Source organism: Lolium perenne, chromosome 1 (assembly GCF_019359855.2).
Source record: "Lolium perenne isolate Kyuss_39 chromosome 1, Kyuss_2.0, whole genome shotgun sequence".
NCBI lineage: Eukaryota > Viridiplantae > Streptophyta > Magnoliopsida > Poales > Poaceae > Lolium > Lolium perenne.
The window spans coordinates 157,371,348-157,441,848 of NC_067244.2; the positions used below are offsets into that span (position 1 = coordinate 157,371,348).

Genomic DNA, 70,501 nt, shown 5'->3' on the forward strand with positions numbered 1-70,501 from the left:
CATTTTCAGAGAATCATGGTAACAAATTTTCAACGTGATGATGATTTGATGTTGCACTCGACCTTGAACAGAAGTACTACTACTGTCTTACAATTTCTTTATCATTATACTTTGCAAGATTTAGCAGATGCGCCAAATTCAGAGATAGATCATGATCATGGTAACAAATTTTCAACGTGATGATGATTTGATGTTGCACTCGAACTTGAACAGAAGTACTAGTACAGTCTCACAATTTTTATCATTATACTTTGCGAGATTTAGCGGATGCGCCAAATTCAGAGATAGATCGTGATCATGGTAACACACTTTTCAATGTAATGATGATTTGATGTTGCACTCGACCTTGAACATAAGTACTAGTACGGTCTCACAATTTTGTATCATTATACTTTGCAAGTTTTAGCGGATGCGCCCATTTTCAGAGGTAGATCATGATCATGGTAACAAATTTTCAACGTGATGATGATTTGATGTTGCACTCGAACTTGAACAGAAGTACTAGTATGGTCTCACAATTTTTATTATCATTATACTTTGAAAGATATAGCGGATGCGCCAATTTCAGAGATAGATCATGATCATGGTAACAAATTTTCAACGTGATGATGATTTGATGTTGCACTCGGCCTAGAATAGAAGTACTAGTACGGTCTCACAATTTTTTTTATCATTATACTTTGCAAGATATAGCGGATACGCTAATTTCAGAGATAGATCATGACCATGGTAGTGACCAATATTCAAGGTGACGATGATTTGATTTTGCACTCGGCCTTGAACAGAGGTACTAGTACGGTCTCACAATTTTTTATCATTATACTTGGACCTTAGCGAAATTCAAAATCTCATAGCGGCAAAACTTCCCGCCTACAAAATACAAAAATTTCACACGCTTCCAAATTCCCAATCTACCCCTGTGGAGATGACAGCAAAGTCGGTTGGTGGGGTCGCCGTCATTTTTTGGATCACCACCTCCCTAGCCCGGAAACCCTCCCAAAAAAAATTCATTTCCCTCAGACCACCCACCGGAACTTCCCAAGTCCCTCTCTCCCACCTCCACGACCACCGCACCGGAACATCCCCGCCGGACTTCCCTGGCCTACCCGAGCCCTCGCGATCCTCGTCATCCGGCTGCCTGCCGGAGCCGCTTCATCGACACCGTCATCAACCGGATCGGATCATCCCCGCCGAACCTCGAAACCATATGCTCATCTAGCAGTCTACCGCAGTCGCTTTAGCTGCGGTATCGTCCACCCCACCGGAGCTGCTTCGCCGGATCCGTCGTCCACCGCATCGGATCTTGCTCACCGACACCGCTGTGCACGAACCGGATCTGCTTCACCGGCGCCGTGCATGATCTAAACTCTTCTACTGTCGCTTTTCTATTGCTTGCCTGCAAGTTCTTGTTTAATCTTGGGGGAACCAGTTTGTGCTAACGACGCGCCGTTACGTTTTTGCAGATGAGATGAGTAATCATGAAGTGTAATGGCCTTCTCTCCAACCCCAAGTAGCACATGTAGCGTACTTCATCACCGGATCTATCAACCCCAGGAAGATCTGCTGTGACTCCCACAGAGTGCTTCTCCTAATGTAAGTCCCTTGTTTTAGCGCCATGTTCTGGGTTCAGATGCTTGTTTGTCTGAAGCTCTTTTAGTTCATTCCTAGCTATGACCGTAACATGTTGCTATTTTCTACTTCATTGCTAACTTTAAGCGATTGAACATTTTGGTTTGCATTCCCTGCTCTGTAGATGTAGCCATCATAACTTCTATCTTGCTCAGTCGTTGTTACAAAAATTATAGGTATTATAGTAACATCCTGCTATTATTTAGTTCATGGCCAATTTTAAGTAATTGCACATGTTGGTTCGCATTCCCTGCTCTATAGCTTTTGGCATCGTAACTTCTATATTTGGTTTACATTCCCTGCTCTGTAGATCTAGCCATCATAACTTTATCTTGCTCAGTCGTTGTTACAAAAATTATGGCCTGCTACTATGTTGTTTGTGCCAATTTTTTACTCCATGAACATGTTGGCTTGCATTCCCTGTACTACAGGTGATGCCATTTTTTGTATCTAGTTCATTGTAAGCTAACAAAGTAAGGACTTAGTTTGGCATGCTATCACTCTGCTATCTAGCCTGTAGTACAAATAAACTTGTCATACTACTAGATAATAATTTTGCGTGCCATCTTGTTCTTCAAAAGCTGCATTATTGACTTGTTTCTCGACTTGGCATGACGCTCACATATGGAAAGCTGAACATATTGGTTTGCATTCCCTCTTATACAAGTTCACAGGTGATCCCACTATATTCTGTATCTGGTCCATCCTAAGCTCCAGCATTAACTATCCTCTATGTGTTGCTCATTACAAGTTTATATCCCGAAACATCTTGATTTGCATCCCCTTCACTATAAGTTCAGGAGTATTATTTAGTTCACGGCCAAAATGAAGTAATTGCACTTGGCACATGTTGGTTCACATTCCCTCCTCTTTAGCTTTTGCCATCGTAACTTCTATTTTTGGTTTACATTCCCTGCTCTGTAGATGTAGCCATCATAACTTCATCTTGCTCGATCGTTGTTACAAAATTTATAGCCTGCTACTATGTTGTTCATGCCAATTTTGTACTCCCTGAACATGTTGGTTTGCATGGGACTCGACAGTAGTAAGTCTGCTGTTTCATTCTAACATGCTCCGTTATATTGGCTGTTGGTATGCGGCATGCACTCTTTGTTTGCTTATTGTGCGCATTACAATGATCTTGTTATAACGACGAAATGATGAGTTCCAAATTCTTTGGCAAACAATATTGTAGTGTCTTTGCCTTTCCATTGTTGTTGTCTTAACTTGTAATGTCTTTGTTTCGGATATAGGTGCTGCATGGACAACTTAAAAGATTGTCGGATCCCTTCATTGTATTGCTAGGTTTAATTACCATTCAATTTCTCTGGGTTACGTAATATTTTTTCAATGCCTTGCAGTGATGTAATATTTAGTTAGTTTTTATAGTTCTTTCGCGCATTTTTTCTTTGGTGCTTGTGGTAAGTGAGGCTATCCGAAATCAATGCTGCGTAAATATTCTCGATATCTAAATCATGAATTCCCATCCCTTAAACGGCCCAATTAAGCGAAATCACATATGTGCCGCCGCAAAATCCTAAAGCGCCTATTACGCGGCATATAAACACAACTAAACGGTGGCCCATTTACTTATTGGGCCAGCCCACTTGATTTCTTGTGGACCCCACACTTTTATTGGGCCGGCCCACTTGCTTTAAGGTGGACCCCACCCACTGGGGCCGGCCCACTAACTAGTTGGGCCAGCCCAATTGCTTTTGTGGTGGTCCCCACATACTAAACTGCCGGCCCTTTAAGACGAAAGTGGGACCCACCTGTGTTTTTGGCCCGGCCCACTAGCGTGTTGGGCCGGCCCACTTGCTATATGGTGGACCCGACATACTAAATGGGCCGGCCCTTTAACAGGAAAGTGGGACCCACCTGTGTTTTTGGCCCGGCCCACTAGCGTGTTGGGCCGGCCCACTTGCTATACGGTGGACCCCACATACTAAATGGGCCGGCCCTTTAACAGGAAAGTGGGACCCACCAGTGTTTTGGCCCGGCCCACTATCTTGTTGGGCCGGCCCACTTGCTATATGGTGGACCCCACATACTAAATGGACCAGCCCTTTAACTGGAAAGTGGGACCCACCTATGTTTTTGGCCCGGCCCACTATCTTGTTGGGCCGGCCCACTTGCTATATGGTGGACCCCACATACTAAATGGGCTGGCCCTTTAACAGGAAAGTGGGACCCACCGGTGCTTTTGGCCCGACCCACTGGCTTGTTGGGCCAGCCCATTTGATCAAATGTGGACCCCACGTACTAAATGGGCCTGCCCGATAGCAGGAAAGTGGGACCCACATGCTAATTGGGCCGGCCCAATAACTTCTTGGGCTGGCCCAGTTGCTTTAATGTGGACCCCACTTTGTAAATGGGCCGGCCCGATACCAGGAAAGTGGGTCCCACATGTCTTGTGGGCCGGCCCTTTTGCCTGTTGACCGGTCAATCGAGTGCATTCGGCCCGGCCCACATGCTTAGTGGGCCGGCCCATTAAAGTTTTGACCAGTCAACCTTAGAGGTTAGGCCCGGCCCACGTAACTAATGGACCAGCCCAGCTATATAGTTGACCGGTCAAACTAAGTCAGCTGGCCCGGCCCGCAAACTTAATGGGCCGGCCCGCTTAAGACGTGGCAGGCCTCGTGTGGGCCTACCATCTACCACGGGGTTTCAGCCGGTTAACGGGCTCCCGGAAACACTTGGGCAACGGTCCGATTTTCCGTGGCGGAAGGGCGCCCAAGCGCGACGGACCGAAAAAATCGTCGTAGGACTTTGCCTGACGCAGTTTCCACAACAGAACCCATATCGTCGGGTTAGGCCCATAGGCGACGAAAAATACCCCTTAGCGGACGATTTTGAGACGTTGTCTATCAGAACTTTTCTTGTAGTGTACAAGGGTAATTTTCCATTTACTCCACATGCTGTAAAGGTGCACATGCCACACACATATTATAAGTTGTGATAAAATAATTTTATTTGAAATCATATTGTTTAGCTAGTTTTCTTAGAAGCCACTTTAAATGTATATCCTGCCCAACCATGTGAGAAGTGAGTGTAACAAACGATCCACGGACATGTCTCCACATAAAAGTCTAAATCATATAAATATAATAAGTTACAAAAATACTTAAACTAGCAGCTAAGCAACATTGTATATTCTATTTATTCGCGGATGATGGTTCTATCTTGAAGGTCCACTTTTTTATGCGATCAATAAGGCTTCGTGCAATGGCTGGGATATTGCTTAAAGCTTCATTTGCTTCATACTTCAGGATGTGAACCAAAAATCGCTTCTTAATTGAAAACCGTCCTATGTGCATTATACAACATTGTTATAAAAAACATGTGCAAAGTGTATGCAAATGAACATGTGTAAATACTCACCGTGGGTACTGGAAAATATAGCAATTCATCGTACCATGAATGCATGAACTCAAAAACCAAATAACCCGACAGGCACTGCATGCATATAATGTTACATTGCGGGTTGAATAAATACGTTAAGATTGTAACACATTGTTAAGATTCTTACTCGTCTGAGTTTGTTGGAACTTTGGGAACCTTGCAACCCCATGTAGTATGTCATCCTTTGATGCAGGGTTTGCAACTTTGAGCGCAAGGTTAAAATTGTTGGCCACATTTTTAAGTATAGTCTTCCCCAAATATGGTATTGGAAGCGGGTCCAAAAAAGAGATAACTTTTTTGTTCCGATCCAAGACGAACAACTAGAATAACCCAACAATATCCCAAGGCAATAAAATCTGCACCAATACATTTAAAAATACAGTAATCATTATAACAGATAATTAACTCTTAAGAATGAAGGATTGAATTCTTACCATATTGCATTCGGATATATGATACTCATTGCTGTCAGGCCAGCTAAGAAATAATTTAGCCAACCTAGCAACGTCAAGATTGTCACTATGACTTGGATCTCGTGCATAGTGAGACATCAACTAAAATAATATTAAAAACATAAGTATATGCAACAAATGAGTCACATATAAATAGATTTAATATGTAGTTATAGTAACTTACACAGAACTTCAAATCCATGTAGTGGACTGGGACATCCCTAGCAAGCTGGATGTCGTGCGATGCTAGTACTCGTACAGCCATATTAAAGCAACTAACGTCCATATTTTCATTCATTTTTAGTATATTACTTATTTGTCTTAAATTAAGACTAATAGCGTAAGGGCTCGAACTTCTATTATATACGAGCTAAGTGTCTGCACGTTTCCACTGAATAATAAGAATGTGTGTAGTTCTCGACAACGTGGTGACAAATCTTCTGTTATATATCGCAACATGCAACTACTTCTTCACCCCTTCTAATGAATTTGCTGAAACAAATATACATATACATGCAAAAATATATACATACAGTCCATTATTTTCCGGTTAACACCAAAACTAATATCCCGTGAGTGCATTGATATCCACATATCAACAATCAATTTAGATTCAAAAAACATTCAATTTAACGGGAGAAAAACACGGGTGACGCGCCACAAGCATCACCATGCATGACCAGCTGTACCATACTATAGATAGAGAAAATATATCAACACTCAAATTTGACACTATCTGAATTGGACATTGGCATGCCCATCAGCCATATGGTGTTCCTCTCGCCTCTACTCGTTGTCCTGCCTCTGTACTGAAGTTATTGCAGTGGTCAGGACAAGTTAACTAAGCAAGCTTATGCCCATCCTGCACGGAAAGATCAATCTGTCTTATGGGAGCGCAAGCGGAAGCCGCGGGCTAGTATAGGTGAATCATTGGTAGGAACATGTGGATGCCAACATGAGATCGATAAAGAAACAGGGGATTTGGGAAGGAGCTCCGGCGGCTCTCAACTAGCAACTAAGGAAAAGTAGGAGAACACGTAGAAAATATTAGGGTTTGTATTATCCGTGCCTCCCATCCTCCCTCTCGTGCCCTTTTAGACAACAAGAGCAGGAGCACACTTACTTCAAAGATTATTATTACAACCAATACTTACGCTTAGCTCGCGAATTAAAGAAGTTCAAAAGTAAACATAATTCTTCACTGTTGGATGACGGAACCATAGTCTTGGCCATTGGATAACTGAAGGTGTTGCCTTGCCACTGGCTTCAGGGTTGTCGATCCTGACAATGACCCCCGTCCCCCCTTTAGGCAAGACCTCAGGGCTTGAATGAAGGGAACGTCTTCAGGACGAAGCACATGTCTTCCTAGGTTGCTTCATCCTCCATCATCCCCTCCTAGTGTATCAACCACTGAGCACTCCTACATCATAATCACCCGCGGTTCGTGGTACCTTCCGACGCTGCAACATGGTTACTGGGAAGAACTTGATCTTACCATCAGGAGTGACCAGTGGTAGTTTTGATGAAGGAACTGATTTTGTATCGATGTGCTTCTTCAAGTGACTGACATGGAAAACACCAGCAAGGTTCCAACTGGCAGTTGGAGCCCGTATGCACGTTTGCCCACCGTCTTAATGATGTTAAACGAACCATACCATCTGGATGCTAGTTTTAGTGGACTGCCTTGGCCCAGTATCGTTTCTCTCTGAGGCATCATTTTAAGGTACACCATATCACCCAGCTGAAGTGATCAGGGCGTTCTCTTTTGATCGGCATACTTTTTCATTATTCTCTATGACTTGGCAAGGTTGCAGGATATATTGATCATCTCTCTTTTTCCACCAGTTTTTCTTGAGCTTCTGGGGACAAGGTGGCAAGGGCAGGTAATTCAATGAGGAATGGAGGAGGGTACTCGTATAACGCTTCAAAAGGAGACATTTGAATGGCAGTGTGATAATTGTTGTTGTACCAAAGTTCAGCAGCAGGAAGACAATCATTCCACTTCTTAGGCTCTTGAAAGACCATGCACCTGAGGTATTGTTCCATGCACTGGTTTACCCTTTCTGTTTGATCGTCAGACTCTGGGTGGTAGGCAGTGGAGAAGTGAAGAGATATTTTCATTGCAGAGAAAATTCAGCCCACAATTTACTCAGAAATTTTTTGTCCATGTCACTAGTAATCACAGTAGGAGGACCATGCAACTTGATATTGTCAATGAAGAGTTTTGCAACCTTCCGAAAAGTATAAGGGTGAGCCAATAGTTTGTGAGTTTGTCCACAACTACAAGGATAACATCCTTGCCTTTAGATTTAGGTAGGCCCTCCACAAAATCCATGCTAATTTCTGACCACTTAGACTTGGGGAATAGAGAGTGGGTCAAGTAAGCTAGGGTATTGTATCTTCTCTGTCTTTGATATTTGACATATAGGGGTGCAATTTGTTGTGCCACATAGGTCTTCGGTTTTGGCCAGTGGAAGACTTACTTGAGCTTCTGGTAGGTAACTCTGGTTCCAGAGTGTCCTCCAAATGTTGAAGAGTGGAAAGAATAAAATATTCTTTATTTGAGGTATGTGACTTCACCTATATAAAGTATGCCTTTATACCTCAGTACCCCAGACTGAGTTGTATAGTGTGCATGACTTGTTGGATTCACAGTTATCTTTTGCAACAGCTTGGTGAAATCATTGTCACCCTAGTAGGATTCGGTAATATCTATTGACCAATAAGGAATGGCCATAGCAATTTCTTTACATGATGTTTGTTCTGGTTCTTGGTTCGTCTGTTTGTCCAATGGCTGGTATTTCCTAGGGCATCTGCCACTATGTTTTCACTGCCCTTCTCATACTGGATGGTAAAATCAAATTCCAAAAGCTTTAGCATTAGCTTGTGTTGAATACTTTCCAACAAATTTTGACTGGGTAGGTATTTTAGGCTGCTTTGGTTAGTCTTGATAATTAGTTTATTCCCCAAGAAGTAACGCCTCCATTTAAAAAAAACTTCAAGGATGACATGGCTTCTTTTTTCTACACTGATTATGCATCGTTATTGGGACCCAAAGCTTTACTGAAAGCTAAGGGTTTGGACTGCTGCATCAAGAAAACATTCACATGCATCTATCTCCTAGCTGAATGGGAGAGTGAAGTCTGGTAAAGCCAAGTGTGGTGGTTGTGACATAACTAATTTAAGTTTCTCAAATGCAGCTTGTTGTGCGGCTCCCCATTGAATGAGTTCTTCTTCGGGGATTTGTGAAGTGGTTTACATATCTGGGCATACTTAGGGATGAAGTGCCTATAGTAGCCGGTGAGACCTAAAAATCCCCTAAGTTGCTTGACAGAGTAAGGAGTCTTCCATTTGATAATGTCTTGTATCTTAGAAGGATCAGTAGCAACTCCTTGTCCAGATATAATATGGCCCAAGTATTCAACTTGTGGCTATTCAAACTGCCATTTGGATGGCTTGACCTTGAGGTTGTGTTGTCTAAAACCAGTCAAGACTATTTGCAAATGTTCTACTTGTTCCTCTTGTGTCTTGCCATAGACAAAAATATCGTCAAAGCAGACTAGAACAAATTTCCGCAGATATGCGTAAACATAGTGTTCATCAGTTCTTGGAAGGTGGTTGGAGCATTGCACAAGCCAAACCGCATTACCAGATTTTTGTAGTGGCCAAGGTGAGTGCAGAATGCCATCTTTTGTATGTCTTCTTCATGCATTCGTATTTGGTAATACCCCAATCGTAGATCAAATTTGAAGAATATTATAGCCCCTTCCAGCTCGTCCAGTAAATTTTCATTGACCGGTATAGTAAACTTGTTTTCTATTGTGTGTTCATTTAGAGCCCTAAAATCGACACATAACCTCCGGGACTTGTCCTTCTTCCTGACCAAGAGAATAGGAGATGAATATAGACTTTGATGATTCAAATTTATTTGTTCTGAAGCATGCCTCTTATGATTTGTTCCACGAGATTTTTCTGACTATGGGACATCATGTAGGAGTGGATGTTTGGAGGCTTGGTGCATGTAAGGAGTTGTATTTGGTAGTCAATATTCCTGGTTGGAGGTAAATTAGTAGGTGCTTCAAATATATCTCTGAATGTGTGCAATAAATTGTGTATTGCTTGTGACATTGGGAGCGGTGTCTGCTTATCGTCTGGTTCATTGTTAAATGTTGGTACAACAACATATAGCCAGAGGCCCCTTGTTTGATGAGCTTGTTGCATTTGTTTTAAGAAATGAGCATCTTATGTGATGGAAACATGTGGTCCTTAAGAGTCAACATTTTTCATTTGACCCTAATGGTTAACTAGCTGCTAATGAAGTCAAAGGTGATTGGGTTGTGTTTTTTAAACTAGTTGACTCCTAGTATAATATCGAACCCTTGCAGCTCTAGGATTTGCAATTGTAAGTGATGGATATCGATGATAAGGTTCAGCACCAACAACTCTGACTATTCTCTGTCTAGAATCTAGATGGTGTGAGGGGTATGTTATGTAACTTTGCAAAGGTTGGATCCATAAAGGTATTTGTATTCCATGTATCTGCAGGAGCTATAGCATTGGTTTTGTTGATACTGAGGAGAAGGGGGGTGGTAGAGTCTCTTGGGAAGCCATTGTATGCAACCAAAGATATGTTCATGAGGATCTCTTATGATCTATTGGTTGGCTGCAATGCCTCTTGAGGTGGAGTTGGTTCTGGTTCAACAATGATTGGTGTTGGTTGGATCGATAAAGGATCATGTATGTCATCCTCTTCATCATACTCTTGCATTCTATAACATTAAGAGCTCTTTGTATTTGTTGGCATCTGTGGCAAATGAAGAAATTTGCATTGTTATTGATGATAAGCTCTAGGAGCTGGTAGAGCTGGGTAGCTTTCTTGATATTCGACAAGTATGCTTTATCATATTGGTGTGCATACCAGTAAGCAGAGAGAAGAGTGTCTAGCTTTTGACATTGGAAAGTATGCTTGATGTTGTCCTTCAACCCACTGATAAACCTATCAACAAAGAAGTCTTCTGGTAGGCAACTTATCTCCCTTTTCATCTGACTCATCCATGTTTCAAACAGGTCAATGTATGCATTGAGGGAATTAACTTGTTTGCGTAATTGAAGTTGATCCATTGGATCATTAGAGGTACTTTGAAGGAAATGATCGATCAAGACTTGACTTAATTCAGGCCAAGGTAATGTCTACAGAGCAAGACCAGAGTTGTTGATCCAATTTTTTGCATGTCCTCTAATATGAGCTAAACCCCATTTCACTCTGTTTTCAACCGGAATGCTGACAAAGTCAAAGATGTCTTCACACTCTAATAACCATGCCCTTGGCGAGTCTCCTAGAAATAGCGGCAGCTCAACATTTGGAGTTCGCATATGCACTTCGGTGTTGTTGGCATGTTGGTACCGTTGTGCTTCGGTTGGGACATGTTGAGTTGTGTGGAGAGTTTGGGAAGCTTGGTAGGTTTGATGTTGTGGTTGGCTCTAGTGTGCTTGTTGTGTTTGGTTGTAGGTGGTCATTTATTGGGATTGTTGTTGGTTTGGTTAGGGGTGTTGATTGTAGAGTGAATTGTAATGGGGTTGGGTAAAGGGAGGGTGATATTGGTTTGAGTAAGGTGGGTTTTGGTTGTTTTGGTGATACTGTTGTTGTGGAGGGTAATGGGGGTTTTGTGGTGGTAGTGTGTGTGGGTTGTACTCGGGATTGTGGTTTGGGTTTTGCTGGTAGTACTAAGGTTGGGTGATGGGGTTCGTGATCTGGGCATACTGCTGGCGCGATAAGGAAGTTTTCATAGTGTACACAATAGGATCTAGCATGGTTACTATGGTAGTGTTGGGATTTTGTCGAACAGGTCGTGTGGATGGCGGAAGTGGCAGTTGGGTTGGTGTTAAGAAAGTGTCGTGCTTGTCCGATGCGGCGACGTGACAAATAAATTCAAGACTTGAGTTGTGTTTAGCGGGATTCATACCTTCCGTAGGGACGAGATGTGTGATGCTTGTCTACATCACTGCCATCATCGCTGCCATGTTCTCCATCTAGCTGGTGAGAGAACTGATGGCAGCCGTGGACTCCGCTTGGCATAGTCGAAGGTGGTGGCCGACCAATCGCGCGCCGCGCTCAACGCGTTGATGGGCTCGCTCCTCGGCATGTTGACGTCCATCGTCGAAGCAGAACGAATGACCGAGATCTCCTTGTTGCAGCGCTCGCGTGATGTCGATCGCGAGCAAGCTCTAGTTGACATGGTAGGCTGTCTAATAGGGGGTTTTTACACCAAATCAAGGGGGTCTAGAAACCTGGAGAGATGTTGTTGGGAGGGAGGGGGAGGTAGAAGTGCCGCCGGTGCGGTGCTTTGTGGCCAGAGAATCGACCTCTCTGATACAACCTTGTCAGGATCATGTGGATGCCGACATGAGATCGATAGAGAAAACAAGGGATTTGGGAAGGAGCTCTAGAGGCTCAGAGCTAACAATTAAGGAAATGTAGGACAAGACATATAAAATATTAGGGTTTGTATTATCGGTGCCTCCCATCCTCCCTCTCTTGCCATTTTATACAACAAGAGAAGGACCGCGCTTAGTTCAAAGATTCTTATTGCAACCATAATTACGCTTAGGGCGTGAATTAAAGTAGTTCAAAAGTAAACACAATTCATCACCATTGGATGGCGGAACGGTTGTCTTGGTCGTTGGATAATTGAAGGTGTTGCCTTGCCATTGGCTTCAGGGTTGTCGATCTTGACAATCATTTTATGGATCAAAGGCAAGGTGAACACAACCTTCTAGCCAATGCACATGTATGTGAGTGAGGTTGGGGCTACGGCTGGCATGCATGTAATGGATTGATCAACTAGCTAAATGCTATGAGCCTCCTGCCACCGACAGAGTGGCACATGGATACTAGCGCCTCAGCACACATGTCTTTAGATGCAGGTATCCTTAACTCTCTCACCTCACGTGCTCCTTTTCTCTGATGTCATTGTTGGTGATGGTTCCTTTCTTCCCGTCTCTGCCTCGGTCTCCACCTCTCTCCTCTTTTTTTTCGTAATCTTATTATTCACTTAGAATTTTTTCTTGTTACTCCTCGCGTTATTAAGAATCTAATCTTTGTTAGAAAATTCACTTGTGACAATTGTTACTCAGTCGAATTTAACCCTTTTGGTTTCTCTGTGAACGACCTTCATACCAATGATGTGATCCTTTGGTGAAATAGTATGGGTGATCTCTACCCCTACTCTCCCACTGGTGTCGCACTTCACGCCTTGACTCCCTCTACCGCTGGCGCCCCCGACCTCTAGCCCTATCAGCTCGGCCATCCTGGACATGACATGCTTTGCCGCCTCACCTCGTTGTTGCCGCTCCCATGTCATAAACAAATAAAAGGGTCTAGTCTTTGTCATGCATGTCAACTTGGTCGACATTTGTCTTCCTTCTTGAGACTCGTCAACTCATACTTTGCATTTTGTTGAACTTGTACACTATGATATGTGTACTTCTCCAGCTGAAAGCATGTCCCGTTATAAATATTTTTTCCGTCATACTTGATGATTTCACTCATTATTTGTGGACTTATATCGTCTTAGACGCAAATATTAATTTTACTCTCTCTTTGTTTCGTGAGTTTATTCATACGCAGTTTACGCTACCACTCCAACAGATTCAGTGTGAAAACGCCAGCAAGTTCAACAACCACACTATTCGTGATCATTCATCTACTTATGGCTTCCCAGAAAAACGTCAAGCCTAAGCATGCTATTCGCATTGTTAACACCATCACTTGCACGCTTTTTTCCATCCACCATGCAACACAAACTATCTCCTGGCTCCACCCAATGTATCTTCCTCGGTTACCCCTCTACTCATAAAGGTTACCGTTGCATGGACAACATGACTCGTTGAGTCATCATATCTTGGCATGTTGTTTTTTCAAGAAACTAATTTTCGTTCGCCAAAGTGTAACGAACACACTCCACAAATACAAGGGGAAAGGGGATTGGAGAGGGAAAAGGGGGCTCTGGAAGAGACGGAAGCAGTTTTGGACTAGGGAGATAGATTCGATTTACAACTCAATTCATCCTCGATGCCTCACCTGAGGACTTTGCGGCCATATTTATCCTATCCTCAGATACAAGCCAAGCACCACAGAATGTGGGCTGACACACACACTAGCCAACACGCCAAAAACCATTACCAACAGGCCCATGAAAGAGATAGCGAACCTAACATTACCCTCCCCTTTTAAGAACCGCTTGTCCCCAAGCAGGTGCCGTCGGAAAACGCCGACAGAGGTCATCAGCATCCTCCCAAGTTATCAGTGATGGATTGCTCATCGACCAACGCACCTTGACACGAGACACTGTAGCTTCTCCATGCGGAACAAGGGCTGTCTCCAGAAACTGCACTGGCGTCAAAGCAAAAGCTGGATCACCAGAGAAGATATTCAGATTAGTCTGTACCTGAACAGAAGTTGGAACCTGGCGTTTCAGTTGTGAGACATGAACAACTGGGTGCACTTGGCTGGACGTTGGCAAATCCAGTTTATAGGCCACTTCACCAATTCTCTTGACCACCTTGTAGGGGCCAAAATAGCGGAAGGACGGCTTCTGGTTACTGCGAGTTGCCACGGATTGCTGAATGTATGGTTGCAATTTCAAAAACACCCGATCACCCACTTCAAATTTGCGTTCGGATCGATGTTTGTCTGCCTGATGCTTCATGCGCTGTTGAGCTCGGACGAGATGATGCTGCATAATTTGTGTCATCTCTGTTCTCTCCTTCAACCAAGTCTCCAGATCAGTGGAAGCACATGAGTCAACTGAAATTCCAAGGTGGCGAGGTGGATGTCCATATAGCACCTCAAACGGAGTTTTTCCAAGCGCGGAGTGGTAAGTTGTATTGTACCAATACTCGGCAAGTGGCAGCCATGTCGCCCATTTCTTGGGGCAGGAGTGCACAAAGCAGCGGAGATAGCCTTCTAGGCATTGATTCAATCTTTCTGATTGTCCATCTATTTGCGGGTGATAGGCAGAGCTCATGTGCAGGGTGGCATCCGCTAGCTTGAATAGTTCTTGCCAGAAACTACTAGTAAAGATGCGATCTCGATCTGAGATAATAGTCTGAGGAAGCCCATGTAACTTATACACACTGTCTAGAAAAACATGTGCAACTGTAGTAGCAGTAAAGGGATGTCGTAGTGGAAGGAAGTGGGCGTACTTTGTGAATTTGTCTATTACCACCAGAATGACATTGTAATTACTAGACATTGGTAATCCCTCAATAAAGTCCATACAGATCACCTTCCATGCACCAGTAGGAACTGGGAGAGGCTGCAGCAGTCCAGGTACCTTGACATGCTCTGGTTTCGCCTGTTGACAGATTTGACAACCACCCACAAAGTCTCGTACCGTTTTCTTCAGGTTGGGCTAGGCAAAATACTGCTTTACACGATGGTACGTGGCCTGCACACCAGAATGCCCACCAACCCCACTATTGTGTAGTGCTTGAAGGATATGGTTCTGAGCAAGGGTATTGTTGCCCACCCAAATGCGGTCGTGTAGATGCAGAATACCATCCCTGAGCGTGTAGCCTTTCTCATTAGAGCCTGAAACACTGAGATCTTCTATCAGTTTGCGTGCTTGGACGTCATCCTCATAACCAGCCTGAAACCGGTCAAGTCATTCTGGCTGAACTGTTGATGAAGCAATGGTAGCCATATCAGAAAACTGCCTTGACAAGGCATCAGCCGCCAGATTGGAATTGCCCTTTTTGTACTGAATGCGAAACTGAAGGCCCATCAACTTCACGAAGGCTTTCTGCTGAAGGGATGTATGTAATCGTTGATCAGTTAAGTGCAATAGGATCTTATGATCTGTACGGATTATAAACTCCCGATGTTGCATGTAAGCACGCCATTTCTCGATAGCAAGCAAGATGGCCATGCACTCCTTTTCATACACTGATAGAGTCTGATTTCGTGGTCCAAGTGCCTTGCTCAAAAAGGCCACAGGGTGATCTTGTTGCATAAGCACCGCACCAATACCAGTTTGAGAAGCATCAGTTTCCAACACAAATGTTTTGCTGAAGTCAGGTAACGCCAATACTGGAGCAGAGGACATGGCGTTTTTCAGCGTAACAAAAGCTGTCTTCTGAGCTGGCCCCCAAACATACAGGACACCTTTCTTCAAGAGCTGAGTCAGAGGTTGAGCTATGACACCGTAGTTTCGGATGAACTTACGGTAATAACCTGTAAGCCCTAAGAAACCCCGCAGGCTCTTCAGATTGGAAGGAGTGGGCCACTCTATCACTGCCAGTATCTTAGATTTATCAGTTGAGACCCCATTAGGGCCAATGATGTGACCTAAGTACTCCAATTCCTGGAGAGCAAATGAGCACTTATACTTCTTCACAAGCAGCTGATTTTCTGCCAAGAGTTGAAACACTTGTTTCAAGTGTGCTATGTGGTTGTCCAGGGTAGGGCTGTATATTAAGATGTCATCCACAAACACCGAGACTGTCTTCCTGAGCAATGGAGCAAAGATTTTGTTCATTATACATTGGAAAGTAGCCGGTGCATTGGTAAGCCCAAACGGCATCACCAAAAATTCATACAAGCCCTGGTGGGTATGGAATGCTGTTTTGTATTGCTCCCCCTCAGCTAACCGTATCTGATGATACCCCGATCGGAGGTCCAACTTAGTAAAGTACCTTTCACCAGATAACTCATCGAGCAGCTCGTCAATGACAGGAAGAGGGTGTTTATTCTTCACTGTTAAAGTGTTGAGTTGCCTGTAATCCACACAGAAACGCCATTGTCCATCCTTTTTCTTCACCAATAACACTGGTGAGGCAAAGGGACTGGAGCTATGCCTGATGATCCCATTACATAGCATATCATATACTTGTCTCTCTATCTCATCTTTCTGCTGTGGACTGTATCTATATGGACGAACCTTGAATGGTTGAGCCCCCGGCAACAACGGTATTGTGTGATCTTGTTCTCTTTTCGGTGGTAGGGAACTAGGTTCTTGGAATAAGTGCATGTATTCTTGCACCAAGGCCTGAACTTCTGGATTCAGAGGGTATGTGGCAACTTGTGTCTCATTAGTATCAGCGAGAGAGGCAATAGTTTCTTCAGCAGTTGGTTGAACCAGAACAAGTTGTGCAACGCCATTGTTCTTCAGGAGCCCTTTTAATTTCTGAACAGTCACTCTTTTGCACTTAGTCATCCGAGTTTGCAGCCCTCGGAGAGTAATTCTTCTTTTGTTATGAGTGAAACGCATGATCTTTTTGCGCCAATGTACCCACATAGGACTGTGTAGATCCAACCAATCAGCTCCCAAAATCATATCATAACAGCCAATATCAAGAACATGCACTGCATGAGTGAAAGTATGCCCTTGCACTCCCCATTCAAAATCAGGAACAAATTCATTGCATTGAATAGGACGACCATCAGCTACAGTAAACTGTCTAGCAGGCATGGTCTTAGTGACAGATCCTAGCTTCTGAGCCAGAGCAGAACTGATGAATGAAGACACACTACCAGCTGCAGAGGGTAGATCGGTTGTACTTGCTAGCAACATCAGATCATCACTGTCTGAATCAGCATCGCTGCCCTCATCTACATGAGCATCAGAAATTGGCAGTATTTCCATCAATTCTTCAATAATGTGTAGAGGTATTTTATCCGGACATCTGTGTGTTTTGCTATACTTATCCCCACAAGTAAAACACAGCCCCTTTGATCGACGATATGCCTTCAAGGATTCCAGACGATCTTCCCATTTAGAGGTGTCAGGCTTCTTTGCTTCATCATGTTTCGGAACATGCTTCTCTCGGGAATTTAACTTGTCACTGTTGTAGTTGGAACGGAAATTGGACTTGGCAAACTCTCTGTATTCAGAACGTGCTGGAGATTGCTTTTTGGAACTCTCCAGGTCCTCTTCCTGCATCATAGTGAGCAAACTAGCAGAATCTAGATCTTTTGGGCAATGAAGATGAATTGCACTACGAATGTCATCTCTTAAACCATGCATGAATTCGTCAACAAAAAATGCCTCATCTAATGCAGGGTTATACAGCAGCAACTGATTCCGAAGAATTTCAAATTTGTCAATGTATTCTGCTACTGTGCCTATCTGACGCAAAGCACGCATTTGCCTACGGTACTGCATGTATTTATTTTTGCCAAATTTATCATGCACTAACCTACACATTTCACCCCAGTCCTCTATACGACCCTTAGCCTGAACATTGCGAAGCCATAAAGCAGCAGTGCCTCTAAAATTGAGCGAAGCATATCGAGTGCGCAAATCATCACTGACATGATACAACTCAAAGTAAGTTTCACACTCTTGTTGCCAGACCATTGGATTTTCACCCTCAAATTTGGGGAAATCCATTTTTGGGGTGGATCCACGCCCTCCAGTACCAAAACCAGAAACATGCGCATGCGCGTTCTCATGGAAATCATGTTAAACAGTTGATTTGGCCAGAGGTGATGAATGGTTGGTACCTGTGCCCGGGGCAAATCGCTGGTTCACAAGGATACCAGGCGCATCACCCCGGTGAAGCGATGGATCGTGGCGGTCCGCAGACCCGAAGCTCGTAGCCAGCCCCAGGTGGGCGCGCAGCTGCAGCTCCTGACGGCGATGGCCGCGTGGAGCCCATGGGGTGTGACTCCACGCCAAGGCCGTCTCCAGCAGCCGGTGGTGTCACCGTGATGTGCTTCAGCGCGGTGCTCGTACTGGACTCGACTACAGCGAGACGGGTGGCGATGTCGTCGGCGCGCTGCTTCCCTGCCACCACCGCGGTAGTCGTCTCCACAAGGGAGTCCTGGATCTCGTCGATTTTGGTCTGCATCCCTTGCAGTGAGTCGAGGACCTGCTTCATGTACCCCTCCATGGTGATGTTCTGCGGGGAAAGCTCCCCCATGCTGTTCTTCAACTCCGCTTCGATCTGTTGGATTCCGCGTCGGGGAGCCAGGGCGGTCGTTCGATTCGAATCAACCAACCGTAAGCAGGCGTCTCCGAGGAGAACTTTGTGCTAGAATTTCAGAGAAATTCCGCGCCCAACAGACGGAATCCAGAGGATTAACTGGTGATTGCGGATCGAAACAAGGAATCTGATACCAATTGTAAGGAACACACTCTACAAATACAAGGGGAAAGGGGATTGGAGAGGGAAAAGGGGGCTCTGGAAGAGACGGAAGCAGTTTTGGACTAGGGAGATAGATTCGATTTACAACTCAGTTCATCCTCGATGCCTTACCTGAGAACTTTGCGGCCATATTTATCCTATCCTCACATACAAGCCAAGCACCACAGAACGTGGGCTGACACACACACTAGCCAACACGCCAAAAACCATTACCAGACATAAGCCCAAGCCAACAGGCCCATGAAAGAGATAGCGAACCTAACACAAAGTGAAAGCTACACATCTAAAGGTATAATAGATGCCCCCCCATGGGGGTCTTACATCGATTTCAGATTCTTGTCCATTGGATCTTATCTTCAAAGAATCCTGGCCATCTATTTTTTTCACCGTGCAATATAAAATGGAGCAGCTCCCGCAGCGAAACCCTAGCTGCCTCTCCACACTCCCCCAATCCTGTCCACCACGTCCCTTTCTCTCCTCCAATCCCCACGTTCTTCTCTCCCCAATCCCCTCAAGACCCACTCCATTTGTTGGTTTTCTCCATGGTGGAGCGAGGGGAGGTGAAGGGAAGTAGGGCAGCATGGTTAAGAAGGTGGAGAGGAGAAGCGCCTGATACCCTCTCTCCCTTTATTCCCTTCCATGTCCTAGCTCATCCTTCTCCACAGCAAGAAGAGTTTCAATTGGAGGAAGAAGAAGAGGTGACAAAAAGAGGAGGAGAAGGAAGAAGAGAAGATCCCCACCTTTCCTTTCAGATCCCTCTTGATCCAGATCCAAGGGTGAGTTTCCCTACCTTCCATGAACCTCTTAGATTCTATAAATAGTGGTTCTTAGGTTCTTATGGCAGGGGAAAAGCAAGGTCAAGTGGAAACTAGAGGAAACATTTTTGCATTCCCGTTTCTGGATATACAGGTTCAAAAATCGTCAGTTTAGAGTGCCCAGTTGGCAAAATTAGAGGAAGCTTAGTTGGAGTGTTTTGTAGGAATCTCTCCTGCGATCGTTTTAAGTGGTCATTCACTCTATTTGGTCCAGCGGTTTAGCTGCAGCGATGAAAACAAGTTGCTGATCTATTTTTGCAAAAACAGTATTTTACCATGCTTTTGTTCATAGTTTTTCATGCTATTCCATGGTAGATTCAATTGTATTTCACCATGATATAGGTACCTGATCGGTAGGTTCCTCGACAGGTAACTGTCCGGAGGAAAGACGTTGGGATGAAGTAGTCGAGAAAGGTATGAAGTCACGCTGCAGCCATGGATTCTCCGCCCCAGGTTTATGTGCAGCGCGTCACGATGATGTCTTCGCCTTCGTCGCACCACTGGTAGGTATTTGATTCGTCCTTGTCTTGGCTCCCCACTCTTTTGAATATCTCTTCCTAATTCCACAACTTTTTTTCTCATCCATTGTGAGGTTGCAGGTGTGTGCATAAGCTGTTTGTGTAAATGCATAAAGGCAAAGATCGCTCCGAGAAGAAATGCTAACACCTCAGGTTAGATTTGTAAGTTGTGTGTTCTCTCAGATGCATTTCTCAGTTTATATTAATCACATGCTCTACTATTGTCATGAACTTCAAGAAATGAAGCCTTTTTGTATATTCTAATGGCTTTTCTAATTCTTTTTATCAGTGATGCTAAAGTGGAATATTTTATCATGCAAGATAGTGGACTGCAAGGTTGGACATTTTTAATAAACTTTGATAGTCAGGTATCTCATCTTCAAGAGTTTGTTGGCCAAATTATTCTTATGTTCGATATGCTGTGTGGTACTGGTTGTAGATGAAGTTTTTTACTTTGCACGATCTATAGTATGGAAATCTTACCTTTCTATATGACTAAGTAAGTAATAGATTACAAATATATAATGGTACCATCACCATCTACCTAACCTAAATATAGTCTTTAAAAGTGTTTTCAAAGATAGAGAAATTTTATCGCATGCTTTCTAGAGTGTCGTCTATTTTAGAACAAAGGGACTGTCAGGTTTCTTAATAGCTAAATTCTCCATCGACTCACAGACCACTCTCCTCAGTTACAAGTTACAAGCTTATAGCTTGGTTCAGAATTGAGGATTCTCTAAGATAGAAGAAGGCATCTTTGCATTGATTATTGTGTTTCTGAAATTACATAGAAGTTTCTAAAATTACGTAGAACTGACAGAGAAAAATTATAAGGCCTTACCATGTTACTACTTACTAGTGCTTTAGCAAAGTCATGAATACTGTAGATCTGGAAAGAGAGCTGCAATTGCAAGTAGTAGCAGTAGTAATATGTTCCTTTCATTTAGGATACTATTTGTCTTGCTTTGACATAAATTAAGCTCTGTTCACAAATCCCCTGATCATATTCGCTATTATATATTTTCTATAAGATGCTTATTTATTCTTTAATGCCAAGAACGGTTATCAACATAGCGTCAGTTGCTGGTCTTACCGGCAATGCTGGCACTACCAAGGTTGGGGTCATTGGCTTCATGAAAACAGTTGCTAGGGAATATGCAAGCAGGAATCTCAATGTGCACCCTCTGCCTTTTCATTGTTTTATATCACAAAAATCTTGAGGCCATAGTCCAATCTCTGAACAAGTTCTTATTATTCAGGTGAATGCAATCGCATCTGGATTCATCGCATCTAACATGACCGCTGAACTTGGGGAGAAGATTGAGAAGAAAATATTGTGGACTATTTCCTTGGGTATGCATCTTAAACCGCACCCCCTGGTTAAATGGCATTATTCACTTTCTACACTATCATTTCACAGATCCTAGGTGTAACAAAAAAAACCGTTAAGGAAAACTGTGCAACACTATTTTTCATGCATACTTGTGCTTATGTGCACTATATCTACCAAGTGAATGTTTTATGTCGGTATTAAAGCTTTTTTTCAACTTCACAGGGAGGTATGGCCAGCCAGAGGAAGTTCCTGGGTTGGTTGACTTCCCGGCTTTGAATCCTGCCGCCAGTTACATCACCGGACAGGTTCGTGTAACTTTTGAAAAATGTTTGTGCCCTTTAGTTATCTGAGCTTCATAGCTCTCTGGCCACAACCATGGTGTGCGGGTTCTTACCATTGATATTTGGATGGTAATGTAAAGCGCTTGAACAACCTTGATGGAGGCAGATATTTGCTCCACCTAGAGTCATGTTTTATGCATCGTCTTTCAATCTAACTGAATATAAGTATAATTATTTAGAACCTTGTTCTGAATTGGTTTCTATATAAGTTCGCTAATATATTTATTTAGCTTAAATAACCACATTTAGCTTGATGGCACCCACGGATGAGAAGGACGATCACAGCATGCCATGTGCATATGGCACTGGAGTTATTTGCTTCTATTGCTTGATGATATGCTAAAACTGTTTATTTCGGTTATGTTGCAGGCTATTCATGGTGAGCCACCCACGGCAACCAGACGAGTTCAGCGTCACGACCATGCTTCGAGAGCGACAAGCGTCATCCCATGGCGCGAAGAGGGGCCATGCCTGGAAGTTCTCGGCATTGGATCTGTTGACCTCCCTCGCGGAGCAGCAGTCGGGATGGAAAGCGTGCTGGTGGCAGAGGATCAGCGTCGGCCAGCTGACATCGGGGAGGAGCTGCAGTAACGACTGGGCAGTAGGGAGGGGCCACCAAAGTGACCGGGTGATATGGACCTGTGGCATAGGAGCAGCTGCAGTTCAACTATGGCGTCTCAGCTCTTTCTGGCAGAGTACGGCTACGTGTCGGGTCAGGTATCTCTTCATTTCAGTTGTTGTAGGTAGAGTACCAGCGCCTAATGCATGCATATATGTGCAGAATTGCAGTAGTAATGAGTTGTTTCTTCATATTATTTTTATAACGTGGTTCTGTAGCTGAATTTGTAGCTCATTCATGCGAGTAGTTCATTTCTATGACTGCTGGTGTTCTTTGAGAATCGTCGGTAGTGGATTGCATTTGTGCTTGGAATCTTATGTTCTGATATTTCTTGGCATGGCAGATCTCTATAAATTAGGCGGAAACAGATGTTACGAGATCAACGATATCAGTGATATATCTCCTACCGGGTTGAACAAAGCTATGGATATGCAAGTATAGGCAGAAAGGAGAAAGAGTGCTCAGGTTCTCAAGTCTAGAGGTGATATCTAATCCCTTGGTGAAACTGATATTTGCTTTGATATGATTTATCTCAACCTGTGAAATAATAGTGATGATTTTTTTTTTGACATTTTCCATTGTTTCTACCAGGTGCTATGTTGAATCAGGCCAATGGCACGAAGGGTATGTGGCATATGCTCTCTTGAATCTTTACAATTTCCTGCATTCGGGATGACGGTCCGGTCCCTACATCTGTGTAGCATGTAGCAGTCTTTTCTATTTCTTATGCCATTATCCTGCTTGCTTTTAACTTAAATATATTCAATTTTGTTATGTTGGCAGAAGCTACTCCCAGGTGTTTATTGTGCTGATTAAGAGCAGGGCTCACTGTATGTCTGCGAGTAGATTATCCCCAAATAAGTATAGGATGCATCTGATTCTTTTTAACTATGGCGAGCACACCGAATTATTAAATTGAGTATTTTTCTTGAGTTTCTAGAGCTGGGGCATTTGTCTCTCTTATGGGGTAATAGACCGGATCAACGACATAGATAAGGTTCTACACAGGAGATTAGGCCCTAATCTATTGGTTCAGTTTTTTCATTTCTCTCTTCTCTCTTGGTTCAGGTATGTTCTGGAACTGTTGATAAGATAAATGTTAGGGAATGAGCATATACTAGATGTCGATCTTCTAAAATTAAATTTGTCTGCAAAACATCTTAGATTGTCCTGTTTTCTGGTGTACCTTTACCAAGACAATTTCAGTAGTTCACTCGTGCCAACTATTTATTTGGCAACCTGTAGAAAAGCAACCTGAAATGAAACTGAACTACGAAACATGTTGGAACTGTTGATAAGAGAAGTATTGTAAGTTGAAACATAAACTGTTTTTATGGACTGATGTTTGTAGTTTATATTCTAGAAAGACATTACAGAAAATTTAGCGAATAGATGGTCAAGCTTGTGAGTCTTGAGGGAAGGTTCCCTGTTGTCCGAGTACATGTACTCCGATCAAGTACATCGTTTTCAGAGAAACAAAGCTGTTAGGAGTTTAGAGTCTTGAGCGAAGGTTCTCTGGTGACCGAGTACATGTACCCCGTACATGTACATCGTATTCAGAGAAACGAGATGTTAGGAGTTTAGTGTCTTGAGGGAAGGTTCTTTGGTGACTGAGTACATGTACAACGTTTTCAGAGAAACGAAATGTTAGCAGTTCAGAGAAACGAAATGTCAAGAAACAACTCCACTAACATATACGTACATGATCATCCGATGGAACATGTCTTTGCATGCTGAGGGCTGGAGCAAGCTTAAGTGAAGCGTGTTTACAGCTACTTACATGTTGTCGGAGTCTACTTGTGCTTGTAGACTCTGTGAAGCAAAGGAAATATATATCCAAATTTGGTATATCATCCTTTTTTTCTTTGTTCTTATACTATCAGTTTAAGACTTCATGTTTCTTAAGTTAGGGTTCATTTAGCTTTTTACACATAAATTTTCATTTGTTTTTATTAGGTCATACTTAGTCCATATGAAGCAAGTACTTTTTGTGTCACACAACGGAACTGTGGTATTCTCCAACTTTTGCAGCAGAGATCGTTAATATTTTGTTATATATTTCTTCTGAACAAATAAGTGTTCTCCTCTCTTTGGGTCACTCTGCATGATCTCTACTTAAACTGAAACCGTGAGTGTGTTCTATGTAATTTCACTAGCTAACAAAATATATTAGCTGTCACATACAAAAGACAATGCATTTCAATTTTGAGTTTGGTTGCCACGACAATCTTGCTTTGACCAGGTGCACATCAGCACATGCACTTCCATTTTAACACATGAGACATTTCCTTCTATTATAATTAATAGGCATTGTTCTGATCCTGCAGCTAGCAAACCATACTTTCTTTAGAATTTTAAGATCATGTTTAGACGAAATAGGCTTTCGCCCCGCTATATTAATATAGCAACCATCGATACAGGATAGAGACCATCGCTAGGGCAAACAGCACAACAAAGCCCAAAAGGAAACAAAAGAAGAAGAAAAAAAGGAAAACATTGTCGACAAAGCCGGATCGACGAAAACAGTGATGATCCGCGACCGCTGCACCCTCCGGAGAATTCCACCACGATCTTGTCCCTCCGAAGCGCCGCATACCAAAGCAGCACCTTCAATGCGACGATGACGACGCTGCTACCCGGACAAATCCTAGGGTTTCCCCTGATATGCGGGAGGGTTGTGGGGAGGGGGAACCCCGACGCCCCTCAAGAGGGAATGGTGGCACCCTCGAGCGTCACCGCGTCGGTGTCGGCCATCCGACAAGGATTTCTCCCGTCCCCCAAAGAACCACGACCCGGACACTCCATCGCGCTCCACCAACCTTGCCGCCCACCAACTCGCGCCACCACGGTCTTGCAATCACCACTGCCGTTTCACCGTGGACCAAAGAGGACGACCGACGAGATCAGGAGGAGGCATCCCGAGCCTAGGAGAGTCTGGACAGCAGTCACGCGGGAGGGCACAACCTCCACCGCCATCTGTGGCGACAGACCGGACGCAGCTACAGGAGCATACCAGGCCCCTCTAGCCCGGCCGAGCCCGGCGGGCTCGTGAAGCTCACATGGCCGCGCTGCAGTGCGCGAGCCGCCGTCCTAACCGACCTCAGCCGGAGCAGCTCCATCGGTCGCCGGGAGCAGACGCACTAGACCTGGCCCGTCCAAGACCAGATGGGGCCCGTGGGGCCCAGATCCAGGCCAGGAGGCGCCGCCGCTAGCCGCCGTTCCGCCCCGCTGCAAAGAGGCCGCGCCGCCGCCGTCAACCCACCCGGAGCAGAGCCGCCCGCGGAGCGCCGCCGCCGGAACCTTGACCACCGAAGGGCACCGCCGCCGGACGAGGGAGACCCCGCGCCTCCCCACCAAGAGCCGCCGGCACCGCGCGAGCTTTTCCCGGCGGCCTGCGCCGGCGGCGGCGGTGAGGGGAGGAGGATGAGCGGCCTAGGTGCTAGGGTTTGGTGGAACATATAAAGTGACCGATTCTTTTTTGGGTTGCTCGCTCATTGCCAAGATAGGTGTGCTTTGCCTCTCCTACCTATTCAATTCTCAATGTGCAGTATTATCAGTAAATACCTTTGTAAGAAAAAATATATATCATGCTTTTTCTACATTAAATTATCCGCACACAAAAATTGCTGAAATAGCAAGTAATTGTGTCATGATTAAATTTGCTTTACCATGAACATTTTTTTATTTTGTTGCAGTGTCATCAATTGTGTTGGACCACATAATATTTTTAGATGTATAAATAATGCCTTAACCAAAAAAATTCTACTGCAGATGGATATATTTTTCGCTCATTGCAGTACACAGTACCACACATGTCATTTCAAGGTAAGCTTCTAATTTTATTTCTTTCCTGACCATGTCGTGTAAATGGCTTCATATGAATATCTGCAGTGCCAATCTATCCAATAGCACAAGTGAGTACTTCGTTAATCCTCGTAGTTCCCATCTCCATTTTACTCAACGCATGCACTAATTTTTCTAGCTCACGTTTACAGTACTTCCTGAATTTCATATTGCTTACAGATAGATTTGGCGCATGTTTCCATACTGATAATTTTAGTTAAGCTGCAGATAATTTTACTCTATTTGCTTGATGAGGAATTTATGTAGATAATTCTGTGCAGAAGCCAATTCTTCTTGCCGTATAATAAGTGGGAATACTGCAGTCTTACTCCAATGGCAGCAAATTTTCTCGAAAACTCCAATGGCAGAAAACATGCAAGCTGGAACAGGCTAATTCTATGAGCATTAGATGTTTTAGCTACGATGCACCAGGGAAAAAATAGAATGTGCTTTCACACTGATTGGAGGTGTCTCAAGAAAATAGAGAAATTGTATCTGTTTTGTACCTGCGATAAACTGGAAGTTCTTGCTGACCCTTTCTTTGGTGAAAGTTTTGTTGAAAATAAAGAAATTGTATCATTTTTTTTCCGTATACAATGGCAGTGAAAGGTACGTAATAGAAGCATTGCATTTATATGCCGCACATGGGGCTGGTAATTTGTCGCTCATATGATCATATTCTTAATCTCGAAGATAGTTTCATGTTTTCCTCGTGCATTCACGTTGATTCTTCCCAAATCTACCTGTTCTACATCATGTAGACCAACGGGAATTTAGATAGTACCCAATGACATGATTTGCTTACCTGCTATACTGCTTTTAGTAATGTCTGCTAAATGATGTGTTGACGAGCCTTCAAATCCTCCTATTCCACTTCTATGTTTTGTAACGGGAATTGTACTTCAGCCTTAGATACATCCTACCAGAATGATAACACTAAGGAAATTTTGTTTGATTCACATTTATGAATTGTCACATGGTCAGTGATATGTGTACCCTATTTCCGTGTTTACTCTATATGTACTTACTGCTTTTGTTTGCTAGGTTTTGGTTGTTTCTATTTAAGTTCATGCCATGCTACTGCTTGGTATTCACATTAACCAGCTAATCAATAATAATATTAGGATTTCAAAATATCGGTTTATCGTTCATTTGTATAAATGCTATCATAGCGGGGGTTTTTAAACGGAAGCAAAAGCTTTGTCTCATCCATTAATTAAGTAGAAGGTGCCCGGTTTTTAGGAGAAAGTCGAGCGAAAACCTACAGCAACAGGGTCAAGCCCACACTCACAACTACCCACTCGCCGCCACGAGGGGCACACCAAGCCACCCTGACTACCACAAAAGCTACCAAGCCATCCTGGCTACCCACAAAAGCTACACATATGCAAAGCTCAAGTTGGCCTATGCCAAACAGATGGCCCTTCGAGAAGCCGGCAGTTCCGATTCTGAAGACGAGACCCGGAGAGGAGATGCGCAAGACGTGGGGGCCAAATAGAACCTTCACCGGACCGCCCCTCGAAGGTCATCGTACACTGCCCAAAAACAGCTTCGACTTCACCCCTCGAAGGTCATAGCGCTTTTTCAGCTTATTGTCAACTGTACTACAAAATAATAATCAGTGCAAAATACCGGGGTCGCGCGCCAAGGCGCGCATCAAAATCTAGTCTAACGTTGTATATGATGCCCCCCATAGGGGGCCTCACAGCGCTCAGCGCATGTGAGCCGTCGGATCTTTCCATGGGCGCATCTCATCCGTTGATTCGTGGCCAGCGTTGGTATAGAAGGGAGCAGCTTACGGTTGAAACCCTAGCCGCTTTTCCCCACACCCGCGCGGCTGCTTCGCCTCCTCCCGTCGCCGCTCGCGCCGCCTCGCTTCGCTCTTCCCCAGTCAGCCTCCTCGTCCAGCAGGCCTCCCGCTCTTCTCCTCAGCGTCCACGCCACCGCCACGCGGGAGCGCCGCGCGGGGCCTGCGCCCTTGCACTTCCCCAGGCGACGCCCGCGCCGGCCGCCTCCTGCAGATCCCCAGGCGATGCCCGCTCTGGCCGCTTCCTGCACGTCCCCGCGCGGCAACCGCCCCGCCTGCTGCACGTCCTCGCACGACAACCGCCCGCCTGCTGCACGTCCCCACGCGACGCCCGCCTCCTGTATGTCCCCGCGCGATGCCTGCACCGGCCGCCTCCTGTACGTCCCCATGCGCCGCCCGGGCCGACCGCCTCTTGTACGTCCCCGCGCGACACCCGCGCCGGCCTCCTCCTGCACGTCCCGTGCTATTCAGGTTAGATGTCTTCCTCTGCATCTTGACATGTCTGCATATGAACAGAAATCTGTTGCAGCATTAATATGTACCGATGGATATGGATTGGCTTCAAGCCATTGCGTGCAGCAACGATTAATCAGGAGAAGACTTGTAACTAAACCATTCCTTGAAGATCTATAAACAGTGTCCCATTCCAATGAATGAAATACTCGCTACTCAGCCTTCTGGCGTGCGATGTGGCCTGAAAATAATACCCGGTTGTTCCCTTTTTTACAAGTTTAGTACGTTTGAGTAGTTCACATGCCAACATGAAACAGCATGTATTTGCATATGCCTCATTGATTTCCGAATTTCACATTTTCAGTTACTTTTTTTTCTATATATTAACATATCTTTGGTAAGACCTGAACAACAGATTCTTTTTCATCCTTTTTTGGATTTCAGATATATCTTATTAGTACTTTTGTTCTTAGAAGGATAAAGCTCTATTTTCATCCTGAAATATATTATTTGAAGTTTTTTTGTTTTTCACTTCTAGCACGTTGTTTCAGATTACTCACGAGCTTTACTATTTCCATGCAGATTCTACTCTGAAGTAATTATGCGCAATAATGTCAAGGAACAGCTCGATAGAACATCAGATGAAGGAACCGTCCTCCACTTACCATACAACCAGTGAGTGGTGCAGGTATCTGAAGGTATATATGATGCCCCCATAGGGGGCCTCACAGCGATCCTTGCACGTGAGCCGTCGGATCTTCCTTGCGACGAATCTCGGTCGACGGTCGTCCGTTTTTCTTCACTGTGACATATAAAAGCGGCAGCCCAAGTTAGAAACCCTAGCCGCCGCTGCCCAATGCCCTCACGCTTCGCCTCCTCTCCCAATCCCACCACGTCTCTCCTGCTCCTCCCTCCTCTCCCTTGGCAAGAAGAAGAAGGGGGATCGGCAGATCGAGCGGGCGACCATGCCGGGATGCGGAGAAGGGGGGCGTTGGGGCGCCTCGGGAGGAACAGATAGTGGCCGGAAGAGCAGCGCAGGTCGGCGGAGCAGTGCAGCCGCGCCGCCGCTGCCCGTCGTGCGGGAGGAGCAGCTGGTAGCCGGCAGAAGCAGCGCATCCCTCTCCTACCTCCGCCGCCGCGTGCTCTCGCACCACCTCTCGTTCTGCATCGTACTCCTCCGCTGGCTCTCTCCCCCTCCTCTCCGCCCCCAGCCGCGCCGCCGCTGCCCGTCGTGCGGGAGGAGCAGCTGGTAGCCGGCAGAAGCAGCGCATCCCTCTCCTACCTCCGCCGCCGCGTGCTCTCGCACCACCTCTCGTTCTGCATCGTCCTCCTCCGCTGGCTCTCTCCCCCTCCTCTCCGCCCCCAGTCCTCCGTCGGCTGCCACACGCCGGAGGAACCAGGATCCATGACCAGCAGCATGACCATTCGATTGGAGGATCCCAGGTTTATGTCTCTCCTTTTCTTTTTCTGCTACGCATCAGCCTAGGTTCTCAGCGGTTTCCTCATATTCTTGGAACATGAGGACGTGAGATTCCAATGGGGAAGAAGACTTGTCGCCATGGCAATGGTGTTCATTTGTAGAGTAGATTGATTGTTTATTGGTTGTGCATCTGATTTTACCTTCTGTTTTTTTAGATGTATTCAGGGGTAGATTGATTGTTTATTGGTTGTGCATCTGATTTAACCCTCTGTTTTTTTCAAATGTATTCAGGGGCTACAAGAACAGTTCTGTAGAATACTTGGCCCAAATCTGACTGTTCGAGCAGGTAATGATTGTAAATATTTAGAACCCGAGCCATAGTGCATGTTGGGTTCTTTCTTTTCGTTCAAAAAATTTACTCTTGCAACGATATCTATCATGTGTTTGTTGTCATCTACTCCTGATTCATCATGTTCTAGAAAAAAACATGATAAGTTATCTTACAGGAAATGCACATCCTGGATGTGACATAATTAACATCTGATGGATATCCTCAAATCTCTTGAGCTGGAGTTCATCTATCTCATCTGAAAGGTAATTATAGTTCAATGTCAAATGTCTCATGTTTGCTTATTTTTTTGTATATGTGATTTGCTTGCATAGTCCTGAGTTTCATTGCATTGCAAGCTATCATTGATGAAATGTCTGAGTAAATTCCTATATTTTTTGTGAGTGATTGTTTGATACACATCGGATAATATTTCTCAGACTTCAAGCCCATGTACAGTCCTCTTGGTCCCTTCAGAAGTACCATATAAGTGCAGTGTATGTTGTGCTGATCAGAGTGTATGTTGTGCGGATCAGAGTGGGGCAGGGGCAGGGGCATATAGGGCAAAGATTAGTTTTCTATTTCGGGGCAAGCTATCTTCGAAGATGGCTCCAAGGTCATCTGAGCTCTTCCATTTGGTTAGTTTTTATATCTTAACTGAAGCAGAATTTTTTTTTGTAGAATGCGTGTGATTTCTCCTTGATTTTTGTACTCTCTACCTTGATGAGCTAAACCTGCTGACTTTGTCTCAGAAGCCGGTCATCAGGGCACTGGAGAGACAGTGGCATCAAATATGAGCCCAGAAGAACCATCAACCTCGAGTACCAAGTCCTTTGCCGTGTAATAGTGGTTATTACATATCAGTCTTATATATCTGTTTTCCTTAATTTTCTTTGAATGACATATACTGGATGGAGTATATTTGGAGTCCAAACAAACATTGAGTAGTTGCCGTTGCAACTGCAACTGTTATATTCTATGTGGGTTGGATGGTTGTCTCTGTATGACAGATGCTTCCTTGCATGAAGATTCTCGATTGTTTATTTCTGGTGCACGTCATCTGTCTCGATCTGATGGTAGCTATCTTCCTTTGATCTGCTTGTGTACATGCTATTACATGCGTTTGACTCACCTATTTTGTATTGAGCAGATGTGACATGCTCAATTAGTGGTACATACTGTGTACTGATGCTTGCAATGGTTTTTTTAATGATGTGTAGTGATTTTTGTTACTTTAATTTTTTGTGGTTTGTAAGCCTCCTGATTCTATCATTATAATAACCTCATATCAATACTGTCGGTGTTAGTTTCCTCGCTGATAATGTGGTACCTATTCAGTCAGAATTTTCCTGGAAGAGTAAAACAGGACGACTACAATTTTAGTGTCCGGCATGTGTTTTGTATTGTTTACCAGAGCCTATGTAAGTTTACTCAAATTAGAATTATGCCTTTTAAATTATGTGACACATCTTCCTCTACACTAAGATAATTCATGTATTATAAGCAAAATAATGCAAAATCTGATTTTACTGGAATCCTTTCTCTGGTTTCATGACTTCATGGCTTTCGAAACATGTGGCCCAACACCAAGAATCATTCCTCTTAATGTTTAATTTTGTGAAATGTTAGATGCAGTAGTTTTACTGATAATGGAAGGGTCTGAGTACTTCCATTGGCAAAAAATGTGAAGTGAATCTCAAGATAGCTTTGCTCTTTGTATCATTGTCAATTTCTTTATTTCCTTTGGAAATGACAAAATGGGGTTTGTTTTTGCAGCTTGTAGAAATTCTTAGTAAGGGAAGATTGGTTAATAAATGAATTTGTCAGTCCATATTTGAACGGCGCTTGATTGTTTCTGCCAATTTTTTTACTGGAATTGATTGGTGTATACCAAGGTCTTCTGCTGATACCTTCATGGTATGTTCTGCAGGTTTGCTAAGTTATGGAAAGTTATTTTTTATCTATTGAATTTAGATCCGTGAGACTTTTGTTGAAGCTGATAAGGTTATAATTAAAGTTTCCGACTAATGGATCATCATTTGTAATTCCTTTTTAGAATGTGTTTACTATCAAGTGGTATCATGTAAATGTAATCAGAACAAAAAGGACTAGCTTCTTTGCGGGAGCATGTTTCAATTCTTCGCTTAACATTTTCACTGAAACCTTGGTTTGATAAGAAAATCTTGCTATTTATGGTTTTGGTAGTTAAGTTGAAGTTCAATAAAGAATATGACCTGAGTTGGACAGAAAGTATTGAGCAGGTACGTAATCATCCTGATAGAAATAATAAACTCACCTCTACTTCAGTTGTTACTTCCATCCTTCCTGTTTACTGCATACTCTGTCTTTATAAGCAACTCAAGCCCACTTTTTTCTTACGGTGTTTTATGGTGTTGTGGAGTAGTGTTTCATAAAATATTTATAAGCAACTCAAGCCCACTTTTTTCTTACGGTGTTTTATGGTGTTGTGGAGTAGTCGTCCTCAGTGCGGTGGAGCGTGGTGCCCCTGTTGTCCTGGCTTCCCTCCATGAGCAGCCCCAAGTATTATTTTTTTGTTTACTTTATTCATCAGTTTGTTTAAAGACTTTCTACTTCTGCAACCTGGCCATAACAAATTATGTAGTGGCCACCATAGTACTAATTGAGCAACTGATTCTTGCAGCAGATGCTATCAATATTTATGTTGATGCCAGATTCAGTAAAATGCCTAGCTCATGGAGCTATCATCTGAGGACACGGGTAGCACACGGTTTCAGATTCTCTATTGTTTCTATATAGTCCATAACGTCTACTGAGGTTCGTCTCCAAGCATTCGATTTTTCTTTACCCTATCTCTTTGATTGGCGGAGAAACATTCGTGGATATGTTGCTTACCTATATGTGTGCATCATGTGAAAGAAAAAGCTAGACATCAGCCAACCTCAGTGAATGCACTTTGTTCGACATAAAACATGTGAGAATGGTTCCCCAATTCTTTCCTGGATTTTTGTAGATAGTACACCTAAATGCAATGTGCTTAGATCTACATGTTTTATGGTAGGAGCATAAAAGAGAGACATGGTTGAGCTCACCATGCTCTCTAGACGGAATCATCACAAAAGGTCGCAGAAGCTGCTAGGACATTTGGGTTGGACTTTCAAAAGAAAACTCTCAAAGTATATTTATATTGCCTACTATCCAAAATAGTTACTATACACATGTGCATACTCTTATACAAATAAACCATTTGTGGTAATTCTGCTATGCATGCCATTTTTGTTAGGATCGTGGTTTGGAACAACTTCCATCTCAAAGCTAAGGCGCGCACACAATGCACTCAGCTACATTGATTAAGAGACTGGTATAGGAATACAAGCGAAATTCTACAGTGTTTTTTTTTGTTTATATAGTTCTCTCTGAAGTAGTATCAGAAAATGTGCCTACCTTATTTTCATGTCTTTTTTCCTATTAATCATGTTATTATTGAGAATATTAATTATTGCTGACTCGGAGTTTCTTCCCATCCTAATTGACATGCATTAAGTTCATTGGTGTTTTATTTCATTTGCATAGGATGATCTAGCATGTCGATATTATGTGATTCCAGACTCCAAGAGTCGTTTGGCTGCGAGAGTGTTCCGACTTGAGATCAACACTTCATCTAAAGGACATAGCATATCTTCATTCACTGGTTAGATTCTTAATGTGTACCTCCTTCCAGTTTCTTCTACTAAATTTACTTCATGTGGTAGTGCTAATAAACACCTCCAGATTTTTCGATGGTACAAAGATATTTGTTCTACTCGCATTAATTTCCTTTGTTCTACCAACTATTGTACATGCAGATTTTGGATTACAGTGCTGCCACATAGGCCTAACTTCACACATTATGGTGTTCTTGCCAAAATGGCGAGGGTAGCATGTGTAGCTCTCTTCCCGGTATTCTAGATTATGGACTGTGTGGAACAAGGTCATATTATTTGTGGTAGCCAGTAAGTTTCTCTAATAATTACAAGAAGTGGTTTCGTTTCAATGGATACTAAGCATCATGTATCTATATTAGGCTATATGGATCATTCGTATGAAAATCTTTTATACTTATTTGATACATGCGAGAGAAATGTTGCTGAAAAAATAGAGAACTTCTATTCGTCCCAAAGTAGTTTGTATGGATAAGTAGACAGTGCAGAAATCTGACTTATTGACTTTAGTTCCAAATCATCGAAAGTAATAGTAAAAATGTCGTGTTTTGAAGAAATAAATTACATCATCTCACTAATATGTGTTTTGAGTCTGCGAAGCAAAGTTAAATGTATATAATTTCCATGTACTGCAATCTGAATATTTGTAGCTTATGCTCATTCAAATAGGTTTCATCTTTCATGGTATGCTAGCTAATAGAAATTTACTTTTCCTGATATGATGCATTGTTAACTTAGTTGGAAATTCATAACTACAAAGCTTCAGCTACGTATTCCGAACAAGGTGATATTGAAGCTTGGACATACCAGAGATCAACCCGTCGAGAAGCATGTATATACCAGGAAACCAAAGAATCAGCCTAGAAGTATGCATTTTGTCCAGAACAAGCAGTGCACCTGCAATAGAAAATAATAGCCACTTATCTACCACTGCCACAAGTATCTATGTGAGCTCCAAGGAAAAACACTCAGTTACTATGGATCACTGCTGGAGTACTGTAATATCGACAATCGCTCTGTAATTCTAAGGTCCTTTCTTGGTTTGCTATCATGGCTACTATACAGGGATAATAGTGTTTTCATATACTGTTGAGTTTAATGCTACACTATGTGCTTTGTATCGAAACATGAATATATAGATCTAGCCTGACTTGCTCATTCTTATAAGTGCATATCAGTACAGTTAACTGGTGCGTACTATCACCCTATGATGCAGACTTGAATGTACTTACATATATGTTCCTTTTTACATGCAGACTTAGTGCTGATAATCAAATGTGCATATCCCAAGTTTGAGTTAAACATCTAAATAACTGCATTCTTCTCTATATTTACAAGGACTATCGTTTTCGGTCATTGTATAACATGTATAGTTAAATGGAAGACTGAATTCCTAGGGGCATTTACAACGCAAGCGCTTAGAATGGGTGCCAAGGCTAAAGTCCCAGTCGTTATCCCTGATTCCCGTCAGACCCAAGGAATTTGGCTTTGCTTGATGCGAGAAGAGGTGTCGGGCGCTAAGGCCCTTCTCTTTCCGCACGACCAATTTGACCACAGAGGGTGCTATTTAGGACGCAATATTTTTCGTTCCATCCAGATCGTCTCAACTAACTCGACAAAATCAATCGGTGCTGCAGTTAAATCCTTTCAAGACATAGCTAAAAGGAGTGACCATTAACCATCCCATTTTTTTATTTCGGGAATAGACACTATTTTGGCTAAAAAAAAGATACCAAAATATATCTTAGAAATAGCCCAACAGCACAGACTTAGTGCCGGGTAGAAGTTAGACTAAAAGTTGAGTCTGATGGAATTGAGACTGATGGAAGGGTATGCCAGTGATTAATAGCTCATCTAGAGACCCAGATTCATGTGAAACAAGTCAGATACAATCTGGTTCAGATAAACACATTAAGATAAATACATTTTGGGTTTCCCAGTAGATGTATGCTACATAAAAGCAGCGAGTGATAGGTTGCCCCACTTTCAACCAAACTTAGTTTGGTGCATCAACCACTTGAGCATCACTAACCACTAAATAGTACCTTGACAACAGCTGCAACACTTCCTTCTCCAAGAACCAATCAGCATATGTTATTGCATTTCAACAGAAACATGACTAACCACTGAATAGTACCTGCATGTATATCAAGAATGAGCAAAAATGCAACATAAGGTGAAGTAAAGAAAGCTAAAAGTGGTGAAATGGCCACACAAAAGGTCCTGCCCATGGAAGCAAATTATCCCATTATTTGAGACGACTCGCATACCATCAATGATGAACCAGCCTGGTTAGGTCTCATCTCAGCTAAGCCTATGCGTGCGATGACACCATCATCCTCAGTAATAAAACTAGCTTCGGTAGTTCAGCTATCAACAAACACGACACAACCCTCGGAGGTGTTCACACATAGTTAGAACATATGCACACTGAAAGTTTGCAACATGCATGTCCGCAAACCACAATTGATGCTACAAAGAAAATCTGGATACCCTACATGAAAGCCGATTAGAAAATCCCCGGCCTATTACTCGCTCCATATCTTCCCTCTTCACAGTTGCATGATACATACCCGCTTATCTCTTTCCCAATCTATACAAACAAAATCTAAAAACAACGAAAAGATAATTGTTGAAGAGTGACAAAATCAAAACTAAAGAATGAATCTAAAACAAATGACGCATATTTTGAGCGTAATAGAGAAAAATAATATGAATGAAAGGCTGAGATTGATAAACTTAAGAAATTCAGCTAAAAAATGAGAAAATCCACAAATTATATTTAATGAGACATAAAAAAGCTCACTTGTCGATGAAGGCAAATTTCCGGTCTGCTACTCTTTTGCTTGGTTTCCCTTTCTTCTCCCACTAAAACAAAGTTGAGATTAGTAACTAAGAAAATTTTAGTGAAGAACTGAGCAAATTAAAATGAAGAAATAAGCAAAACGAATTGGAGAAGAAATATTATTTCAAATGAGATAGAGAGCTCACCCTGGCTGCAGGCGACTGCTGCTCTGCTGCTCCAACGCTTTGTTCCTCTTTCTTCTCCAACTTCTCTCTCCCACTAAAAGCACAGACTAAAGAAACCACGCGGAAGACCAGTCCAAGAAAATGTCAGGAATTTTTTTTGACCTGGAAAATGTCAGGAATCAACAACTGACTCTGAAGAAAAGTGAACAAGATTGAGAATGGATCAAGATATGAAAAACTGAAGATAATGGATCACTGAACTAAACAACCTAAGAATCTGAAGAAAGAAAGACTCAGATGGAAACTGAGAAAGAGATAATGTAACTAAAAAGCTAACGAACCACGAAAACTAATTACAGGCTGAGGAAGAATGGGTGACTGAAGTTAAGGATCCAAACTCCCCGGTTTCCTCAATCCCCCGCTCTGCGCTCCTCACACGCAGCACACCTACCCTTGTTCGTCTCTCTCAATGAAAATCACGGATCAAAACTCCCCAACCCGAACACACCATGCATAACATAGAGCAAGTCCAAAATCTCCCCACCACCGCATAATCAGGAAGCACAATAAACAGGAGCACGAGATACACTCGACACAACATCAGCTGAAAATAGGAAATCAGCGCCGGAGGAAAATCTCCCAGGATGACGCCGGCACTAGACCCCTTCGGCTGACCTGCAGCCCGCTCCCTCCACCCATCCTTGCCACCCCGCCCGCAGCCCGCTCGCCCCGCCGGTCACTGGACATGTCTCTCCCTATGTCGGAGCTCTTGGACACACTCCGACAAGACTCACCTCCCAGATAAACAAGACGCGTGGCGAGTAAGTAGACACACAAAAGCAAACAGGTACAACAGAAACTCGAATATTTGTTTTTGCACACAAAGAGGGGTCTGGTCCGTCTGGAAGACCCCATAAAATAGCCATTAAAAGTGGCAGGATTACAACCCCTTGCAAATACTCGATCTAGGAACCTAATATTTGGAAAAAGGGGTCTACACTTTACAGAAAACATCCTACAAGAATCCAGATCAACGCAATCCAGTACAGAGGTGTCTCTGCCACTCATCACCGGCATCCTCCATGCGTCGCCGCCGAAAAACCAGAGCCAGCTGCTCAAGAGCCCTTTTCCGGCGAGAGCTCGCTTCCTCGGTCCAAACTCAAAGTAAAAGATATCAAGATGTGCACAACCTTGCAACGATCCAATGAACAACTAACGATTAAATAGGTGTTTATCATTTTGGAACGTACCGACGGGTATGCATAAGCTGTTGCTAATCCTGTAGTGGTCTCATTACATCATATTATTACGCCTAAGATCTAATATTGTTAAGCTCGGGGTCTAATCAGTTTTACTTATTTGAAATTTCAATACGAAACCGGAGAATGTGTACAAAGGTGCGTTTCAAAATCTACGAAATGTGAAATCATATTAGCAGCTATTTTTATCATCGTCATACAAAATAAAGATGAATATGAATTTCACGGGATCGTGCGCCAAGGCGCACATTTAAATCTAGTTCTTATTATTTTCTACTAGTTGAATGCCCGTGCGTTGCTACGGTTTTTTATAGTTTTTCGTTGCTACACTCGCACATGTAAACTTAGAATTTATGTAACTATTCACGTACTTACAAAATAGTGCTACGTATTGTTCTAAAAATGTTCGCTTTCCAGTCCGTACAATTCAACACCACACATATTTCTACACCATACGTATATTACGCCACAGAAAAATCGTAAAATCGAGAGAGTTATTGGATACGTAGAACCAAATATGAAGGCGGTGTAAACTGAAGTCATTAACCCAAACAAAAGTCTGAAGCAAATATATGCCTAGGATCTTAACTTCTGAAGTACATGTAGATCATATTAGAGTAAATCCTGTCGTATCCACCAATGACACCCTCCATACCATCCATTGTGCATTTCCAAACAATCCAGTGTGCAACTGCAATTGTAAGCAAATCCATTTGTAAAATATTCGTTTGACCATCAATTGAATAATCCAGTCAAAATTAAAAACATAGGTACTTGAATTGACTATTAGAAATTTTCTGAATAAATAGTAGCAATTCAGATATGATTAATAGAACCATGAAATCAATCTACTTTTATTTCTTTCTTCGTTTTTACTACCATGAAAACAATACAACCATGTAAAAAATGAAACATTTGAAAAAACAACATAGCCCTATTGTTAAGCTAACTGGTTTCTCACAAATTGCTTTCCTTGCACTTAATAACAATATCAACAAAAACCTATGTCCAAATCCAGCATGCAGGCGTTTCCATGATGCCTCCTTTTTTATTTCAACAAAGAACCTAATTAATCCATAAGTATGCACATGTATCCCTAAACGCAGACAATGAATACTTATAAATCAACACCAACTATGGAAACTTGTACATCATTTGCCACAACTCAGTTTCATGAAAAATTCAAAATTACAATAGCAACAAGGCATACTTCAAAGTTATTACAGTAATGCCTTCTCACACAAATATTTCCTTCGGAAACAAATACTGGAACAACTATTTACAACATAGTGATATTCCAACACTTGCAGTGAAAATCCGACTGAGGTTCAACCATTTAGATCATTCCTACAGGTTATTTTAGTGCAGCGGCGAAAACTTGTAGTACATATGTACATATGCAGCGGCGACTTAGGCTTGTGGTAGACTTGTAAATAGGAAGCCTCGTGCTGATGGACTGGAAAGAATTTATATTAAGCAGAGTAATGGCGCGATAGTCTGCGAAGAATTTGTATTAGACAAAGAAGTGGCGCAGGTGAGATTCTCAGGAAGTGAAACTAATCCCTTGGTTAAGGATGGTAATATACTCACGCTGCAAGGTGATCAGATTGGAAATGGATTGATGCCATGCAGAGACTTCAACTTCCAATAGAGATGCTGCATAACAATAAAAGTATATTCTTGGCTTACTGCGAGTTCTGTTGGAGACTGGCCTGCTAGGAAATATGGTTCTGAACCTGATGGCTTTCATACATACATGTTTCTCCACATATCCACAAGCCTAAGTCTCACACAGAAAAAAAAATGTATAAGAAGGGAGGAATGCATAATTAAAAACGCAACACTGTATGCCATAAGTTTGAATGATAATTTGTTGCCTATATTTGTGATGGGTGAAAATAATATAAAAGGCACATGTCACAACACAGTATGACACGAATGTCTCAGATATTTATAGTTGACTTCCTATAGGCCAATGATCATGAACGACTATAGAGCTCCAATATGACTCACCATACTTGACTTCAAAGCTACACTTGTGTCCTCGTGATGAACTTATTATTATCAGTTGCATCTCAATACAGATAACAAAGAAACGGGATAAACCAAACTTCCTGAAATGCATTGTTGTATATTAGGAATTAAAAATAGAGCTCATGGGTCTAAAATATCTTTACTATTAAATGAATTGTACTTTCTGTATTGGAGCTCATGCTCCCTTTGATTCTAGCCTCTGTAGCAATGAGCTGTACCTTCTGTATTGGAGCCTTGTAAATCATTCATCCTGCAAGACAGGGTAATAATAATCAACAATGTGTTGAGTTTTTTTTGTAAAACAACATTTCTTAAGAAAAGAAGGGACATGCCTGGTCTCTACATTGGAAGCGCATTATCCTGTCCTAATCTGACTGATTAGTACTTTCTGTGGATTCATCCCAAGAATAAAAATTCCAAATTGTCAATATTCACACGATAAAATTCTCCAATTCAGTAGATGATATTAAGTCACAATATTTACCTTTACGGTTTATCTTGAGAAAAGTGCCAAAGGACATAACCTTCACAATGTCCCAAAGATGTCAAGCATACAAGCTACTACGCCACTGGTTCCTAATAAATAAATTCTTAATATAACAAAGACATACAAAGCAATCAGTCTATGCCTCAGTATCTATCCTATTGTCTACTACAAAACATACTGAGACAAGGAAATCAAATTTATTATTGGAGCCAGGAGCATGAAGCACAAGCTCAACCAAACATGAAAGAGCCATCACCTATCATAATTCCGAATGATCAGTCAATCAATCTCTTAAAAAGGAAAAAACTAATGAATACGAGAAGGTCGGGTTACTTTGTCAGAGGATCTGGCGAAGTTGTAGGCCTTGTAGGCCTTGGAGTGGCAACGAGCGGTCCTGGGTTGTTGTCGTGGCGGTGCGACAATACTAGATGTGGCGACATGATCTTGGAAGGGAATATGGAAGCGGAAACCTAGAAGGGAGAAGGTGTAATCCCAGAGTTGGAAGCGCCGCTGTCGTGAAGGGTGCGGCGGCGGGTGTTGTCGTAGACGGCAGCGGCGTCCTTAGGGGAGGAGGTGATGTCCTTAGCAGGGATGGAGGACTGGGATGGAGAAAATGAGGCGGAACCTGCACCCACCGCTTGCGGCGCTGCCTCCCCAACTACCTCTAGCTTGCCATGGTCGCCACCTCGTGGTCGCTCCGGCGGCGGCATATGTGGAGCAGACGAGCCTGGAGGTGCTGAGCGAGGGCGACAACGGGATGAAGTCGGAGTGGAGAGAGGCCAACACCAAACAGTCTGTGGGTTGGAGGACAACGATCGCTGCGGGGCTGGTGTTCGGCATCGGGAGATGTGATTTTCAAGGGATTCAAAGCGCTAGGAGACGGGGCGATAGGCTTAGAGGGTTTTTTTTTTGGGTAGGCGTAGGTTTGGCCCCATGAGACCGTGATTAGCTAGGAAAGTAATGATTGTTCTTCCTAGACGTGTAGTATTTTCCTAGAATGTGCTTCGTGAAATAGGAAAGTTATCTTTCTAATTACCGTGATTGCCTAAAATAGGAGCACCAGGCTAGGAATGAGAAATACCGTCTCATACAATGCCTCGATCATGAGTAATGATATACCATAATTACATTCGAGCTCTGACTTGATCCGAGAAAGCGTAGACCGAGGATTAGCTCACTACCAGAAACCGACATTTTCCTCTCAGCTATGAATTTTCCTGTGAGGCCCGAAGTGGATCTCAGGATAACACATTTTCCTGTGTTCTAGTCAGCTCACAGGAAAAAGATCAGAGCCAACCCGCCATCGGAGCCCATGAAACGCAGTTCGCGCTGAAATTTCCCCTCACCGCGCGCCAACACTGGAAACTTCGCGCGATATTTGTCTAGAGAAAAAAAAGAGAACATAAGGCAAACGGCCTAGAAACTTTCCCCACTTTCTCGTCTTCAACACGCACCGCCGCCGCCGCCTCCCACCTCCTCACCATTGTCGCCGCCCTCCTGTGCCGCCAGTCTCCCTCTCCTCCGACCTCCAGATCCATCCGCGGCCGCCGGCCACCAGATCCATCCACGGTCGCCGGCTACCAGATCCATCCGCTGCCGCCGGCTACAAGATCCACCGGCGGCCGCCGGCTACAAGATCCACCTGCGGCCGCCGAACACCAGATCCCATCCCAGAGCTCCACCACTGCCTTCTCCGACCTCGAATCTCTTCTGACCTCCACCGCTACCTGCTACCACATACGACCGGGAGCGCGGCCCACCTGCCTTCTCCTCCGACCAACACGGCCGCCGGCTCCCCCACCTCCGTCAGCAAGCGACGCCCACCCCCTTCTCTTTTGACCTCCTCCGGCGCAACCTGCCACCACAGCTCCGTGCACGAGCGCCGTCCTCTGACCCTCCCTTCTCCTCCGATCACCACCTCCATCCACTTCCGCAACTCGTTTTGGTGTGGTAAGTATCAATCATGGATTCATGGTCATTGGTGAGATTATTACTCATAACTGCGGCAAAATGAGGGCCTTTTGAATTTTCAGTGCGTTGTTTTATTTTAGTTTTCACGATGGAAGAAACAGCTTTGTTCTATCTTGTAGCTCATAGATTTAGGTGCTACTGAAGGTGCGTTATTTTTGCAGCAAGCTGAGAAAAGGCATGGTGCCTCCGTGTACCGAGAAGGTATTCTACTATTGACTCAGCTAGAGAATGTAGTCAGCATACCATACCATACCATTGCTGAATATACTCTGCTGACACTCTTTTGATGCCAGGTTCAAACAACAGATTCTAATCTGCACCGGAACAAATTCTGCTCTGTTTTTTTAGCTTGCTGCAGATGATGTGTTCCCACAAAGACAGCTAAATGTGAAGAATGTTTATAGCTTACTGGTACTACTATAGAACATGCGTTCCCTGGCTTATAATCCTTGAGAACACCTATCGAATTACCAATCCATAATTAACTTTTGTTTGTGTCCTATTTCTTATGCCAGTCCTATTTTTGTTTCTATCATGTTAGGATTCTTTACCAGAACCTCCATTAGTATTTAACTGTGATGTGATGGAGGAGATGCTTCATCTTGCTACTACAATTATTAAGGTATCAATCTCTTGTAACTGCATTGCTTTTATGTACTTGACTTCTGCTATGTAGTTATATATAGAACATCTGAAACATCATATGCAACAGAGTGTCTTGGATGATTTGGCTGTGAGAGTAAAGCTGGTAAAATTTATATAATGTTGGTCCTTAATTGCTATATACAACAATACAAATTTATATAGGTACCCTGTTGGTGCTGCCCAGTAAGGTAAACTGTGATAACGATACTAGCTCATTGCAAAAAGAAGGTTTCTAAGAAAAAGGATCTTTGCATCGAGTACTCTGTAGATAGTGATGCTTTTCCATGTTTACTAGTGCCAAGGCTGTACATCATTGACAATTTCTTTCCTTAAATGTCTTATGTGTTGTTCCATTTTGAAAATTGTTCTCTTTGGCCATGGCAACATTGTAGGTAGCAACAATGGTGAGAGCAACTGTGCTTCCGAAGGAGGATCTCACTAGTGTACCCGCACTTCAACTAATTATTGACACTCTTATGGTATGTTGGATCTCTTGTTGCATTCACTGTTAGTGGAATGTGATGGATTGGAAATAGTGGAGATATATGTATGTAGGCAATGTTACTTATCATGAACTTGTATGACTTGGAAATTCATGTATTTTGTGTTAAATTGTACTGCCATGTGCAGTGTGCTGGAAGCAAATTAGAGTGGCGGTCTCATGTATGTGTGGCACATTTATTACCCGCTTTTGGGCAAAGTCTGTATATGTCAATTATCATTTACTGGAACATGTTTCAGTGGATTGTTACAATCTTATTTATGGATTGATTCTGGATGAGTGTACTTGAATATGAATTGGATATGGCTGAATGTGTATTTACTAAATAATTTTACTGTATGATGTGGATTGTGCTCAGATTTGTTTCATGAGAGCACTTTGAGTGCCATGCAGATTATTATCCTTGACAGTACGGTAGCATTTTCATGTAGGGAAGGAACGGGTCAGAAAACACACATTTCCCTGTCGGTTACCTGACGTAGAAAATAACACTTCTTAGACCTGACGCTGATATTTTCCTGGGAGCAAGAACAACCGCCAGGAAAATAATTCCTGTCAGCCAACCGTCAGGCATTGAAAATTTCCCTGTCAAATTAGTCCTGACGGTGTTTTCCTGTCGGTCAGCTGACAGGAACTATTATCCTGACGGTTCTAGCTTATTTCCCGTAGGTACTTGGCCGTGGGGAAAATACTGGTTTCTGGTAGTATAGATTGAACGGTCAGGATCTTCCCAATCTCCTTCACCAAATGTGTTGTATGACGTACGACCAACTGAAATATAATAGTAAAGAAGTATAGATGAAGGCAAAGATTGATGTTGGACGGGTCTGTTTCCTTGTGGACGTGATTGCGTTGGATGTATGTCCTTGATTTATTGAGCATGTGTTTCCTTGATTGATGTTGAATGGGTATGTTTCCTTATGAACGCGATTTGTAAATATCTTTGATTGATGCTGAATAGGTTTGTTTCCTTACGCGTGTGTAATTGACGCTGTATGCGATCTGACGTCGGATGCGATGACGAACGGCTAGGATCTTCCGAATGTTTGATGTCAAAGTGACACCATCCCCAACTCCAATATAATAGTAAAGATAGGAAACACACTCGGCATCCTCCATGGACAACGACATCGACACGGCCCCACCCTGCCTGCCACCTATCGGGCCTTGGTAGCCTTTCGCAGTTCGTTTCCTTGCCTCGGCGGCGGGATCTATCGCGCACTCTGATACGTCGCAAACGTATCTATAATTTTTTTGATGCTCCATGCTTGTTTTACATCAATTTATATATGTTTTGCTCACACTTCGTTGCACTTTTATACATTTTCCGGCACTAACCTATTAATAAGATGCCACATGCCAGTTCCTTATTTTCTGTTGTTTTGTATTTCAGAAAAGTTGTACAGAAATATTCTCGAAATTGGACGAAACAAAAGCTGAAGTCAATATTTTTCCGTAACGAAGACAGAGTCCAAAGGGGGACGAAGAAGAGGCGCAGGGCAGCCAGACCATGCCTTGGCGCGGCCTAGCCTGGGCTCGCGCTAAGGGGTAGTGTGGGCCACCCTGGCCTCCGCCGACCTCGCCATTCCGCCTATTTATTCACGATCTCGGAAAAACCTAAACACCCGAGCCTCCATCCACGAAAAGTTCCGTCGCGACCGCCATTGCAGACCCTAGATCGGGAGGGTTCTGAAGCTCTTCCCGGCACCCTGCCGGAGGGGGAGATCATCGCCGGAGGCATCTACATCGATATGCCCGGCTCCGAAGTGATGTGTGAGTAGTTCATCCCTGGACTATGGGTCCATAGCAGTAGCTAGATGGTTGTCTTCTCCAAATTGTGCCTCATGTTTAGATCTTCTGAGCTGCCCTACATGATCAAGATCATCCTTATGTAATGCTACATGTTGTGTTTGCTGGGATCTGATACATCTCAAACGTGTCTATAATCTTTGATGCTTCATGCTTGTTTTACACCAATTCATATATGTTTTGCTTATACTTCGTTGCACTTTTATACATGTTTTGCCACTAACCTATTAACAAGATGCCACAGTTCCAGTTCCATGTTTTCTGTTGTTTTTGTGTTTCATAAAAGTTGTACCGGAAATTTTCTTGGAATTGGACGAAACAAAAGCCGAAGTCAATATTTTACCGTAACGAAGACAAAGTCCAGAGGAGAGTCGAAGGGGAGCCACAGGGGGGCCAAACCACCCCTTTGCGCGGCCAGGCCTAGGCTCACGCCAAGGCATGGTGTGGCCCACCCAGGTGGCCACCCACATCGCCCCTCCGCCTATTTATTCACGGTCTCAGGAAAACCCTGAATACCCGAGCCTCCATCCACGAAAAGTTTCGCCACGGCCGCCATGGCAGAACCCATCTCGGGGGGGGGGGGGGGGTGGGGGTTCTGAAGCTCTTCCTGGCACCCTGCTTGAGGGGGAGATCATTGCCGGAGGCATCTACATCACCATGCCCGCCTCCGAAGTAATGCGTGAGTAGTTCATCCCTGCACTACGGGTCCATAGTAGTAGCTAGATTGTTGTCTTCTCCAATTTGTGCCTCATGTACAGATCTTGTGAGCTGCCCTACATGATCAAGATCATCTTTATGTAATGCTACATGTTGTGTTTGCTAGGATCCGATGAATATTGTATAATATATTGAGGTCGATTATATATTCATGGCATATTGTATTTGTAATCTTGCATGCTCTCTGTTGCTAGTAGATACTCTAGCCAAATATATGTTTGTGACTCCAAGAGGGGGTATTTATGCTCAATAGTAGGTTCATGCCTCTAGTAATCTGGGAGAGTGACAGTAACTTCTAAGATTGTAGATATGTTGTTGTTACTAGGGAGAAAACAACAATGTTTTATCCGAGAGTAATTCTATTGTTTACTTTAGACACATTGCTTAATGCGATAATCTATTGCTTGCAACTTAATACCGAAATGGGTTCGGACGATAGCCACAAGGTGGATTATTAGTCATAGACACAGTCGGATTACAGTCTATGTATTATGTTGTAATTCCCAAACGAATATCATAGTAATCATATTGTCATGTATGGTTGTTATCCTGTCAATTGCCCAGTTGTAATATGTTCACCCAGCATGCTATTTATCCTTATGGAGAGACACCTCTAGTGAACTGTGTACCCCGGTCCTTTCATTTACACTGATAAATTCAATCACTGCAATTCTGCCCTGTTACTTAATGCAAAGCTCTGTTCTCTTTAATTACTACAAACATCTCTTTCCACTCGATACGTCTAATCCTTTGTGTTCAGCAAACCGGTGAGATTGACAACCTCACTGTAAGTTGGGGCAAAGTACTTTGGTTGTGTTGTGTGCAGGTTCCACGTTCTTGCTGATGCCGGTAGTGCGCTCTGCCACTAGTCAGCTAGCAACACCTTCAGAACTCACGCCTTTCTCCTACTGGTCGATTAAACCTCGGTTTCGTACTGAGGGAAAACTTGTCGATGTGCTCATCACACCTCCCTCTTGGGGTTTTCCAATCGCTCCACAACACCCGCCACCAAGATTGCCTGGCACCATCACCGCAGCACCATTAGGATCCGATGAATATTGAATATTATGTTGAGATCGATTATATATTTGTCATATGTTATTTATGATCTTGCATGCTCTCAATTTCTAGTAGTTCCTCTGGCCAAGTAAATTCTTGTGACTCCGAGAGGGAGTATTTATGCTCGATAGTAGGTTCATGCCTCTAGTTTTCTGGAAGAGTGACAATAACTTCTAAGATTATAGATGTGATGTTGCTACTAGGGAGAAGACAACAATGTTTCATCCAGTGGTAATTTTATTGTTTACTTTACACACATTGCTTAATGCGATAATTTGTTGCTTGCAACTTAATACTGGAAGGGGTTCGGACGATAACCGGGAGGTGGATTATTAATCATAGATGCAGTTGGATTACGGTCTATGTATTATGTTGTAATGCCCAATCGAATCTCGTAGTAATCATCTTGTCATGTATGGTCAGTATTCTGTCAATTGCCCAGCTGTAATTTGTTCACCCAGCAGGTTATTTATCTTTATGGAGAGACACCTCTAGAGAACTGTGGACCCCAGTCCTTTCCTTTACACTGATAAATCCATCTACTGCAATCATGTTCCGTTTACTTTCTGCAAGCACTATTCTCTTTAATTACTGCGAACATCTATTTCCACTCGATACGTTTAATCCTTTGTGTTCAGCAAAACCTGTGAGATTGACAACCTCACTGTGAGTTGGCCGGGGCAAAGTATTTTGGTCGTGTTGTGTGCAGGTTCCACGTTGTTGCTGACGCCGGTAGTGCGCCCTGTCAATAGTCAGCAACAACACCTTCAGAAGTCACGCATTTCTCCTGCTGGTCGATTAAACCTTGGTTTCTTACTGAGGGAAGAATTGATGTTGTGCTCATCACACCTTCCTCTTGGGGTTCCCCAACAGTGTCAAGCCGCCATCAAGACTTTCTGGCGCCGTTGCCGGGGAGAAAGAGGATTTCTGCAAGGGGAGTCTCTCATCTCCAATATCGTTACTTTGTTTTTGTTTTGCTTAGTTTATTTTACTTTGTCTTGTTTGCTTCATTATATCAAAAACACACAAAAAATTAGTTTCTATTATTACTGTTATTTTTGTTGCTTTGTTTTAATTTTGGTAAAATGGGTTCTGCGGAAAATACTAAGTTGTGTGAATTTACCAGCACAAACAACAATGATTTTATTTGTACACCTATTGCTCCACCTGCTCCTGAAGCAGTTTTCTATGAAATTAAACCTACTTTGTTAAATCTTGTTATGAAAAGAGCAATTTTCTGGTGTTAGTACTGATGATGTTGCTTCTCACCTTAATAATTTTGTTGAACTTTGTGAGATGCAAAAATATAAGGATGTAGATGGTGACATTATAAAACTAAAATTGTTTCCTTTCTCTTTGAGAGAGAGAGCTAAAGATTGGTTGCTATCTCTGCCTAGAAATAGTATTGATTCTTGGATTAAATGCAAAGATGCTTTTATTAGAAAATATTATCATCCGGCTAAGATTATATCCTTGAGAAGCAACATAATGAAATTTAGACAATTTGATAATGAACATGTTGCTCAAGCTTGGGAAAGAATGACATCTTTGGTATAGAACTGTCCCACTCATGGACTGACTACTTGGATGATCATCCAAAAACATTATGGAGGACTGAATTTTGGGGGCTTTCAGTTGCTAGAGGTACCTTTATGTCCATTACTTTGGGGGCTGCAACAAAACTACTTGATGACATGATGATAAATTATTCTGAATGGCACACCGAGAGAGCTCCACACGGTAAGAAGGTAAATTATGTCGAAGAAACCTCCTCCTTGAGTGATAAGATTGATACTGTTATGTCTATGCTTGTTAATGGTAAAGCTCATGTTGATCCAAATAATATTCCGTTAGCTTATTTGGTTGCTCAAGAAGAGCATGTTGATGTGAACTTCATTAAAATAACAATTTCAACAACAATGCTTATAGGAGTAATTTTGGTTGCAAAAATTATATGCCATATCCTTCTAATAGTAGCAATGGTTATTATGGTAGATCTATGCCTAGTGAGGAAAATATTTTAGAAGTTGAAAAGGCCACTAAGAACTTTATGCAAATGCAATATGAGCAAAATAAAGTGTTCACTAAATCCATGGAAGAACAATCCGGTATGTTGAAAAATATTAGTCATCAACTTGAGAATTTAAATAGGGAAATTTCTGGTTTGCCAGTCAAAATTTCAAATGCTGAAACCTGTATTTCATTCTTGTCTCAAGCACAAATTTATTTGATTAATAAAATGGCTGCTAAACCTATAACTATGGATGAAAATCCCTTTGCTACTGCAAATGCCATTCAAGTTAGCATTGATGACAATGTTAGGATGTTGGCGGAATTGCATACTAGGTGAAAAAGAGAAGATGAAATTGCTAGAAATAATAATTTGACTAAAATTTGTACCATCTCCACCACCAGTAGTAATGAAGTATCAAATGCTAGCCACACTCCTACTATTAATGGTAAAATAATTGGTGTAGGAAAAGTCCCCGCTCCTACAAAATTGCATAGAACCACCGAAACTGTTTCTGATAAGTGTGCTGAAATTTTTTGGAGTGTGGGAGACAATAGTCCTCTTATCTTTGATAATAATCACTTTGATTTTGATGACGGCGATATCTCTGAAGTAATTAAGTTCTTACAAAATCTTTCTAGAAGTCCTAATGCTAGTGCTATAAATATGGCTTTCATGAAACATATTACAAATGCTCTCATGCAAATTATAGAAGAGAAATTAAAGCGTGAAGTTTCTATTCCTGAAAAGTTAGAAGATGGATAGGAGACCATCATTAAGATGAAAGTAGATGTCTTTGATTGCAATGCTTTATGTGACCTTGGTGCAAGTATTTTTGTATGCCTAGAAAAAACTATGATATGCTTGATTTGCCACCATTGGAACAATGTTATTTGGATGTTCATCTTGTTGATATTGCTACAAAGAAACCTTTGGGGAGAGTTAATAATGTTCTCACTATGGTTAATAATAACTTTGTCCCCGTTGATTTTGTTGTTTTGGATATTGAATGCAATGCTTCTTGTTCAATTATTTTGGGAAGACCATTTCTTAGAACTGTTGATGCTGCTATTGATATGAGAGATGAGATTATCAAATAACAATTCCCACTCAAGAAAGGTATGGAACACTTCCCTCAAAAAATAAATAAGTCGCCATATGATTATATTATTAGAACAAGTTATGATGTTGACACTTCTTGATCACTTGATAATACTTGATGCAATCTCTTTTTCTGCGTCTAACTGAAAGGCGTTAAAGAAAAGCACTCTTGGGAGATAACCCATGTTTAATTTATGTAATTTCTCTTTTGGTGAGTGTTGGAAGTTATTATCTCTGAAATAACATCTCCTTATCATTTTTATTTTGTTTTTGTGCCAAGAATAGCCTCTAATAGGGAGAAAGTAAGATTTGGGGAAGTTGTTGTCCTGAAAACAGATTATGTGCTATCACCATAAAAATTCGTATTAACAACCAGAGCGGAATTTTAAGCTTCCAATTTTTGTGCATATGCCCCAGGTTATTATCTAACTTTCGTTACTTGATCACTTTTCGATTTGAGCAACATAAGATTTTTGAAAAAAACGATCTTTACCTGCTGTTTTATTTTGACAGATTTCTGCTACTATTTGGATTTGCCTCTTAATCTCTTTCTTTTTTAGTTCTTTTGATCAAAGAGATTTTTCAAGAAGTTAATACAGTAGCTAATGCTTTAACAGATGTTTGATATATGTTAGAACTAAACCCAAGTGGATTTATTATTTTAATTGTACTAATGCTGCTAATAAAGAATTGTGTGAAGTTTTGTACGAAGGAAGTTTTCAAGTGTAGGGAGAGAAAAATGATGTGATGAGATGAAGTATGGACAAAAGCTCAAGCTTGGGGATGCCCGTGTCACCCCAAGAAATATCCAAGAGGTACAAGCGTCAAACCTTGGGGATGCTCAAGGCATCTCCTCTTCATCAACAAAACAACACATCATCTTTCTATGCGCTATATTTTTATTGCTTCATACGTTTTGTGTTGTTCTTTGAGCATCTTTATTTTTGTTTTTAGTTTTGTTTTTTTTCTGTAGCATATGGTTGGATCCCGGTATTTTTTTTGGAGAAAGACACATTTCGTTTTAATTGCATAGAACCCTCTAGTTTTCACTCTTATTGTTCTGCGAGTGTTCTAGTTTTCTAGTACTGCGTTTAGCTCTTGTTCTTTCACTCGAATTATGTTCAGAGCTCGTTAGTATTTTTATTTATATATGATTAGCTCTCTGGTGCATATTAATTTTCATCTATGAGAGTTATTTCAAATAAGTTGATTGGTGTTGGAGACGAGTAATATGTTTCGTGCTTATAGTGATGCAAAAGGAAGCTTGTCTAGACTGTGGAATAGACTTTGGAATGTCATGTTGGATGTAATTCTTGTCATATGCTTAGTATTTATTGTTGTAGCATGACTTGTCTCAAATAGCTGAGAGTGCATAATGTGCTATTGAAAGAATCATGTGTTGTTTCCATCATACAAAGCATAATATTGTGGTATTCTCCTTTGATGCTTTATTGGGTTGACTTGGCACATGCTTATACCATGTTATGCTACAACCAGTCAACTAAAGCCTCTATGATCATTTATTTTTTGACTTGTAATATCACTTTATGCTTTGATTGATAATGTTTTGTCGCTATGCATGATTATGGCCATTACTCCTCTCTTAGTTGGTCGCTCCCAGTCTTTTGCAAGCCTTCGCCTGTACTGAGTATGATCTCTACTCGTGCATCCAACCACCAATAACCAATGTTTGCTAATTGTGTCCACCATATCTACCTACTAGCATTATTGCTATTCCAAGTATATTCATCATGTTTTTATTTATCTTCCAAATTAAATTTTGGCATGAGAAAATTAGTTAGTAAAGCTCTCACGAACTTGATGGCACATTTCCTTTTTGCACTTAATAAACTTGAGCCATTGTGACTATCTTATGAAGTTTATATGCTTGCAAATTGCGAGTTCGGGGTTAGCACAACCATGCTTTCATGGGGAACGCTTTCAACATTGCACTTATTCCTATTTAGTTGATGTCATGTTCTTTTGTTTATGGATGCCTAGCGGTGCGAAATAAAATGGAAACTTGTAAGTCCATGAAGTTTGTATATGTGTTAGAGAAACGCCTGGGCCACCAATTTAAGACATGCATCATTCATGGTGGAAATTTACAGCGAACCATAATGAGCATTCTATGGAACATTTTCAATAAAAAGCGATACCCATAGTAAATGAAAGGATTGTTGAGATGCTCATTGTTTGTTTGTCTTGTCATTTTGGCATGGCATTGCTCCTATGCAGGAGTACTTCTATATCATGGGGCAGGAGGTACCCCGTTGGCGTTCTCGATGATACATGTATACTTACAATGACAAGAACTTATTTGGGACTTAAGTTGAGTAGCATGAGGTTTAGGTACTCGTATTCAAGGGGCACGAGATTTTCAACTTGTGATTTGTCAAGCATATAACTCATATTTGCCCTCACATTAACTTTAACCATTCAAGGTGCTTATGATAGGGGCAATGAGAGCTCAAAGCTAATGAGTACCATAATTTTTGGAAGGTTTATAAAACTTGTTAATCTTGCCTCCTCTACAAAGAGCCTTTCTTTTACTTTTATGTTGAGTCTTCACCTTCTTCTTTATGCACCAATTAAGAGAGCATAGTTGTAATTCTTAGTACAATGTGCATAATCACAATTATTATTGATTGATTCATGATTATGCTATTGCTTGTTCTTAAGTTACTTGTATCTAGTCACCATTTGAAATTTAAAGGTGTCCTAGCATTTATGTTTTGCTACTTCATAAAGGACATGTTGAGTACCACTTTGCTATGTTTTTTCTATGCTCGTAAACAAACAGTTGCTTTCAATGCGCAATTATTCATGATCCTTTGTTTGAGTTACTTCTCATGTTATAACATAGTTGCTAAGTTCTATTGTTAGATTTATATTTATCATGCCTATGTTTAGAGTACTTTGATCCCAACTTACAATGCTTTACAATAACTTGATCAAGATTGTGTTGGCTTCATATCACATCAAAAACTATTTTGTTATCACTTACCTACTCGAGGACGAGCATGAGTTAAGATTGGGGATGTTGATACGTCGCAAGCGTATCTATAATTTTTGATGCTCCATGCTTGTTTTACACCAATTTATATATGTTTTGCTCACACTTCGTTGCACTTTTATACATTTTACGGCACTAACCTATTAACAAGATGCCACAGTGTCAGTTCCATATTTTCTGTTGTTTTGTATTTCAGAAAAGTTGTACAGGAAATATTCTCGGAATTGGACGAAACAAAAGCCGTCAATATTTTTCCGTAACGAAGACAGAGTCCAGGGGAGGGACGAAGAAGAGGCGCAGGGCGGCCAGACCATGCCTTGGCGCGGCCTAGCCAAGGGGTGTGGTGTGGGCCACCCTGGCCTCCACCGACCTCGCCCTTCCGCCTATTTATTCACGATCTCGGGAAAAACCTAAACACCCGAGTCTTCATCCACGAAAAGTTCCGTCGCGGCTGCCATTGCAGACCCTAGCTCGGGAGAGTTCTGAATCTCTTCCCGGCACCCTGCCGGAGGGGGAGATCCTCGCCAGAGGCATCTACATCGTCATGCCCGCCTTCGAAGTGATGCGTGAGTACTTCATTCCTAAACTATGGGTCCATAGCAGTAGCTAGATGGTTGTGTTCTCCAATTTGTGCCTCATGTTTAGATCTTCTGAGCTGCCCTACATGATCAAGATCATCCTTATGTAATGCTACATGTTTTGTTTGCTGGGATCCGATGAATATTGAATACTATGTTGAGATCGATTATATATTTTTCATATGTTATTTGTGATCTTGCATGCTCTCCGTTGCTAGTAGTTGCTCTGGCCAAGTAAATGCTTGTGACTCAAGAGGGAGTATTTATGCTCGATAGTAGGTTCATGCCTCTAGTTTTCTGGAAGAGTGACAATAACTTCTAGTGTTGTAGATGTGTTGTTGCTACTAGGGAGAAAACAACAATGTTTTATCTAAGGGTAATTCTATTGTTTACTTTACACACATTGCTTAATGCGATAATCTGTTCCTTGCAACTTAATACGGGAAGGGGTTCGGACGATAACCGGAAAGTAGATTATTAATCATAGACGCAGTTGGATTACGGTCTATGTATTATGTTGTAATGCCCAAACGAATCTCATAGTAATCATCTTGTCATGTATGATCGGTATTTTGTCAATTGCTCAGCTGTAATTTATTTAGCCAGCATGTTATTTATCTTTACGGAGAGACACCTCTAGTGAACTGTGGATCCCGATCCTTTCCTTTACACTGATAAATTCATCTACTGCAATCATGTTCTGTTTACTTTCTGCAAGCATTGTTCCCTTTAATTGCTGCAAACATCTCTTTCCACTCGATAAGTTTAATCCTCTGTGTTCAGCAAAACCGGTGAGATTGACAACCTCACTGTGAGTTGGGGCAAGTATTTTGGTTGTGTTGTGTGCAGGTTCCACGTTGGTGCTGACGTCGGTAGTGCGCCCTGCCAATAGTCAGCTAGCAACACCTTCAGAAGTGACGCATTTCTCCTACTGGTCGATTTAACCTTGGTTTCTTACTGGGGGAAGACTTGCTGCTGTGCTCATCACACCTTCCTCTTGGGGTTCCCCAACGGTGTCAAGCCGTCATCACACTCCGCCCTTCCATTTTCATCACATTCCTCTTCGACATCTCCTTCACCGCCTGGCTCGCCCGCGATTGGGCATGCCTCGATGGTGCCCTCACCATTCGACTCCATGATGCCCTCGCATTCGCGATCGTCTTCACCGGCCGTGCATGCACCACCTCACTACACTGTGACTATCCATCGTGTTGGCAATGTCATTGGACGTCGTGAGCGCCTCAACCTCCTCAGTTCCTAAATCGTTTCGGGTGGATCTCAAGGACCCCAACTGGCTCAACGCAATGAAGGCCGAGTGTAATGCCCTCGTGTACAACAATACATGGGATCTTGTGCATCCACCTCACAAAGATAACATCGTCACCGACAAGTGGATCTTCCGGCACAAGCTCAACCCGACAGTTGTCTCAGACAATACAAGGCTCGTTGGGTTCTTTGAGGCCTCTCTCACGCACCAGGCATCGACTTTGACGAGACGTTCAGTCCGATTGTGAAACCATAAATGATTTGCGTCATCTACATTGCTCTCTCCCTCGACTTGAAGATACGCCAGCTCGTCAAGAACGTGTTCCTCCATGGAACCCCTCTCTAAGGTCCTCTACTATCGCAAACCCACTATGGCGCAACCACGTATGCCGCCTTAACAGATCTCTCTACGGCTTGAAGGAGGCACCCCGTGCGTGCTACCAACGGTTCGCCGCTTTCATCGCGATGGCTAGCTTCTCGTGTTCCAAGTCCAACACCCCGTGAGACACTACATCAGCGACATCATCCTCACAAACCCCTCGACACTTTTACTCGAGCGTGTCATCTCGGCCCTTAGATCCTGAGTTTCCCATGATAGACATGGAGGATCTCCACCAATGAAAGAACATTTCGTCTCCTAAGTTTGTTTTGATGTTTGTTAACAACACTTGGACACTAACCGTTTCTTGAGATTGACTAGCTATTTCTAAAAGAGCAAATGGACTAAAGTATCCCTGGTTTCGATAAGCAAAGTTACGGGAAGCCCGAGTTTTTCGTTTTGGTTTGTATCTAGGCTTTTCGTTTTAGTTAGAGGGGATAATGAGAGGTTTGGCACGGTGGTTTATGATCCTATAACATCTTATAAACCAACCACGGGCATATATAAATTTTCTTAGAGGTTTTTCTTGTTGTTGGGCTCGTGGAGCTGCATTTGAGAGAGCTGGTGTCGCCCAGTCGGAGTGGTCTGGCCAAGGGCCAGAAGATTAGGCTAGGTCGAACTCGTCCAACCTGGTACCGGGCTGGCGGTCGGGCGTGAGGTACCTTCCCAGTAATATTGCTCGGATTGGTATGGCTTGGCCCAAACCAGTCCGGCCTGGCCCGGCAGGTCCGGCAAGTGGAGAATATGGCAGCTCCCCTCCCAATAACTAGATTTCTTCCACCCATTTAAAAGGAGGCCTTATTCCTCCTTGAACAATTGCGACCCACCTACCTCTCTCCCCTAAAATTAATAAACCTCATAACTCATCTAGATCTTCCTCTTCCTCCACCTAAATGCCTTGATTCTTCTACAATCTCACCAAACCGATTTGTTACCGTTGCTCAAATCCTTTGTGAATCTTCGTATATCTTTGTGAGGTCGTCCTGAAGCTAGTTCTTTGTGTAAAGCTTCGAGGGCTTTATTTGGGAGCCTCTAATTTGGTTATGGATGTGTGCCTCATACTTGGTGTAAAGGTTTTGGTTGCCACCTTCAAGGCTACTGCTTAGTGGAGCATGAGTTAATCTATGCAGTTTGCTCACCGAAGAATAGGGTGAGGCCTTTGTAGTGTTGGTCGGCATTCGTTGCACCACACCCCTCGAACGTAGACGTACTTCCCCTCAAAAGAAAGGAACTACGAGGTACAACCCTTGTATCTCCGCATGCTCCACTCTCAGTTACCTCTATCCATCTACCGCCGGTTACTACTTGTATTGATGTATTTTGGTACTTACTTGCATCTTGTCATATAGGTAAATTCACCTAGCTGCATATCTAGAGATTTTACCTTTTGTGTCAAGGCTAAATTGAAAATTGAAAAAGAATTAAAATTTGATTAGCGGCTATTCACTCCCCCCCACCCCCCCCCCCCCCCCAAATTAACGCCTCAGATAGCGAGTGAATCGTCGTATATCGCGGAAGCTGGATTACTACGGGCCATATTTGGCCTTGAGGTATCCACTTCAAAAGAAACTTCTCTCAAATTACCTTCTCCACAAGTTCCCTTTTAACAAGAATTTGAGAAACTTCCATTCCAATCTAGACTAACGAGAGAACCTAACGGTTCTTTTTTTTTTATTATGCCCCGTATCTCTCTGAGCCTATTTGATCTATTTGCTATATCCAAGTTCGAGTGTGAAGTTCGCTCCGGTTGAAGTGTAGGGCTTCCTAATACCCCCCCCCCCCCCCCCCTCCATACGATCCTTTAACCTACTTGCTTGGCATCGCCATCTCATGCTCATGTCTTCTCGGATGTTTCTCCCAACAAAAGGACGATGCCGAGATTTTGGATCGTGTCATCATGAGCTCATGCACATCTTCCTCAACCCCCATCGGGACACTGTGCCCAAGCTCTTCACCAATGCTGAATCTCTTGTGGTTTCCCCATAGAGTACTGTAGCGCCCCATCGGGGCTCTGCAGTACCTGACCTTCACGCATCTATGCATTGCATATGTCGTTCAACAAATATGCCTTCACATGCACGATCAGCGAGACCAACATCTTACGTTGGCCACGGTCTTCAGCTCATACCGTCCACCGCGGAGTCCTTCATCACCTCCATCTATTGTGTCTTCATCGGCGCCAACTTGGTGTCTTGCTCCTCCATATACTAGCTCATCGCGTCTCGCTGAAGCAGAGTACCACGTCGTCTACCTATCTAGAAATATTTCATTTATAGATACATCTGCATCAAGATAAAGTTTGCAACAGTTATTTTGGAACAGATGGAGTAGGTATTAAACGTTAATTGCACGATTGTCCTAAAGCAGTCATAAATGAACAAATAGCTCATAGAACACATTCTCTAATGGCTACCGTCAGCTAAAACAACTCCCTCGTCCACAGCTTTTCCTCCACAAGACCTTGCAACAGACTCAAACAACCTCTCAATCTCGGGTGCGCAATGTGTAAAGGGCCGAGCCCAAAAGCTGTACCGTGGGTTCTACAGAATGCAACCATGTATTAGAACTGTTACCTCCAAAATTCTTTCAAGCAGTCATGGTAGCATACCTTTATGAGCTCAACAAAAGTAATTAGTAATCCCCACGGATGAGGACGGTTAACTATTAGACGTTCTAAAAGAACTCTTGTTATCTGCTCCTGTACAATATCCTGCAAGTTTCAATTGTACAACGTCAAATAAGGTTTCATGGAGGCATATGACTGTAGCCAAACCTACAAAAATAGAAAAAGGAGGGAAATCACTAGGTTACCTGTGTTGCCTCAGCAAACAAGTACAGAATGATGAAGGAGAAGTAATGGGTGTGATTGTTTGGATAGCGCAGTTGGTTAGCAATTGCGTTCAGGACGAGGTAACGGCCTTCAGTATCCATATTCACTATCAGATTCTGGAAGACCTCGGTAGCTGTTTCAATCTGAAAAATCTCCACCTGGGAACTTTGGTTGATTTGCTGTGCTGATGCATTCTCCTTGTTATGCTGCAACTGTTGCACAGCCTACACATACAATGTACACACGATCTTAGACTGTTCAAGCATACCAAGAAAAGTAATCAACAGCAAGCCAAAAAAAAAAAGTAAATGTCTCATGGCTGCAACTGTAAGCCCATAGGATCAAAGCACTAATTCAAAGCATAAGTTTGATTTAATGCCCCTGAGCAATCATTCGCCTTTAAACTATGGTCACTTCAAAATAATGACTGCTTGGTTTAGTGTGAAAAGCTTGGTAAGGTTATGTCTTCACAATTTATTTCTGGAGCCAAACTAAATAATTTGACTGACGTTATTTCAGGAAAAACAGATTGGTAAGGCTTTCTTCATAATTTCTTACTGGAGCCAAACTTGACAAAATCCTGGGCAGCTAATTTAGCTGGTTTTTCAAATGCCAACTTGGGCACCAAACCAAACCAGTCATAAACTCTGGACTCTATCTAAAAAAACAAAGAACAAGAAAGGCAATATACAGCCAAATCTCTCACAAATAATGTCAAGATACTCTAAACAAAATGGTAATATTCCCACTTGTCCATTAGGAAGCAATCCCAGAGGCTATGCTATTTGTTCTACTCTATCGCGCGGGGCAGATAAGCTTAAAAAAAAGAATGGAGAACATAAAAATAAACAAGCTATAGGTGTAATCGAAAAGGAAGCTTTGAATTTTCAATCGAAGATACCAAAATGAATTTCTAGAATTTCAACAGAAAACCCAATGCCATGCAAATTATTGAAAACTGACCTGGATGCCGACATAAACGACAAGCGAATTAATCAAGGGAACATTATAACGAGTTCCAGCCACATTTGCTTCATTTAGAGGCAGCAGTAACTTCTGCTTTAAATCGGTTAAAAAGGATGAACCTTCTGGTCTCTGCAAGAATGCAAATAAGAAAAGAAAAAAAAGACCAAACATTATGTATATCATTCTTTCTATTCAAGAGTTTCTCAATTATTGACTCCATGTATACCTCAGATTAACTTTAAAAGAATTGTCTAGACTGTAAACTGTCATTATATCAGAGAAATGCACACATAATTCACCTTGAGGTACTCGTCAACCTGAGTTTTCATTTGTTTTGCCTTTAAAGCACTTTCCACATCAGACATGATTCTTGGAGCTTTTGAAATTTCAGGTAGCAGATCAATCTGTGTGTTACAAGAAACAACTGAAACTCATTAAACGTATAAAAACCTAGTGGGAGTTTGTCAATAGCATGTACTGGAAGTCGGCAAATACCTTCAAATTAGGAGTAGAGGGATCTGGAAGTCTCATATTGCGTGGGAAAGCACTCAGAATAACATTGCGCATTTGAATGCAGCTTGGGGGAATCACATCACAGAAACTGAGGTGGTAGTCGCAAAGAAATTCAGGGAAGTCATGGAGTAGAACAAGTAGCACTCTCAAAGTTCCCTTGTATAAAAGATGAATCTACAAAGAAAGAATTATACAGAGTACATTAAAATGCAACGCACATTGTATAAGACAGCTACAACTGAAAATGCAGGAATAGGACTTACAGGTTGTCCCATTTCAGCATTTCTTAGATATGGTTCCATGAATTTGAACAAATCAACAAGCAGCCCCTGGAATAATGGCCAGCCCTTCTGTGAATTGCACAACAGCAACTTTGGCATGAAGCTTCTATGACTTACCAATTCGAGCCAAGCAAAGCTAGGGAGAAAAGGCATCTTGTTAGCAAGCAACAAAGGTATATAGTAACAGAGTCAACAGCACAAAATACAAGCCTAATACACTAATTTTATAATGCCAACTTTTAACAAAAAGGCAACCGGCGAGTCAGACTTAGGGAGAGAAGGATTATCATACAATAACAATGAATTTAAACATTCTGTTATTTTATCGTGTACACTTCTGTACTTTCTCGCATAACTCTACAGACTTACAATCAATTTAGAGATCGTTGTTAATCGTCATACTAGGATGGTTGGTCCATTGACAGCTTTTATTGGGATCACCTTATAACTCATCCTCTGATGGAATTAATGGCATGGTGATTGTCAAATCTCAATGTACGTCAAAACAAAATAAGAAGGCTAATTATTGAATAAAAGATCAGATGATTATGGGACAAGATCACCCTTCACACCAAATAGCTCACTATTATCGACAATCATGCATGGTGACCAATTCGTGTAACAATGTGTGTAATTTTATGGTATATGTTACAGAGCTTCAATACAATACTAAGCATTGGAAGGAGCACATTAATTTGTCCCAGTGAAGCATGAAAAATCAAAGGCGGGCAAAAGGACATGGCAAACCTCCATGCAGGAACTCTCAGAGGTTGCAGCACATGGAAAGCATTTGCAAACGCAGTCAAAACCTGGTACATGTAAGATTTGTCGTAAAAAAATAGCGCAAACAAATTGCGCTAATCTGATATTATGATAGCACAACTGGTGCAAACAAGTCAAATATACATGGCATATACCTGAAAAGTAGCAGCATCATGAAGGTCAGCGGTACTAAGCTCACTTAGCAAATTTATAAATAATCTAAAATATGGCCGAGGGTTGAAAGAAACTTTTTTTTCTTCAGCATCTTTCTGAATGGTCCTAGCAGTTACGAAGAGAATCTGCAGACCAGTGAAAGGAAACCTTTTAGCAATAGGTCCAACAATACGATTTTACATTGCTAAAGAGCATCATTGAATTCAAGGATAAACACTGACCTTCGGAAGAAGGCTGCCTTTATTTGGTGCTATATTCACGCAGTACTGAAGATTGTAAAACAAACAGTAAGTGAAGTTTATCATGATGAGCATCAATATCCCACAAATTTCAGACCTTCCCTACTGAGTTTTATCATTCTTCCATGATTAATAAATACGTTAAAAATAACAAAAATAATCATAACACAATTCCTTGGCAAAACAGAAAGAAATACTCATGTGTCATGGTTTTAGTTATTATGGATCGGAGGGAGTACATTTTTCTGATCACGCGGAATAAATGTACAAGTAATTCCAGGAACAGGAATGGCGCATGCCTAGTGCTGCCACATCTCTTTGTCCTTCTACAACAACTTTTTTCTAGAGAACGTGCAAACAAGAGTCTGCACTTCCTATCATTAAGAGGGGAAGCAAATAGATACAAGAGTTAGGCAGCAAGTGCCGAGGTCACAGATCAAACAACACACAACACAGGCACAAACTACCCAGCATGGCGGTTCGTGCAACTGGTAATCGACAGCCTGCCATAATCCTGCTGCTTCTGCCTGGACCATGGAGTCAAAATCCTTTCCATTGCCCTCCGGTCTGCTTTTCTGCATGGTCACTACTCACTAGTCAGAGACTAGTCCTCCAGGGAGTAACTGAAGTGCAGACCGCAAGCCCATGTCCAGGGTGAGGTGCCATTGCTGGGGATCACCGTAGGCATAAAACCCGAGCCCCGAACCGAATTACCCGACCTCGAACCCGAATTACCCAAAACCCGAAAAATTGAGTGTTTATTCAGGTGCCAACTATAGAAACCTGAATTATATTCAGAAAACTCGGGTGTATACCTCAGGGACCCAAACAACCCGTTTAACCCAAACTTGGGCCAAATCCTAGCCCAATCCAGCTCCCACACTGCCCCTGCGCCCCAGCCCAGCAGCCCGCTCCACCAGTCCACCACACGCCCATCTCCGCTCAGCAGTTCCCATCCCCGCAGAACCGCACCTGCTAGTCAACGCAGCCAAACGAAGCTAGAAAACGCATCTGCCGCCAGTCCGCCACAACCAGAGGCGCGGTCGGCCGCATCCCTCGTATCCCGCCGCCACCATGAGAGGAGCAAGGAGAGCGCTGAGCGGGGCCACGGGCTGCCTCCCTTGGCTCCCACCGGAGAGGCCACCGCGTGATGGCTGAGAGTAGTGCAGCGGCGCACCGGCCTCCAGTCTTTTCCGATGGCAGCCACTGGCTCTTCCTCCTTCTGGCGACAACGGGGTCTCTAACCTCCGACAAGGCGACGAACACAGGCATCTAGCATCCTCAAATCTTCCTCCGTGCGCCGAAATCCTCATGTTCTAGATCAAGCACAGATGTAGATCGGGTAATTCCGGATAACCCAGACCCGAATTTCCGGGTACCTGAATAGTCGGGTATAAAAAAAATCAAGCAAAATTCGGGTGTTGATTCTGAAAACCCAAAATTTGTATTACCCGGATTACCCGAACCGAATTTTCGGGTTTACCCAAACGCCCACCATGAGCAGGGGAGACCATGGCACTGAAGCCTATATCAGCAGTCTAGCAGAGTTGTTGCAGGGCAAGCCAGAGGAAGTGACACTTCGGGGGCTCCAAGCCTTCGAGTGAATACTATGACATGGGAACTGAGTAACAACGCACGAAGAAGGTCCTGTGCGCAGATTGCACAAAGTGCTTCAAGTCCGAGGGCCATAGATTGACACACAGATTCTAGGCCCGATCATGGACAAGAGGGTGGGTGTGATGGTGATCCATGCGTGAAGCCAGAAGTGAATAGAGTGTCCGAACCGCAAACTTAGCTGTAGCGCGGAACATGTGATGTGAACATCCACTTCATGCTGCATAGACAGATCGTCCCAAGCACGAGAAGTGTCAGTGCGGTGGAGCTACGTCCATGTAATATGGAGTGCATAACCGTGAGCCTGCCTTTCCACCCAGGCACCTCGTCCAAAACCTTATCGAGAGGCGGCTGGAAATCATGTTTCCTGAGCTTAAAGGTTGACAAAGGCAGCACAAGGTAGGTGCAGGCAAAGTGTTTCAGGGCACAAGGGATGACCTTGACGGCAAACTGGAGGCGTCCTCCTCGGAACAACGCATGTCTGTAATGGCACGCTTGGCCACATTCAATCTCCAGGCCTGAAGCACCGCAAAAACACACTAGCAACGACTTGACAACCTTGAGGTCCAACTTGATGGGGGAAAGGAAGGCCAACATATTGTAGGCATATAGAGCAAAGAGTGTTGGCTGCCCATATGACCCAGTGCCTGGAAGATGTTGTGAGAGTTGGCTCTGCGGAAAATGGTCCTGGGTACTTCCAAGGCCAATATGAAAAGCATGGACTTGTCTTGCCACAGCCTCCAACCATGCCAAATCTTACACCCTCGCACTCCATTCGGGAGGATGCAAGAGCTCAAACTAGCGAGGAGGGTTCCCGGTAAATATTATGCATCAATTATTGTTTGCTTAATGTAATGTAAAAGGGCTTCCTTGAAAGAAAACATTGGACATACCTTGAACACTAAAGTCACAAGCTTCGAATATGAATCAATCGAGAAATATGAAATCTGGAGTTGCTGGGCAGGTTGCTGAGGTATTCCACCAGGAGCAATAAGTTGCTCAGAGACAACAGTGTGTGTGACAGCAAGTTCCTGGGTCATTTAAAGTATTAGGCCTTAGTTTTATCATGGAGACCAGAATGATACTGGGTATAAGAATCACCGTGAGAATATGGAAGAAGCGGTCAGTCAAATCATCTCCCTTAAGCAAGCCATGTTGTTGCAACTGCGCAATGTAATGACTATATTCTGAATCACCCATAATTGGATGATCATATATGTGGCACCAATCTGAGAATAAGACTGCAACCTGTTCATCAACCAAATACTGCATTAGCTTTCTATGATGTTCAAACTCCATGAAGTCAATAAAGAAAAATGTCTGAAGCATATGCAAATCAACAAAATATTGGAAACAGGTAGAAAAAAATGTAATGAACTAATGTAATGTAGAGTAAATTGAAAACATGAACACACTGCGTTTGGATTCAATTGTATGATTGGATACAATAATCAAGTCATCAACTAACAACAGGGAAATTCGCATGTACAGCGTGCTAATTTCACTATAAGCTGGTATTTGTGAAGTTGCATCTATTTTGAACACTTCTGGCCGTCTAACAACTGACGTCAGCATGGGAATGTTGAGTGGTGCATACAATGTTTGAACACAGCAATACAATAACACGAAGACATTTGCGCATACCCTAAGTAGATAGATGGCATTGTTAGTATACTGACAGTATGAGTATGTTGACTTTTTTTTCAGTAGACTTGATGTATTCGAAAAACTGAGGACAGAAACTGTAGGCCTTATAATTTGGGAAGGATCGAATCCAATGTCAATCCTAGCTTCTATCAGAAACAATTCTACTCCCTCCATCTGGGAGTAAGTGTATGTTTAGTTTTTTTCCTGAGTCAAAAAAGTTCAACCAACTTCCTAATAGCATGATCTACAAAACCCAATTAATATCACTAGATCCAGCTTGAAATGTAGTCTCATAATTGCCATAAATGTTGCTGACTTTTTCTATAAAGTTGATCAAACTTTAAATTGTTTGACTTAGGACAAAAAATAAACGTAAACTTATTCAACGATGGAGAGAGTATTAGTTTAGTACCCATCCGTCACAAAATGCTTTCAGTTCAAGGTTGGTAATTACTCCCTTAACGTGTGGTTCAAAATTGCAACCCTAACTACTTTTAATATGAATCTAATGATATCAATTTTTTGTAACATAATCCAGGAAGTAACGAAGTAATTCTTGGTAAAAAAAATGGTTTTTCTTTATGAATGAAAATACGCCTTATAGTTTGGGAAAGAGTAGTAACAATAGATAATTTGCACCAAAACGTATGAAATAAAGGGATGAAAAAATAGTTATCAGTTCTTAATCAAATACACAGATCAATAAAGACAAGGTACTTAATGCTTATCATTAATATGATATAATAAAAAAAACTTGCAGAAAATGTATATTGCATGGTGTACAGCAAAAAGAAGGATGCTCTGTCGTGTAGACCTGGTCTTGAAAACTAACACCATCTGCTAAAGCAGTATCGTTTTCTTCTTTATACATCGAAGCACGGCCAGATAAAACCTGTAACAAATCAACAGAAATAAGCAATCACGTCTACACTTAAAGTATGGAGAAACTTAATTATGACCATGCATAAATATTCAAACTTTTATCCCTTCACTGCCTAACCTTTTCATCCTTCATGGCAGCAAAGCTAGCAGCGTTGTTGAAATTACTCCTTGCAATCTCAATCAACTGCTGCAACGATTCTGGTGAACCAGGCCCGATCGCAAGCTGAACCATAGAACATATTACAACTTACGAATAAGCCAAATACATGGTGACTCAACAGAACAAAACCATTTGCTAAGACGTGCTACCTTTGATAATACATCGACAACATTATAAAGCTTGGAGACGCCATTGGGTTCTTGAGTGATCAATGTCTGGACAAGTGATATAGCAAACTCCGTTGCACCCTCTGAAGATTTGGAGGAAAGGGGGAGGGCAGGGGAAGCACATTAATACTTGATGATGGAACTCCAAAATTACGAAGCAGCAGATAACATTTCTTAAATTTATGTAACAACAGATGTATTTGAACATACTGTTTCTTCCACTATCAATGATCTTTGCTAGATTAACATCGTAATCTCCAAGATTAAGAATCTCAGAACGAATTAATCCAGTAATTATGTCGACGTTAAACTTCTTATCTTCATCACAATACATTACCTGCACAAACAAATCAGTAAGTTCATAATTTACTCAGTTTGACGAGAGGGCCAGATGGATATTCCGTTAAGTGTATTGATGTGATCATTTCTGTTTTTTCAGTTAGCTCGAAAAAAATAGGTAGCTGCGAAATAGTGACACGAAGCTGATTGTGGTCATGTAGATCATAAAACAGTTGTTGCTTAATATCACTGACACCACACTTTTACACCACTAAAAAAATGCTTGTTTTGAAAGGTAACAAGACCAAAGAAACTCCGGGCATCCACATACATAATAATACCAAAAAACTAAACCACTAACTGCCTGCTGGTAAATATCCCAACGGTAAGTAGAATGCTTCTCAATCTATGACTCAAACTGAGCACTATGCATGTTCAAAGCTTCTCGCATAAATTTTTTCTCAAACATGCGTCAAAATGTCAAATGTGTGTATTGTCAAAATGGTGAAAATCTGCAAAACCCACATGGATGCCACTTACCAAAGGAACAAAACAAAGACAAAATAAGTAAAAAGACCACAACTAAGATCAACAAGCTGAAGACTTCTATCTATCCAATCACATAAATGGTATTTCATGTTTATGTACTTCCGGTAAATAACAACTAACTTTGCTTCAACATGTAATAAAATCCAGGCATCAGCGAGTAACTCATATGGAACTTATTTTGTAGAAGTATATAAACCTCAATATCTAACTACTCTAATGAATGCATGCAAAGAAATTCTACAGAGTAAGCATCGATGACAAGCAGAATCATGGTTTATAATGCCTAGTCCTCACATACAGAAGGACAACAACACCCCAGTCAAGAACCAAACAATACTAAAAGTACAGACCGGAAATTAAGCATAACAAAAATGTCTATAAAAATTATTACTCACAAATCTAGCATTTGTATTGTGCAGAATAACATACGACAATCAAAATGGTAGATTCAAACGACACAAATGAAGTTAAGAATGCAAAGGTCACCATTGAGCTTTAAATGAAATGTGCTAAAAAATGTCAGTGGTCACGCTCCTGTAGTGTTGGTGGACAAATAGAGGTAATCACGAGCTATGAAGCACTGGCGTGTCCTACGGATGATACTCCGCTGATACTCCGATACACGGGCGTATCCCAGGAGTATCGTCTTTTCTTATTTAAAAAGAAATAAAAAAAATATCGATACGCCGTTCTGGACGTCGACGTCACGGTAGGGACACGGGAAGCCCAGTTCAAACCACTACTAAACCTAGCAAGCAGTGCGCTGTCTATCTATTCACTGGATTGACCAAAGCAGCAGACTGGGTCAAGGCCTCGGGAGCGACTGACCGTGCTCTCCTCTGGTCTTCCCGTGCTTGTTGCTAGTATTTTGATCAAGATTCCATATTCTTTATCATGGCATTTTATTAATTTTTATATGTATACTCGCCGTATCGCCATATTGTATTTTCTAGAAATTGCCGTATCCCGTGTCCCCGTATCCATCTCGGCGTACTGGTGCTTCATAGATCACGAGGAGGAACACTGCACCCATTGAGAAATTCCATCTTACTGTCAGACACCATGTTGGTGAATGGGCAGAACACCTGAAGAAACAATTGTGCGGTTAGGAAAAGGTCATACTGACAGCCGCCTCCGGATGATTCCGTGAAAATCAATGTGGATGCCATGTTGAATGATGAGCTCAAATCTGGTGGCTGGGGTGCTGTTTACAGGGATGCTTCAGCGGATGTATGTTTCGCAGCGGCCGGGCCCCTGAGCAGTATTGCTGATGCTTTGCATGCTGAGACAGCAGCTATGATGAAGGCCGTCAAGCTCGCAGACCATCTGGGCGTGGGACGTGTGATTTTTGAGACTGATTGTCTTGTTCTTGAGCAAACTCTGGGATCGACTACTTATGATCATGCTTCTGTAGGCATCCTCTTCAGTGAACTTAAGTTCCGTATGTGCACTCATTTCATCGAGGATCATATTATCCATGTGTTGAGAGACTGTAACAAACCAGCGCATCTGCTGGCTGCTTTGTGTACCAGTGTCAATCATGGCGGCCATTCTATGTGGACGTCAAACTACCCGGATGATGTAACCCGTGCGGTGACAGGCGATTGAGCCGTGTCTTAATGGAATACCAGTGTTCCATTCCAAACGGAAAAAAAAAGGTGCATGCAAGATATATCAACCATAAAAAAATGAAGAAACAGGTAAGGTGCTTCTTATGAATGGAATCAGATCTTATGGAAGAGCTAAAAAAGCTTCTGCCCAATATCATAACTGGACAATAAAGAAAGATGCCTACTGTGAAGACAGAAGAAACATACCCAGCTTGTTATCTCTTTAACAACAAGTTTGCAAACATCACATATTGCAACTAAAGTTGCTAGAATCCCTGTAACAGAAGTACCCTTTGATGCATTTTCATACAAATTTCTGAAAACCTGGAACCAACAGAACCAAGTACATAAGAAAAATGAGAACTAGAGAAAATAATCACATAATTACGAAGGAGAAAAGATGACAAACCTTTTGTGCCATAGCTAATGCAGCTTCATCTCGACTTACACATCTGTATAAGATATCAGGAACTTCCGCAATAACAGACTGACACAAGATTACAAGAATAACACACATAAAGGTCACATTGTGTCAGGAAAAGCACAATCTACTGAATTACGAATGCAGTCTAACAATATATAAATAAAAGTAATCAAAAGAAAATATTGAATCATGAAGGCAAACAGTCAGATCCATAGCTGACCTGAATTTCTGAGTCTTCACCGTCACTGGCAATCAAGGCTTCAATCTGAAAGTAAAGAGGTAGAAAAAGATAGTAGCTGAGTGACAGCATTGCCTAAAAGCAGTAATGAAGTTTACTTTAATGCGGAAGATATAAATAGCCCAAAGAATGGCCACTACACCAGAAGTCCAGAACAAGGGTAAGATATTAGCATTCTGAGAAAGACTTTTCATATACGAATAAAATAAACCATACTTGGTAATAGACACACAAAGTTTTGAACTCGGCAGGGATTTCTTGGACAATGTAGTAAGAACTAAGAACTCATTTATTTCTAGGTTAATTATTGGTAGTGACACGCTAACCACTGACACAGATCATGCCATTCCTCCACATCCAAATAAAGCTACTTTCAGATATAACAATATGTGTTACCTTCAGTGCAACCTGTTGGTATCTCTCCAATGCATCTTCAGTATTCAGAGGTTCAGCGAAAACAGATTCCATGCGATCAACAGCAGCCGTAGGTGGAAGAGGTATGGTTGTACCTAGATCCTGGTAGCAGTTCTTCGCAAGGTAAGCAAATCAAATTTTAATTTTTCACTACTTCCTCTGATTCATATTACTTGACGCTAATATAGATGTATCTGGGCACATTTTAGTTGTAAATACATCCATTTTAGCATCAAGTAATATGGATCGGAGGTAGTATTAAATTTTCATGCAAAAACAAGAGTAAATATCACTGACTTCAGTCGCAACTGTTGGTTCACCCACTGGGGCATCATTAGATGACATAGAGGGGAATACAGATGTAAGGCTTGTGGGGGCAAAAGTGTCACTTGCACCAAGTTGTGTGGAAACACTGCAGAAGACAGAAGATATACAATGCTTTAGAACAAGTGCCTCTAACAAGCAGACAAACAATAGAAGTAAGTGGTGTTACCTTAAAAGTTGCGTAGTACCATGATCAGACTCTTCCGGAACCAGATCTGATGGCTGTACCAAATTTGGGCTATAAAGTCGAGGTATACTGGAATTGCCCGGAGCAACAGTCAAGGCTGTAGCAGAAGTGGTAGCTCCAGCATTTTGACTACTCTGGCTGTGCCATACAGTAATGAAGTCCTGAAATCAACAGTTTGCCATGTTGTAGACACTCAATCATGCTAGGATGCAAAGAATACAGAGAAAATTATTTATACTCAGATGCTTCACCTCATAAACTCGTTGTTGGGTAGCGCATAAAAGACCAGCAGGCTTTGGCCGAAGTGCATCCGGGACACGCGCAAGACCTTGAGTGTAAGGAAAAGCATCATAATATCCAGAACCAAGTAACTCTTTCTGCCTCCTTAGCTGTGAAAAGGGCTGCTTGATTTCTCCATCAATCATCTCAACAGCCTGCAAGATTCTCATTGATGTTGTCACGCTGTAACAGAATATACCATCATTTCTGCTATACTACTGGGTGTATACTTTGGTGGCAAAAACTAAAAGATCCAAAAATGGCCGATAGCATAGTAAGTGAACCAATAAAATACCATTGGCTACTTGACCATAACATTTGCAGCCGCAACAAACATAATCGAAATATAGAAATAGAAATGCCAATCAT

At 42.3% G+C, this 70,501-nt stretch overlaps 3 protein-coding genes and 4 long non-coding RNA genes across 36 annotated transcripts in view; 3 read left to right on the forward strand and 4 right to left on the reverse strand.

The window, feature by feature from the left end:
* Nucleotides 1-15,148: 15,148 nt before the first annotated feature.
* On the reverse strand, nt 15,149-18,407 carry LOC139833192 (uncharacterized). Its single transcript, XM_071823392.1, has 2 exons — nt 18,072-18,407; nt 15,149-17,719 (listed from the first exon to the last, which is right to left on the reverse strand). The coding sequence occupies exons 1-2, from the start codon at nt 18,405-18,407 to the stop codon at nt 15,149-15,151; spliced, it is 2,907 nt and encodes a 968-aa protein (XP_071679493.1).
* Nucleotides 18,408-19,038: 631 nt separating this feature from the next.
* On the forward strand, nt 19,039-26,689 carry LOC127309338 (3-oxoacyl-[acyl-carrier-protein] reductase, chloroplastic-like). 10 transcript variants are annotated; one of them, XM_071819370.1, is made up of 11 exons: nt 19,039-19,408; nt 19,790-19,950; nt 20,047-20,127; nt 20,255-20,333; nt 21,040-21,140; nt 21,225-21,318; nt 21,521-21,603; nt 22,009-22,356; nt 22,602-22,739; nt 22,850-22,882; nt 26,030-26,689. In XM_071819370.1, exons 5-8 carry the CDS (start codon nt 21,099-21,101, stop codon nt 22,228-22,230), a joined length of 441 nt encoding a protein of 146 aa, XP_071675471.1. In that variant the 5' UTR covers nt 19,039-19,408; nt 19,790-19,950; nt 20,047-20,127; nt 20,255-20,333; nt 21,040-21,098; the 3' UTR covers nt 22,231-22,356; nt 22,602-22,739; nt 22,850-22,882; nt 26,030-26,689. The 10 variants fall into 10 exon arrangements, with proteins under 10 accessions (XP_071675471.1, XP_071675467.1, XP_071675461.1 ...); XM_071819366.1 differs by having other exon boundaries at nt 20,047-20,118; XM_071819368.1 differs by having other exon boundaries at nt 19,040-19,408; nt 21,023-21,140.
* Nucleotides 26,690-27,821: 1,132 nt separating this feature from the next.
* Nucleotides 27,822-34,956, forward strand: LOC127309353 (uncharacterized). Of its 18 annotated transcripts, none has more exons than XR_011743877.1 (13): nt 27,823-28,379; nt 28,944-29,804; nt 30,073-30,127; nt 30,288-30,375; nt 30,550-30,747; nt 30,862-32,370; nt 32,586-32,650; nt 32,772-33,062; nt 33,150-33,264; nt 33,372-33,449; nt 33,662-33,779; nt 33,934-34,080; nt 34,528-34,956. It is a non-coding gene; the product is annotated as an uncharacterized lncRNA (long non-coding RNA). The 18 variants fall into 18 exon arrangements; XR_011743879.1 differs by having other exon boundaries at nt 32,775-33,062; XR_011743878.1 differs by having other exon boundaries at nt 30,862-32,026; nt 32,315-32,370; nt 32,586-33,062.
* Nucleotides 34,957-35,644: 688 nt separating this feature from the next.
* Nucleotides 35,645-37,514, reverse strand: LOC127301109 (uncharacterized). Its single transcript, XR_007851867.2, has 3 exons — nt 36,781-37,514; nt 36,596-36,657; nt 35,645-35,926 (listed from the first exon to the last, which is right to left on the reverse strand). It is a non-coding gene; the product is annotated as an uncharacterized lncRNA (long non-coding RNA).
* Nucleotides 37,515-39,182: 1,668 nt separating this feature from the next.
* LOC127301166 (uncharacterized) lies at nt 39,183-40,292 on the reverse strand. Its single transcript, XR_007851905.1, has 4 exons — nt 40,213-40,292; nt 40,032-40,132; nt 39,609-39,798; nt 39,183-39,515 (listed from the first exon to the last, which is right to left on the reverse strand). It is a non-coding gene; the product is annotated as an uncharacterized lncRNA (long non-coding RNA).
* A 1,553-nt stretch (nt 40,293-41,845) lies between these two features.
* On the forward strand, nt 41,846-43,960 carry LOC127309360 (uncharacterized). Its single transcript, XR_007857129.2, has 4 exons — nt 41,846-42,711; nt 42,804-42,921; nt 43,052-43,132; nt 43,548-43,960. It is a non-coding gene; the product is annotated as an uncharacterized lncRNA (long non-coding RNA).
* Nucleotides 43,961-57,151: 13,191 nt separating this feature from the next.
* Nucleotides 57,152-70,501, reverse strand: part of LOC127309368 (uncharacterized) — a 24,795-nt gene continuing 11,445 nt past the window's right edge. The window contains exons 29-52 of one of the 4 annotated variants that reach the window (XM_051340251.2): nt 70,105-70,287; nt 69,836-70,014; nt 69,640-69,754; nt 69,325-69,444; nt 68,911-68,955; nt 68,676-68,753; nt 68,474-68,590; nt 66,039-66,165; nt 65,811-65,911; nt 65,620-65,724; nt 65,434-65,511; nt 64,074-64,220; nt 63,866-64,003; nt 61,341-61,385; nt 61,101-61,244; nt 60,931-60,992; nt 60,166-60,319; nt 59,885-60,076; nt 59,689-59,793; nt 59,387-59,518; nt 58,405-58,647; nt 58,202-58,303; nt 58,007-58,133; nt 57,152-57,875 (exon numbers count right to left, since the gene is read on the reverse strand). In XM_051340251.2, the coding sequence (XP_051196211.1) occupies nt 57,841-57,875; nt 58,007-58,133; nt 58,202-58,303; nt 58,405-58,647; nt 59,387-59,518; nt 59,689-59,793; nt 59,885-60,076; nt 60,166-60,319; nt 60,931-60,992; nt 61,101-61,244; nt 61,341-61,385; nt 63,866-64,003; nt 64,074-64,220; nt 65,434-65,511; nt 65,620-65,724; nt 65,811-65,911; nt 66,039-66,165; nt 68,474-68,590; nt 68,676-68,753; nt 68,911-68,955; nt 69,325-69,444; nt 69,640-69,754; nt 69,836-70,014; nt 70,105-70,287 (2,874 nt within the window). In that variant the 3' untranslated portion in view covers nt 57,152-57,840. Of the gene's footprint in view, nt 57,876-57,921; nt 58,134-58,201; nt 58,304-58,404; nt 58,648-59,386; nt 59,519-59,688; nt 59,794-59,884; nt 60,077-60,165; nt 60,320-60,930; nt 60,993-61,100; nt 61,245-61,340; nt 61,386-63,865; nt 64,004-64,073; nt 64,221-65,433; nt 65,512-65,619; nt 65,725-65,810; nt 65,912-66,038; nt 66,166-68,473; nt 68,591-68,675; nt 68,754-68,910; nt 68,956-69,324; nt 69,457-69,639; nt 69,755-69,835; nt 70,015-70,104; nt 70,288-70,501 lie in introns of those variants that run through there. The other 3 variants (XM_051340246.2, XM_051340257.2, XM_071819383.1) reach the window with 3 other exon arrangements.

Bases quoted from the DNA above. Each gene is read 5' to 3' on its own strand.
- LOC127309338 (XM_071819360.1), top strand. From the start codon at position 20,280: ATGCAAGATAGTGGACTGCAAGGTTGGACATTTTTAATAAACTTTGAT. The intron at 20,334-21,224 runs GTATCTCATCTT...CTTATTATTCAG, and splicing joins TAATAAACTTTGATAGTCAG to GTGAATGCAATCGCATCTGG. The intron at 21,604-22,008 runs GTTCGTGTAACT...GTTATGTTGCAG, and splicing joins CCAGTTACATCACCGGACAG to GCTATTCATGGTGAGCCACC.
- LOC139833192 (XM_071823392.1), bottom strand. From the start codon at position 18,407: ATGGGGGAGCTTTCCCCGCAGAACATCACCATGGAGGGGTACATGAAG. The intron at 17,720-18,071 runs GTCTGCGGACCG...CGCAATGTTCAG, and splicing joins GGGCTGGCTACGAGCTTCGG to GCTAAGGGTCGTATAGAGGA.